General features: G+C 46.2%; 1 protein-coding gene and 1 long non-coding RNA gene across 3 annotated transcripts; one reads left to right on the top strand and one right to left on the bottom strand.

Moving 5' to 3' along the window:
- Positions 1 to 23,383: 23,383 nt before the first annotated feature.
- On the bottom strand, positions 23,384 to 57,459 carry LOC123447196 (inositol hexakisphosphate and diphosphoinositol-pentakisphosphate kinase VIP2-like). Of its 2 annotated transcripts, XM_045123777.1 has the most exons (30): positions 57,195 to 57,459; positions 56,921 to 56,980; positions 55,631 to 55,677; positions 55,380 to 55,463; positions 54,632 to 54,695; positions 53,897 to 54,050; positions 53,358 to 53,428; positions 52,398 to 52,502; positions 52,061 to 52,153; positions 51,089 to 51,163; positions 46,829 to 46,914; positions 46,531 to 46,737; positions 46,346 to 46,445; positions 46,181 to 46,251; positions 45,948 to 46,029; positions 38,116 to 38,274; positions 33,365 to 33,407; positions 32,571 to 32,653; positions 30,961 to 31,023; positions 30,805 to 30,879; positions 30,085 to 30,210; positions 27,559 to 27,791; positions 27,399 to 27,443; positions 26,997 to 27,063; positions 26,239 to 26,310; positions 25,877 to 26,121; positions 25,731 to 25,788; positions 25,483 to 25,650; positions 23,941 to 24,015; positions 23,384 to 23,843 (listed from the first exon to the last, which is right to left on the bottom strand). In XM_045123777.1, exons 1-30 carry the CDS (start codon positions 57,276 to 57,278, stop codon positions 23,556 to 23,558), a joined length of 3,183 nt encoding a protein of 1,060 aa, XP_044979712.1. In that variant the 5' UTR covers positions 57,279 to 57,459; the 3' UTR covers positions 23,384 to 23,555. The 2 variants fall into 2 exon arrangements, with proteins under 2 accessions (XP_044979712.1, XP_044979713.1); XM_045123778.1 differs by lacking the exons at positions 53,897 to 54,050; positions 54,632 to 54,695; positions 55,380 to 55,463; ... (1 more) ...; positions 56,921 to 56,980; positions 57,195 to 57,459 and having other exon boundaries at positions 52,398 to 52,464; positions 53,358 to 53,400.
- LOC123447197 lies at positions 36,809 to 37,685 on the top strand. The gene is made up of 2 exons (XR_006631479.1): positions 36,809 to 36,998; positions 37,106 to 37,685. It is a non-coding gene; the product is annotated as an uncharacterized LOC123447197 (long non-coding RNA).
- Positions 57,460 to 72,089: the final 14,630 nt, after the last annotated feature.

Genomic DNA, 72,089 nt, shown 5'->3' with positions numbered 1-72,089 from the left:
AGGTTTTGCGATGAACTTTCTCAAACTACATCATCACTTTCTGCTCAGACCACATCTCCACTGTTTTGCTGTTATCTGAAAACAGAACCAGTGCCTCGGACATCCGGCTTTCTCCGGGCGTCCGAGGACCGGACGACCGACTAGTTCGGAAATCCGGAATCCTATACCAAAGAAATCAGAGCCATATAACTCGGACTTCCGGCTCCCTCCGGACGTCCGAGGCCCGGATGTCCGGCCAATTCCCGGAAATCCGGAAGCCTGCACCAGTAGAAGTTGAGTTCTATATCTCGGAAATCCGGCTCCCTCCGGACGCCCGAGCGCCGGATGTCCGAAACCCATCGGAAATCTGGAAGCCACCACCAGTAGAAATTGTGTTGTATATCACGGACTTCGGGGCCACTCCGGACGTCCGTATGCTGATGAATTCAAATATGTTCAGGCACATCTACAGGCCTCGGACGACCGACCCCTGTCGGACGTCCGGCCGCTGATGAATTCAAAAGAGTTCCAGTCATGCCTACAGGTCTCGGACGTCCGACCCCTGTCGGACGTCCGGCCCCTCGCGGACGCCCGGACTTCCGACAACTGTCGGACGTCCGAACCCTGTGTGACTTAAAGTGTCCCCAACGGCTCTTTTTCTCTCTACACTATAAATACCCCCTCCCACTTCGTGAGAGTGCTGCCCAACACAGCCTTATCCTCATAAGAACACATTTCCACCTCACACACATTTGCTCACTCCAAATCTTAGATCCCAAGAGCATTTGTGAGCCCCTTTGAGAGTTGTTCCAATCAAAAGATAGATCTTCTCCCTCTCCTTCTCTCAACCCAAGCTATTTGTGATTTGAGCAAGTTTTGAGCATTCCCCGTGATCTTGTTACTCTTGGAGGTTGGAGACTCCTAGGCGGTAGGAGTTCTTCGGAGAGGAATCAATCCGTGTGATTTCCCCCGGAAAAGTTTGTGAGGGTTTGGAAGCCACCTCAAAGGCTTACCACTAGTGGTTGAGAAACGCCTTCGTGGTGTTATCTCAAAGGGAGAATAGGGTGAGCCTTCGTGGCGTTGGTGTGCCTTCGTTGTAACATCCACCTCTCTAAAGGTGACTAGCTTCCCTCCAAGGAAGTGAACATCGGGATACATCTTCGTCTCAGTGACCTTGGTTATCCTTAACCCTAACTCCTTACTTGTGGTTTACTTGTGTTATTTGAGCATACATACATTGCATATTGTTTGTGCTCATTATATTGTGTTGGCTATTTCTTGTACAAGATTAATCATTCAAGCATACCCTCTATATCCACACGTTCATACTTACAGCCCTTGATATATCGTGTTGATATAGTGTGATCTAGTATCTTGTGTTGTTCACCTACTTGTCGTGTGATATGCTCAAGTAAGTTTGTGTAACTTACTTGTGCTTGTTAGTAACTGTATTGTGTCCATCTTGGTAGATCGTGTTGTTGATACACGTTGCAGTGCCTAGTGCATTTAGGATTTGTGCTTGACAAGTACCCTATTAGTTTATTTCCGCATTAGGTTCAAGCCAAATCCGAAGAAGTTTTTAAATAGCCTATTCACCCCCCCCCCTCTAGGCGTCATCGAGGTCTTTTCAATTGGTATCAGAGCTAGGTCTCTCTTTAATTAGGTTTCACGGCCTGGAGAGTATCGATGTCGACTATTGGATTAGTGAAAAATGGCATCTTTGACTTTGATGGCACAAATTATACCCTATGGAGAATTCCTATGCTTCATCACTTTCGGGCCATGGGCCCAAATACTTTACGAATTGTTCTTGTAGGGATTGCTGACAAAAAGGATGATGCATCTTCATCTACTAATGAAATGTATCTTGATTGTGAGGCTTTTCTTGCCATTCATCAAACCATAAGTCCTGAAGTGTTTAAGTCTATCTCGACTTGCAAGTCAGCTCATGAAGTTTGGACTAAAGTTGAAGATATATATGGTGGGTCCAATCTTGATGAAGACGGTATTATGATGAAGGAGTTGGTGCATGAGCTCTTCACTCTTTTCGATCTTAAAGAGTCCACCACTACTTCCATATCCGATTGCTTGCACACCTCACCATCTTCAATCTCACAAGGTAATGACATGGTGAGTGAAGAAATATATGTTGATGAAAATGTCATAGCCTCTATGGACACGAGCATATCTAGCACCACATATAGTGTAAATTATTGTGCTGATAGGTCACGCATTTCACCTAAAGATTCCTCGACAAATGTCGGTGGTGATATGCCTGCTTCCTCGTGTCCTCTTGCTCAAAATATCTTGTTTCTCCCTAGTTTCTCTATGACTAACCATTTAGGGGAAATCAAGAAATATGAAGTACTTTTGACTAATGAAGAATCTGATTCACCAAAAGAATCATCATCAACTCCTCCAGTTCACATGTGCCTCGTGGCAAGACGTAATAATGAGGTATCATCTTCCCTGTGCAATAACGATGATATTTGCGATGAAGATGATGATGATGACTTGACTGAAAATATCTGTGTGATCAGTAAAATTCTTCATAAAGCTAAAAAAACGCTCTTCAAAGATTCCAAGATGTTCTTGCTTACTTTGAAAATTGTAATGATTCACTTAATCATGAACAAGCTAAAAGTGAACAACTTGAACATGAACTTGAGAAGAGTCATCAAGCATGTAGAGACTTAAGATCTTCAAAAGGAGAGATTGAAGTTGCTCATGATAAACTTAAAAGGGATTTTGAGGTCCTTCTCCTTGAATGCAATAATGTCAAGGGAGAGCTCATCAAAACCTCTAAGCTCTATGAGGAGCTTCAATCTACTCATGAGAAGTCTCTATTTGCTACTTACTCCTCTCATATTGTTGATGATACTTGTACATCTAACTCTACCTCATTTGAAGTATCAACATTGAAGGAGAATGTTGAGCTACGTGCTCAACTTGATTTACTAACTAGCAATTATGGGAAGTTGGAAGAAAACCATGTAATGCTCACAAGCTCTCATGCCGATCTTCTAACATCCCATAATGTGCAAGAGTTAGCTCATGAGGCTATCATCGCCAAGGTAACATCAAGCGAGCCTCATGTGGACAATGGCACTACTTCTAGTCAAACTACTATATTTCCATGTGCTAGTCTTCGTAATTCGTCTACTCATAATGTTGCTACCTCGTGTGATGAATTACTTTCCTTGCCTTGTTGCTCTAACATTGAAGCTTACACTTCCTCTAGTACTTGCATTGATACTAACCGTGCAGAGGAAATCAAAGAGCTCAAGGCCCAAGTCACTTCTTTGAAGAAAGACTTGGAACAGTGTCATGAAGGGATGCCCACACTCAACAACGTCATGTGTCAAGGGAGAACACATTTCCACCTCACACACATTTTCTCACTCCAAATCTTAGATCCCAAGAGCATTTGTGAGCCCCTTTGAGAGTTGTTCCAATCAAAAGATAGATCTTCTCCCTCTCCTTCTCTCAACCCAAGCTATTTGTGATTTGAGCAAGTTTTGAGCATTCCCCGTGATCTTGTTACTCTTGGAGGTTGGAGACTCCTAGGCGGTAGGAGTTCTTCGGAGAGGAATCAATCCGTGTGATTTCCCCCGGAAAAGTTTGTGAGGGTTTGGAAGCCACCTCAAAGGCTTACCACTAGTGGTTGAGAAACGCCTTCGTGGTGTTATCTCAAAGGGAGAATAGGGTGAGCCTTCGTGGCGTTGGTGTGCCTTCGTGGTAACATCCACCTCTCTAACGGTGACTAGCTTCCCTCCAAGGAAGTGAACATCGGGATACATCTTCGTCTCAGTGACCTTGGTTATCCTTAACCCTAACTCCTTACTTGTGGTTTACTTGTGTTATTTGAGCATACATACATTGCATATTGTTTGTGCTCATTATATTGTGTTGGCTATTTCTTGTACAAGATTAATCATTCAAGCATACCCTCTATATCCACACGTTCATACTTACAGCCCTTGATATGTCGTGTTGATATAGTGTGATCTAGTATCTTGTGTTGTTCACCTACTTGTCGTGTGATATAGCTCAAGTAAGTTTGTGTAACTTACTTGTGCTTGTTAGTAACTGTATTGTGTCCATCTTGGTAGATCGTGTTGTTGATACACGTTGCAATGCCTAGTGCATTTAGGATTTGTGCTTGACAAGTACCCTATTAGTTTATTTCCGCATTAGGTTCAAGCCAAATCCGAAGAAGTTTTTAAATAGCCTATTCACCCCCCCCCCTCTAGGCGTCATCGAGGTCTTTTCAAACACGCATAGCTTTCAAAGTTTCATCCATATTAATCTTGGGAGGAGCACATCTCAATTTCAAAGCATCAATATCAAGAGACATTCTATCAACGGTCCTAGCCAAGTCATCAATTTTGAGCAGTTTTTCTTCTATGGACGCATTGAAAATCTTTTGCGAGTTGATAAAATGTTTAATATTACTCTCAAGATCAGAGGGTAATTTATTGTAATTTCCATGAGCATTGTTGTAGGAATTGCCAAAGTTATTAGAGGGATTACTAGGAAAAGGCCTAGGATTGAAGTTACCTCTATAAGCATTGTTGTTGCCAAAATTATTCCTACCAACAAAATTAACATCCAAGCTCTCATTGCTATTCTCAATCAAGGAAGACAAAGGCATATCATTTGGATCTAAAGGAGCACTTTTACTAGCAAACAGTTTCATTAACTCATCCATCTTAGCATCAAAGAGTTAATTTCTGGTATAGCATGCACTTTTTTACTAGTAGGTAAACTTTCAGTGTGCCATTTTGAATAGTTTGTCATGATATTATCTAGGAGTTTCGTGGCTTCTCCTAGTTTGATTTCCATGGAAGTTCCACCAGAGGCGGAATCCAATATATTTCTAGAAGCAAAATTCAAACCAGCATAGAAGATTTGTATAATCATCCAAAGACTCAGGCCATGAGCGGGACAATTTCTAATCATCAATTTCATTCTCTCCTAAGATTGTGCAACATGTTCATGATCTAGTTGCTTGAAATTCATGATATCATTACGGAGAGAGATAATCTTAGCCGGCGGAAAATATTTGGAAATATAAGCATCTTTACACTTGTTCCAAGAATCAATACTATTTTTGGGTAAATATGAAAACCAAGTTTTTGCTCGATCTCGTAATGAGAATGGAAATAACTTCAATTTAATCATATCATTATCCACATCTTTCTTCTTTTGCATATCGCATAACTCAAAGAAGGTATTAAGATGGGATGCGGCATCTTCACTAGGAAGGCCGGAAAATTGCTCTTTCATAACAAGATTTAGCAAGGCAGCATTGATTTCGTCTGATTCCGCACTAGTGGCGGGAGCAATCGGAGTACTAATAAAATCATTATTATTAGTATTCGAGAAGTCACACAATTTGGTGTTTTCAGTGATGGTGACTTAGCAAGAAGACAAGCAAACATAAAACAAGCGAAAGAAAAGGGTGAACGAAAAAGGCAAATAATGTAAATGCAAGAGATGAGTTTGCGATAGTTACTTGGATAAGCTTCACTTTGAATACTCCCCGGCAACGGTGTGAGAAATTCTTCTTGCTACCTCTTGAGCTTGCGTTGGTTTTTCCCTTGAAGAGGAAAGGGTGATGCAGCACAGCAACAGTAAGTATTTCCCTCAGTTTGAGAACCAAGGTATCAATCCAGTAGGAGTATCAAGATGATGCATCAATGTACCTGCGCAAAAACAAACAAACTTGCACCCAACGCTATAAAGGGGTTGTCAATCCCTTCACGATTACTTGCAAGGTGAGATCTGAAGGTGAAAAGTGCAACAAAGTAATTTTGTGGAACTGTAAATAGGATATGAAGTAGACCCGGGGGCCATAGTGTTCACTAGAGGCTTCTCTCATGATACCAAGTATTACGGTGGGTGAACGAATTACTGTCGAGCAATTGATAGAATCGCGCAAAGTCATGATGATATCTAAGGCGATGATCATACATATAGGCATCACGTCCAAGACAAGTAGACCGATACTTTCTGCATCTACTACTATTACTCCACACATCGACCGCTATCCAGCATGCATCTAGTGTATTGAGTTCATAACAAACAGAGTAACGCCTTAAGCAAGATGACATGATGTCGAGGGATAAATTCGTGCAATAGATATAAACCCCATCTTTTTACCCTTGATGGAAACAACACGATGTGTGCCTCGCTACCCCTTTTGTCACTGCGTGAGGACACCGCACGGTATGAACCCAAAACCAAGCACTTCTCCCATTGCAAGAATTATAGATCAAGTTGGCCAAACGAAACCCACAACTCGAAGAGAATTACAAGGATACGAAATCATGCATATAAGAGATCAGAGGAGACTCAAATAATATTCATAGATAATCTGATCATAAATCCACAGTTCATCGGATCTCGACAAACAGACAGCAAAAGAAGGTTACATCGGATAGACCTCCATGAAGATCATGGAGAACTTCGTATTGAAGATCCAAGAGAGAGAAGAAGCCATCTAGCTACTAGCTATGGACCCGAAGGTCTGTGGTGAACTACTCACGCATCATCGGAGAGGCAATGGTGTTCATGGCGAAGCCCTCCGTGTCACAATCCCCCTCGGGCAGGGCACCAGAACGGTCCCCAGATGGGATCTTGCGGAGACAGAAGCTTGCGGCAGCGGAAAAGTATTTTCGTGGCTCTCTCTGGTGATTATGGATTTTTAGGGAATTTATAGGCGGAAGAAGTAGGGCAAAGGAGCCACGTGGGCCCACAAGCCTGGTAGTTGCCCCCCCCCCAGGCCGAGGCTAGGGGGCTTGTGACCTCCCCCGGAGTCCTTTTCCTTGGTTCTCAAGTTCCGTGCGTATCTTCTCTTATGGAAAAAATCATTCCGAAGGTTTTATTCCGTTTGGACTCCGTTTAATATTCTCCTCTCAAAAGGGTCAAAAACACGGAAAAAACAGGAACTGGCACTTGGCACTGAGTTAATAGGTTAGTCCCAACAAAGATATAAAATAGCATATTCATGCATACAACACATCCAAAGTTGTCAAGATAATAGGATGGAACCATCAAAAATTAAAGATACGTTGGAGACGTATCATTATACCCCACGAAACTGGCCCGAAATGACAAAATACCAAATTTTTGTGACATCTCTATAGGTATGCACATGGTTCATGCAGCATAAAAATCGTCCCGGGGCCCAAAAGAGTGCGCTACAACCCACGAAACTGGCCCGAACGACAAAAACAACATGTTTTTGCAACGTCTCTATAGCCGTGCAGAAGGTTCATGGAGCATCAAAAATCGACTCGGAACCGCAAAACAATGCGCTATAGCCCATCAAACAGGCCCGAAACGACAAAAACACTGAGTTTTCGTGAAGTCACGATAGCGGTGCACACGGTTCACGGAGCATCAAAAATCGGCCCGGGACCCCAAAACAGTGCGCTATAACCCAAGAAACTTCCCCGAAACGACAAAAACAACGTGTTTTTGGGACGTCCCAATATCCATGCACAAGGTTCATGGAGCATCAAAAATCGACCCGGGACCCCAAAATAGTACGCTTATAACCACGAAACAGGCCCGAAAGGACAAAACAACGAGTTTTTGTGATGTCTCTATTGTCATGCACAGGCTTCATGGAGCATCAAAAATGACCCGGGACCCCAAAACAGTGCGCTATAGCCCACGAAACTAGCCCGAAATGACAAAAACAACGATTTTTTCCGACATTTCGATAGCCGTGCACTGGGTTCATGAAACATCAAAAATCGACCCGGGACACTAAAACGGTGTGTTATAGCCCACGAAACTGGCCGAGATGACAATAACCACGAGTTTTTGCGACGTCTCGATAGCCGTGCACAAGGTTCTTGGAGCATAAAAATTGACCCGGGACCCCAAAACAATGCGTTACAGCCCACGAAACTGGCTCGAAATGACAAAAACAACGAGTTTTTGTGACGTGTCGATAGCCGTGCAAAGGGTTCATGAAGCATAAAAAATTGACCCGGAACCCCAAAACAGTGCGCCCAAGAAACTCGCGAGAAATGACAAAATCACTGTGTTTTTAGGACGTCTCTATAGCCGTGCACAGGGTTCATGGAGCATAAAAAATGAACCGGGACCCCAAAACAATGCGCTATAGCCAACGAAACTGGCTCGAAACCACACAAACAACGAGTTTTCGCGACATCTCGATAGCCACGCACAAGGTTCATGGAGCATCAAAAATCGACCCGGGACCCCAAAACAGTGCACTATAGCCCACGAAACTGGCCTCAAACGACAAAAACAACAAGTCTTTGCGACATCTCGATAGCCATGCACAGGGTTCATGGAGCATAAAAATCAACCCGGGACCCCAAAACACTGCGTTATAGCCCACGAAACTGGCGTGAAACCACTAAACAATGAGTTTTTACAACGTCTCGATAACCATAAACATGGTTCATGGATCATCAAAAATTGACCCAGGACCGTAAAACAGTGCGCTATTGCCCACCTAACTGGCTCGAAACAATAAAAACAACATGCTTTTGGGACGTCCCGATAGCCATGCGCACAGTTCGTTGAGCATCAAGAATCGACCCGGGACCCCAAAATAGTGCGCTATTGCACACCAAACTGGCACGAAATGACAAACAACGAGTTTTTGCTACGTCTCGATAGTTGTGCACATGGTTCATGGTGCATCAAAAACTGACCCGGGAACACAAAAGACCCCACGAATCTCGCCCGAATCCACAAAAACAACGAGTTTATGCGACGTCTCGGTAGATGTGCATAAGGTTCATGGGGCATCAAAAATCGACCCACGTCTGAATACAGTGTGCTATAGCCTAGGAAACTGGCCCGGAATGACAAAAACATCGAGTTTTTGTGACATCTCGATAACCGTGGACAGGGTTCATGGAGCACCAAAAATTGACCCAGGACCCTAATACAGTGTGTTATACTCCACGAAACTGGTCCGAAACGATAAAACACCGAGTTTTTGCGACGTCTCTATAGTCGTGCACAGGATTCATGGAGAATAAAAAATCAACCCAGAACCCCAAAACAGTGCGCTATAGCCCATGAAACTGTCCCGAAACGATAAAACAACGAGTTTTGTGATGTCTCGATAATCGTGCACATGATTCATGGAGCAACAAAAATCGACCCGGGACCCCAAAACAGTGCGCCACGAAACTAGCCCAAAACCACAAAAACAACGAGTTTTTGCTATGTCTCGATAATCGTGCACACGGTTCATGGAGCATAAAAAATCGACCCGGGACCCCAAAACAGTGCGCTATAGCCCACGAAACTGGCCCGAAACCACAAAAACAACGAGTTTATGCGACGTCTTGATAGCCGTACACAGGGTTCATGGAGCATCAAAAATCGACCCGGGACCCAATGTTGGAAATATGCCCTAGAGGCAATAATAATTAGTTATTATTATATTTCTTTGTTCATGATAATCGTTTATTATCCATGCTATAATTGTATTGATTGGAAACACAATACTTGTGTGGATACATAGACAAAACATTGTCCCTAGTAAGCCTCTAGTTGACTAGCTCGTTGATCAAAGATGGTCAAGCTTTCGTGACCATAGGCAAGTGTTGTCACTTGATAACGGGATCACATCATTAGGAGAATCATGTGATGGACTAGACCCAAACTAATAGACGTAGCATGTTGATCGTGTCATTTTGATGCTACTGTTTTCTGCGTGTCAAGTATTTGTTCCTATGACCATGAGATCATATAACTCACTAACACCGGAGGAATGCTTTGTGTGTATCATACGTCGCAACATAACTGTGTGACTATAAAGATGCTCTACAGGTATATCTGAAGGTGTTCGTTGAGTTAGTATGGATCGAGACTGGGATTTGTCACTCCGTGTGACGGAGAGGTATCTCGGGGCCCACTCGGTAATACAACATCACACACAAGCCTTGCAAGCAAAGTGACTTAGTGTAAGTTGCGGGATCTTGTATTATGGAACGAGTAAAGAGACTTGTCGGTAAACGAGATTGAAATAGGTATGCGGACACTGACGATCGAATCTCGGGCAAGTAACATACCGAAGGACAAAGGGAATGACATACGGGATTATATGAATCCTTGGCACTGAGGTTCAAACGATAAGATCTTTGTAGAATATGTAGGATCCAATATGGGCATCCAGGTCCCGCTATTGGATATTGATCGAGGAGTCACTCGGGTCATGTCTACATAGTTCTCGAGCCCGCAGGGTGTGCACACTTAAGGTTCAACGTTGTTTTATGCGTATTTGAGTTATATGGTTGGTTACCGAATGTTGTTCAGAGTCCCGGATGAGATCACGGACGTCACGAGGGTTTCCAGAATGGTCCGGAAACAAAGATTGATATATAGGATGACCTCATTTGATTACCGGAAGGTTTTCGGAGTTACCGGGAATGTACACGGAATGATGAATGGGTTCCGGGTGTTCACTTGGGGGGGCAACCCACCCCGGGGAAGCCCATAGGCCTTGGGGTGGCGCACCAGCCCTTGGTGGGCTGGTGGGACAGCCCAATAAGGCCCTATGCGCCAAAGGATAAGAAATCAAAGAGAAAGGAAAAAAAAGAGGAGGTGGGAAAGGAGAGAAGGACTCCACCTTCCAAACCTAGTTGGATTCGGTTTGGAAGGGGAGGACTTCCCCCCCTTGGCCCGGCCGACCCCCTTGGGGCTCCTTGAGCCTCAAGGCAAGGCCCCCCCTCTCCCACCTATATATACAGAGGTTTTAGGGCTGATTTGAAAAAACTTTGCCACGGCAGCCCGACCACATACCTCCACGGTTTTTCCTCTAGATCGCGTTTCTGCGGAGCTCGGGCGGAGCCCTGCCGAGATCAGATCACCACCAACCTCCGGAGCGCCGTCACGCTGCCGGAGAACTCATCTACCTCTCCGTCTCTCTTGCTGGATCAAGAAGGCCAAGATCATCGTCGAGTTGTACGTGTGCTGAACGCGGAGGTGCCGTCCGTTCGGCACTAGATTGTGGGACGGATCGCGGGACGGTTCGCGGGGCGGATCGAGGGACGTGAGGACGTTCCACTACATCAACCGCGTTCACTAACGCTTCTGTTGCGTGATCTACAAGGGTACGTAGATCAGAAATCCCCTCTCGTAGATGGACATCACCATGATAGGTCTTCGTGCGCGTAGGAAATTTTTTGTTTGCCATGCGATGTTCCCCATCAGTGGCATCATGAGCTAGGTTCATGCGTAGATGTAATCTCGAGTAGAACACAAAAGTTTTTGTGGGCGGTGATGTGCGTTTTGCTGCCCTCCTTAGTCTTTTCTTGATTCCACGGTATTGTTGGATCGAAGCGGCTTGGATCGACATTACTCGTACGCTTACGAGAGACTGGTTTCATCGCTACGAGTAACTCCGTTGCTCAAAGATGACCGGCGAGTGTCGGTTTCTCCAACTTTAGTGGAATCGGATTTGACCGAGGAGGTCCTTGGATGAGGTTAAATAGCAATTCATATATCTCCGTTGTGGTGTTTGCGTAAGTAAGATGCGATCCTACTAGATACCCATGGTCACCACGTAAAACATGCAACAACAATTAGAGGACGTCTAACTTGTTTTTGCAGGGTATGCTTGTGATGTGATATGGCCAACGATGTGATGTGATATATTGGATGTATGATATGATCATGTTGTAATAGTTAATATCGACTTGCACGTCGATTGTACGGCAACCGGCAGGAGCCATAGGGTTGTCTTTAAACTAACGTTTGTGCTTGCAGATGTGTTTACTATATTGCTAGGACGTAGCTTTAGTAGTAATAGCATGAGTAGCACGACAACCCCGATGGCGACACATTGATGGAGATCATGATGATGGAGATCATGGTGTGACGTCGGTGACAAGAAGATCGTGTCGGTGCTTTGGTGATGGAGATCAAGAAGCACATGATGATGGCCATATCATGTCACTTATGAATTGCATGTGGTGTTAATCCTTTATGCACCTTATCTTGCTTAGAACGACGGTAGCATTATGAGGTGATCTCTCACTAAAATTTCAAGATGAAATTCTGTTCTCCCCGACTGTGCACCGTTGCGACAGTTCTTCGTTTCGAGACACCACGTGATGATCGGGTGTGATAGACTCAACGTTCACATACAACGGGTGCAAAACAGTTGCACACGCGGAACACTCGGGTTAAGCTTGACGAGCCTAGCATGTGCATACATGGCCTCGGAACACATGAGACCGAAAGGTCGAGCATGAATCGTATAGTTGATATGATTAGCATAGAGATGCTTACCACTGAAACTATTCTCGACTCACATGATGATCGGACTTGAGATAGTGGATTTGGATCATGTACCACTCAAATGACTAGAGAGATGTACTTTTTGAGTGGGAGTTCTTAAGTAATATGATTAATTGAACTAATTGTCATGAATATAGTCTAATGGTCTTTGCGAATTACGATGTAGCTTGCGCTATAGCTCTACTGTTTTTATATGTTCCTAGAGAAAATTTAGTTGAAAGTTGATAGTAGCAAACTTTGCAGACTGAGTCTGTAAAGCCGAGGATTGTCCTCGTTGCTGCGCAGAAGGCTTATGTCCTTAATGCACCACTCGGTGTGCTGCACCTCGAGCGTCGTCTGTAGATGTTGTGAACATCCGACATACACGTTTCTGATGACTACACGATAGTTCAGTACAAAATACTTAATGGCTTAGAAGCAAGGCGCCGAAGACGTTTTGAAACGTCACGGAACATAAGAGATGTTCTAAAGAGATGAAATTGTGATTTCATGCTTGTGCCCTTGTTAAGAGGTATGAGACCTTCGACAAGATTCTTTGTCCACGAAGTAGAGGAGAAAATCTCAATCATTGAGCGTGTGCTCAGATTATCTGAGTACGACAATCGCTTGAATCAAGTGGGAGTTGATCTTCCAGATAAGATAGTGATGATTCTCCAAAGTCACTGCCACCAAGCTGTGAGAGCTTCGTGATGAACTATAACATATCAAGGATAGATACAATGATCCTTGAGCGATTTGTGATGTTTGACACTGTGAAAGTAGAAATCAAGAAGGAGCATCAATAGTTGATGGTTAGTAAAACCACTAAGTTTTGATAAAGGCAAGGGCTAGAAGGGATACTTCGTGAAACGGCAAAGCAGTTGTTGCACTAATGAAGAGACCCCAGATTAAACCCAAGCCCGGGACTAAGTGCTTCTGTTGTGAGGGGAACGGTCACTGAGGCGGAGCAACTCTAGATACTTGGTAGATAAGAAGGCTGGCAAAAGTCGAAAGAAGTATATTTGATATACATGATGTTGATGTGTACTTTACTAGTACTCCTAGTAGCACGAGGGTATTGGATACCGGTTCGGTTGCTAAGTGATTAGTAACACGAAATGAAAGCTACGACATAAATGGAGACTAGCTAAAGGTGAGGTGACGATACGTGTTGGAAGTGTTTCCAAGGTTGATATGATCAAACGTCGCACACTCCCTCTACCATCGGGATTGGTGTTAAACCTAAATAATTGTTATTTGGTGCTTGCGTTAAGCATGAACATGATTGGATCGTGTTTATTGCAATACGATTATTCATTTAAAGAGAATAATGGTTACTCTATTTGCTTGAATAATCACCTTCAATGGTTTATTGAATCTCGATCGTAGTGTTACACATGTTCATGATATTGGTGCCAAAAGATACGAGGTAATGATGATAGTACCACTCACTTGTGGCACTGCCGCTTGAGTCATGTTGGTATAAATTGCATGAAGAGGCTCCATGCTGATGAATCTTTATACTCACTTGATTTTGAATCACTAGTGACATGCAAATCATACCACATGAGCAAGGCCTTGTTTTCATTGAGATGAAACAAGATAGTAACTTGTTGAAAGTGATACATTTTGATGTATGCAGTCCAATGGGTGTTGAGGCACGCAGTGGATATCATTATGTTCTTACTTCAATGATGATTTGAGCAGATACAAGAGTATTTACTTAATGAATCACAAGTCTGAAATATTGAAAAGTTCAATTCTGTTTCGGAGTGAAGTTCGTCGTAACAAGAGGATAAACTGTCTATGATATGATCATAGAAATGAATATCTGAGTTACGAGTTTTGGTACGCAGTTAAGACAATGTGGAAATTGTTTCGCAGTTCATGCCACCTGGAACATCATAGTGTGATGATGTGTCTGAACATCATAGCCACGCACTATTTGGTATGGTGCATGCTATGATGTCTCTTATCGAATTACCACTATCGTTTATGGGTTATGCATTAGAGACAACCGCATTCACTTTAAATAGGGCACCGTGTATTTCCGTTGAGATGACACAGTATAGACTGAGGTTTAGAGAAATCTAAACTGTCGTTTCTTGAAAGTTTGGGGCTTCGACACTTATGTGAAAAAGTTTCAATCTGATAAGCTCGAACACAAAGCGGATAAATGCATATTCATAGGATATCCAAAACAGTTGGGTACATCTCCTATCTCAGATCCGAAAGAAAGTGTTTGTTTCTAGAAACGGATCCTTTCTCGAGGAAAGGTTTCTCTCGAAAGAATTGAGTGGGAGGGTGGTAGAACTTGATAAGGTTACTGAACCATCACTTCGACCAGTGTGTAGAAGGGGGCAGGAAGTTGTTCCTGTGGCGCCTACACCAATTGAAGTGAAAGCTGATGATGGTGATCATCGAGCATCGGATCAAGTTACTACAAGCCTCGTAGGTTGACAAGGTCGCGTACTACTGCAGAGTGGTACGATAACCCTGTCTTGGAGGTCATGTTGTTGAGCAACAGTGAACCTACGAGTTATGGAGAAAGCAATGGTGGGCCCGGATTCCGACAAATGGCTGGAAGCCATGAAATCCAAGAGAGGATCCATGTATGAAAACAAAGTGTAGACTTTGGAAGAACTACTTGATGGTCATAGGACTGTTGAGTAAAGATGGATCTTTAAAAGGAAGACAGACGACGATGGTGATAAGTCACTATTAAGAAAAGCTCGACTTGTCGCAAAGATGTTTCCAACATGATCAAACAGTTGACTATGGTGAGACTTTCTCACTCGTAGCGATGCTAAAAGTCTGTTGGAATTATGTTAGTAGTTGTTGCATTATTTTTGAAATATTGCATATAGGATGTCAAAACATTGTTTCCTCGACGGTTTCCTTGAGCAAACATTGTATGTGATACAACCAGAAGGTTTTGTCGATCCTAAAGATACTAACAAGTATGCAAGATCCAACGATCCTTCAATGGACTGGTGCAAGCATGTCGGAGTTGGAATATACACTTTGATGAGATGATCAAAGATTTTGGGTTTGTACAAGGTTTATGAGAAACTTGTATTTCCAAAGAAGTGAGTGGGAGCACTATAGAATTTCTGATAAGTATATGTGGTTGACATATTGTTGATCAGAAATAATGTAGAATTTCTCTGAAGCATAAAAGGTTGTTTGAAAGGAGTTTTTCAAAGGAATACCTGGATTGAGCTACTTGAACGTTGAGCATCAAGATCTATGGAGATAGATCAAAACGCTTAATACAAGTTTCAACAAGATGCATGCCTTGACAAGTTTTTGAAGGAATTCGAAATAGATCAGCAAAGAAGGAGTTCTTGACTGTGTTGTAAGGTGTGAATTTGAGTAAGACTCAAAACCCGACCACGGCAGAATAAAGAGAATAGACGAAGGTCGTCTTCTATGCCTTAGCCGTAGACTCTAAAGTATGCCATGCTGGGTACCGCACCTGATGTGTGCCTTGACTCAAAGTCTGTTGAGAGGTACAGAGAGTGATCCATGATTGAATCACTAGCAGTGGTCAAAATTTATCCTTAGTAACTGATGGACTAAGGAATTTTTCTCGATTATGGAGGTGGTTAAAGAGTTCGTCGTAAAGGGTTACGTCGATGCAAGCTTTGACACTAATCCGAATAACTATGAGTAGTGAAACGGATTCGTATAGTAGAGTAGATGTTTGGAGTATTTCTGAATAGCACATAGTAGCAGCATCTATAAGATGACATAAAGATTTGTAAAGAACACACGGATCTGAAAGTTTCAGAACCGTTGACTAAAACCTCTCTCACGAGCAAGACGTGATCAGACCCCATAACTATATGGGTGTTGGATTCGTTGGAATCACATGGTGATGTGAACTAGATTATTGACTCTAGTGCAAGTGGGAGACTGTTGGAAATATGCCCTAGAGGCAATAATAATTAGTTATTATTATATTTCTTTGTTCATGATAATCGTTTATTATCCATGCTATAATTGTATTGATTGGAAACACAATACTTGTGTGGATACATAGACAAAACATTGTCCCTAGTAAGCCTCTAGTTGACTAGCTCGTTGATCAAAGATGGTCAAGGTTTCCTGACCATAGGCAAGTGTTGTCACTTGATAATGGGATCACATCACTAGGAGAATCATGTGATGGACTAGACCCAAACTAATAGACGTAGCATGTTGATCGTGTCATTTTGTTGCTACTGTTTTCTGCGTATCAAGTATTTGTTCCTATGACCATGAGATCATATAACTCACTGACACCGGAGGAATGCTTTGTGTGTATCAAACGTCGCAACGTAACTGGGTGACTATAAATATGCTCTACAGGTATCTCCGAAGGTGTTCGTTTAGTTAGTATGGATCGAGACTGGGATTTGTCACTCCGTGTGACGGAGAGGTATCTCGGGGCCCACTCGGTAATACAACATCACACACAAGCCTTGCAAGCAATGTGACTTAGTGTAAGTTGCGGGATCTTGTATTACGGAACGAGTAAAGAGACTTGCCGGTAAACGAGATTGAAATAGGTATGTGGATACTGACGATCGAATCTCGGGCAAGTAACATACCGAAGGACAAAGGGAATGACATACGGGATTATATGAATCCTTGGCACTGAGGTTCAAACGATAAGATCTTCGTAGAATATGTAGGATCCAATATGGGCATCCAGGTCCCGCTATTGGATATTGACCGAGGAGTCACTCGGGTCATGTCTACATAGTTCTCGAGCCCGCAGGGTCTGCACACTTAAGGTTCGACGTTGTTTTATGCGTATTTGAGTTATATGGTTGGTTACCGAATGTTGTTCGGAGTCCCGGATGAGATCACGGACGTCACGAGGGTTTCCGGAATGGTCCGGAAACGAAGATTGATATATAGGATGACCTCATTTGATTACCGGAAGGTTTTCGGAGTTACCGGGAATGTACCGGGAATGACGAATGGGTTCCGGGTGTTCACCGGGGGGGGGGGGGCAACCCACCCCGGGGAAGCCCATAGGCCTTGGGGGTGGCGCACCAGCCCTTGGTGGGCTGGTGGGACAGCCTAAGAAGGCCCTATGCGCCAAAGGATAAGAAATCAAAGAGAAAGGAAAAAAAAAGAGGAGGTGGGAAAGGAGAGAAGGACTCCACCTTCCAAACCTAGTTGGATTCGGTTTGGAAGGGGAGGACTTCCCCCCTTGGCTCGGCCGACCCCCTTGGGGCTCCTTGAGCCTCAAGGCAAGCCCCCCCCCCTCTCCCACCTATATATACAGAGGTTTTAGGGCTGATTTGAAAAAACTTTGCCACGGCAGCCCGACCACATACCTCCACGGTTTTTCCTCTAGATCGCGTTTCTGCGGAGCTCGGGCGGAGCCATGCCGAGATCAGATCACCACCAACCTCCGAAGCGCCGTCACGCTGCCGGAGAACTCATCTACCTCTCTGTATCTATTGCTGGATCAACAAGGCCGAGATCATCGTCGAGATGTACGTGTGCTGAACGCGGAGGTGCCGTCCGTTCGGCACTAGATCGTGGGACGGATCGCGGGACGTTCGCGGGGCGGATCGAGGGACGTGAGGACGTTCCACTACATCAACCGCGTTCATTAACGCTTCTGCTGTGCAATCTACAAGGGTACGTAGATCGGAAATCCCCTCTCGTAGATGGACATCACCATGATAGGTCTTCGTGCGCGTAGGAAAATTTTTGTTTCCCATGCGACGTTCCCCATCACCCAAAACAGTGTGCTATGGCCGAGGAAGCTCGCCCAAAATGACAAAAACAACGAGTTTTTGTCACGTCTCGATAGCCGTGCGCACGGTTCATGGTGCATCAAAAATCGACCCGGGATCCTCAAACATTGTGTTATACCCCACGAAACTGGCCCGAAATGACAAAATACCGAATTTTTGTGACATCTCTATAGCCGTGCACACGGTTCATGGAGCATAAAAATCATCCTGTGGCCCCAAAAGAGTGCGCTACAACCCACGAAACTGGCCCGAACGACAAAAACAACATGTTTTTGCAAACGTCTCAATAGCCGTGAAGAGGGTTCATGGAGCATCAAAAATTGACTCTGGATCGCAAAACAATGCGCTATAGCCCATGAAACAGGCCCAAAACGAAAAAACACCGAGTTTTCGCGAAGTCCCGATAGCCATGCACACGGTTCATGGAGCATTAAAAATCGATCCGGTACCCCAAAACAGTGCGTTGTAACCAAAGAAACTTCCCCGAAACGACAAAAACAACGTGTTTTTGGGACGTCCCAATATCCATGCACAAGGTTCATGGAGCATCAAAAATCGACCCGGTACCCCAAAATAGTGCGCTTATAACCACGAAACAGGCCCGAAAGGACAAACCAATGAGTTTTTGAGACGTCTCTATTGTCGTGCATAGGGTTCATGGAGCATCAAAAATGACCCGGGACCCCAAAACAGTGCGCTATAACCCACGAAACTAGCCCGAAATGACAAAAACAACGAGTTTCTGCGACATTTCGATAGCCATGCACAGGGTTCATCAAGCATCAAAAATCGACCCGGGACCCTAAAACAGTGTGTTATAGCCCACGAAACTGGCCGAGATGACAAAAACCACGAGTTTTTGCGACGTCTCGATAACAGTGCACAAGGTTCTTGGAGCATAAAAAATTGACCCGGGACCCCAAAACAGTGTGTTACAGCCCACGAAACTCGCTCGAAATGATAAAAACAACGAGTTTTTGTGACGTCTCGATAGCCGTGCAGAGGGTTCATGAAGCATAAAAAATTGACCCGGAACCCCAAAACAGTGCGCACAAGAAACTCACGAGAAACGTCAAAAACACCGTGTTTTTGGGACGTCTCTATAGCCGTGCACAGGGTTCATGGAGCATAAAAAAACAACTCGGGACCCCGAAATAGTGCGCTTATAACCACGAAACAGGCCCGAAAGGACAAAACAACGAGTTTTTGCGACGTCTTTATAGTCATGCACAGGGTTCATGGAGCATCAACAATGACCCGGGATCCCAAAACAGTGCGCTATAGCCCACGAAACTAGCCCGAAATGACAAAAACAACGAGTTTCTCCGACATTTCGATAGCCATGCACAGGGTTCATAGAGCATCAAAAATCGACCTGGGACCCTAAAACAGTGTGTTATAGCCCACGAAACTGGCCCGAGATGATAAAAACAACGAATTTTTGCCACGTCTCGATAGCTATGCACAAGGTTCTTGGAGCATAAAAAATCGACCCGGGACCCGAAAACAATGCCCACGAAACTGTCCCGAAACCACACAAACAACGAGTTTTCGCAACGTCTCGATAGCCGCGCACAGGGTTCATGGAGCATCAAAAATCGATCCGAGATCCCAAAACAGTGTGTTATAGCCTAGGAAACTAGCCCCAAATGACAAAAACAACGATTTTTTGCGACATCTCGATAGACGTGCATAGGGTTCATGGAGCATCAAAATTCGACCCGGGACCCTAAAACAGTGTGTTATAGCCCACCAAACTGACCCGAAATGACAAAAACAATGAGTTTTTGTGATGTCTCAATAACCGTGCACGGGGTTTATGGAGCATCAAAAATTGATCCAGGACCCTAAAACAGTGCGAGCCCACGAAACTGGTACGAAACGACAAAAACACCGGGTTTTTCGAACGTCTCGATAGCCGCGCACATGGTTCATAGAGCAAAAAAATTGACCTGGGACCCCAAAAAAGTGCCCTATAGCCCATGAAACTGGCTCAAAACGACAAAAACAACGAGTCTTTGAGACGTCTCCATAGTCGTGCACACGGTTCATAAAGCATAAAAAATCAACCCAGGACCCCAAAACAGCGTGAAACCACTAAACAACGAGTTTTTACAACGTCACAATAGCCATGCACATGGTTCATGGAACATTAAAAATTGACCCGGGACCCTAAAACAATGTGTTATAGCCCACGAAACTAGCCCGAAACTATAAAAAACATGCTTTTGGGACGTCCTGATAGCTATGCACACGATTCGTTGAGCATCAAGAATCGACCCGGGACCCCAAAATAGTGCGCTTATAACCATGAAACAGGCTCGAAAGGACAAAACAACGAGTTTTTGCAACGTCTCTATAGTCGTGCACAGGGTTCATGGAGCATCAAAAATCGACCTGGGACCCCAAAAGAGTGCGCTATAGCCCACGAAACTGGCGTGAAAAAAACAAAAAAAATGCGACGTTTTGATAGCCGTGTACAGGGTTCATGGCGCATCAAAAAATCGACCCGGGGCCCACGAAACTGGTCTGAAACGACAAAACACCGTGTTTTTTGGATGCCTCTATAGCCATGCGCACGGTTCATGGAGCATAAAAAAATCAACTCGGGACCCCAAAATAGTGCGCTATAGCTCACGAAACTGGCACGAAATGACAAACAACGAGTTTTGGTAACTCTCGATAGTCGTGCGCATGATTCATCGAGCATCAACAATCGACCCTGGACCCTAAAAGAGTGTGTTATAGCACATGAAACTGGCCCGAAACGACAAAAACAATGAGTTTTTGCGACGTCTCGATAGTCGTGCACACGGTTCATGGAGGATAAAAAATTGACCCGGGACCCCAAAACAGTGTGTTACAGCCCACGAAACTCGCCCGGAATGGCAAAAACGACGATTTTTTGCTACGTCTCGATAGTCGTGCACAAGGTTCAGGTGGAGCATAAAAAATTGACACACGACCCCAAAACAATGCGCCATAGGGACATTTCGATAGTCGTGCACAGGGTTCATGAAGCATCACAAATTGACTCTGGACCCTAAAACAGTGTGTTATAACCCATGAAACTGGCGCAAAACGATAAAAACAATGTGCTTTTGTGATGTCTCGATAACCGTGCGAAGGGTTCATGGAGGATAAAAAATCGACCCGGAATCACAAAACAGTGCGTTAAACCAAGTGAAAGCAGAAGGGGGCGATGAAAGACATATTTTCTTTTTTTTTGAACAGGGTACAATCAAAGTCGTTCACATACGCGAGCATACACTCATTCATGAACACCTTCAAGAGACTAAGCCGGCACATCATCTTGAGATTGACGAAGTTGCCACAAACGCCTTTGTAGTCAATGGAAACATTTCCTTCCACCAAACGCACGTCGGTGAAAGACCTGAAATAAATTTAAAAAATGCAAGCATCAATGTCAAATCTAGGATTTAAATTCTGATGGATGAAGGATACCACAGTCCTTCTAACCATCCAACCACAGGTTGGTTTGCAGAAAGACAGAATTTGTTCCATCCAAAAAAAGTTGCAATTTGTTACGTATTCAGTAGCTAGAACTCATGGTGCTCAAGATACACGTAAGCTTATCACAACGAAAAGGCAGGAAAGAGAGCCGTTGCGTCGTGCATCATACTCCCTCCATCTTAAAATGAATGTTTCAACTCTAATACAACTTTATATTAAAATCAATACAAATTTAAGACATTTATTTTGGGTATATCTGGCTGGCCAAAAATACTTGGCATGAAGCACCAGATGCTTCCAGGCCAAAATACAAACAAGCAACTCTTACTCAGCAACTTGACATCTCTCACATATCCACCTTTTATACACAAAGATGGGGCACGTCAGCAATCAGGGGCCAAATACTGTCCAAACTAATTTGCCATGACAGCCAGAAAAAGACTTGGGCAGGTTTCACACGCCACTATACCCTTTGGCCCTCTTTTAACACTTGGAAAGTTGGAATCATGCTCTTACCAAGAGATCATGTGGGCATTAAGCCCCCAACTCAATGTGGAAATCTGGTTTTTCCATCTCTCGGAAATTTTTCCTTCAATCTTTTTGGCTCTAGTGTATCATACTTCCTCTAATCCTAAATATAAGTCTTTTAAAAAAAATTACTAGGGAGCTACTCCCTCCGTCTCAAAATAACTGTCTCAACTTTGTACTAGCTCTAGTACAAAGTTGTACTAAGTTGAAGACACTTATTTTGAGACGGAGGGAGTACATAATATCTATATACATCCGTATGTAGTCTTGTAATGAAATCTTTAAAAAAACTTATATTTAAGAAGGGAGGGAGTAATTGTTCTTGTATCAACAGTATACTACCAGCCAATTCTGCTATTAGTATTTGGTTCCTTCAACGAGTATTATCTCAAGATTACATTAGGAATGGTACTTTGGGATGCGGCCATGCACAAAGTCTTTTGGACATTCCGCAAAAGAAAAAGAAAAAAGACCAGAAGCTTGATTCATGATCCTAAAAAAGATGAAGACTGCTAGGCATTCATCGGTGGATTTGTAGTAACCATCCACCATCGTTTTAGCCGTCCAATGCATACGCGTGCACCGTCCGATCACCAGCTCGATCGCCTCCCGTTCACCACATAAAATTCTGAAACAACGCTCCAGTTGCGAAAACAAGCACGCTGCTACGCATAATTCCTGAAACGATGGTTGAGTTGCAGAAACTTTCGCTTTGTTGCAAGAAATAAACTTTAGACCCGTTAATTTCTGAAACAACGGTCGAGTTTCAGAAACAATTTGCTTGTTGCAGAATTATTATTTTCTTCGTCTTTCTACAACATAGGTACTTTTGCGGAATAATTTTTTGCAACGAAGGTCATGTTTCAGAAATTTTTGCAACAAAGGTCAAGTTGCGAAAAAATTTTGTCTCTCCCTTCTCCAATCTGACGGCGCTGCCCCACCAGCCGACCACAGCACGCGCCCCGGCCCCGGCCCGCCACACTCGCGGCAGGGCAGCGCGGCCGCAGCCATGCCCAGCTCACCCTGCAGCCTCCCGACGCTCCGCCCCTACAGGAAATCCATGGCCTCCCCTTCCTCACGGGCCAGCAGCGGAGGCCCAGCCTGTGGCGAGCACGGGAGCGCATGGGCATATGACGACGACCTGCTGACTTGTATGAGCAGTGGCGTTGCAGGAGCTTGAGGTGGTGGTGGCCATGGCATGCTGCAGGAGCTGGGAAAAGGAGCTGATTGAAAAGGAGATAAGAAGGATGTAGCGGTGCGAGGGACACGCGTCGCGTGATGAAGGCGACGGACGCCCTTTCGATCAGACAGTTGAAAGGAATACTTTAACAAAAAAGATGGCAGAAAACAAGATGCAAGTTCCGTAACATATCTTTGAAAATTTGCCTACAATCATGCTCAAGATCAAGATGCCGGGCAAAAGTACACGTGAGATTCAGTTTCTGAAAGATGAACCCATGTTACCAAAATTGCGCAAATGGTGTCGCCACCAGATGTTAACAAAGAGGAATGAATATTCACATGAACTCATTTCTGGCAATTCACAGCTTTTTCAGCCATTTTGCTGTTAATTCCGCTCTTGTGGAAAGGCCAGAAACTAGCCAGCCGTTCAAGCACCCCAGCGCCCTTGGAGAAGTATCCCAAGACTTGTGGAGGTGCAGCCGGAGGAAAGTCCTCAGGAGGCATGGCAAACGGCCGCACCATCTTCTCAAACTTGTCCAGTGTCAGGCAAGAGCCAACTTCCTGCAGTCTCTCGGGGCCCATTATCGGCAGGGTGTGCTCCTGGAGCAACGGAGAAGTTTCACTGGTTTTGTCCTGGACCAACCATACGTTCTGTTAGTAACATCGAATGCGTGGAGTACGAAGCAAGCAGAGACTTCTGGATTGTGAATAGAGAGACATGGGTGAGTACCTCGAGAGGGCTGAGATCAGCACCACGACTGAATGTCATTTCGATCCGGAACCTTTCCTCATCTTCTAAAGGAACCTGTAAATAGTAAATTTGGTAAGCATCAGAAGTTTCCAACTATATGGATAATACCAATATTAGGAGGGCATGGATTATGGAGTACGCAGTCACAAAAGGATCAAACATAACTTTGGCAAAGAGCACCTATATGGTTATTCTGTGGAAATTATGACATAAAGTATGATGCACATATGTAGAGTACATGATACAAAATCAGATGAAAGTTTCAGCCAACTTTCCATGTATAGTAACATTTTGATAGGCATGTTATATGTACATGATACAACTAGGGGGAAAACACTCATAAATAGTGTGCACTTTTACTGCTTATCGCTCTGTGAAGAATATAGTGAAGTACTTGACTTAAAGAGAGAACCGACACCAATACCATTTCAACTATTTGGATGGAAGTAGGTTTGCCATCAATGCAAGATCAGATAGACAGAATTTTCAGCTACCAGCAATCCTACTCCCAACTTCGTCACTTGAGCAATGGAATGGTTATAGAGCATGCATGCATAGCCCATAAATAGGCTAAGGCTTTTCTCGGCAAAAAGGGTCAGACTACAAGGGGAGGCCACTACTTAGTCACATAACACATTATTGATCGGAAATGGCCCTACAATAAAGTAGCTAGCGAAGAGTATTATCAAATAACCATTTTTCATGACATTTTAAAAATAACCCAAATCCTAACTCATTTTCGAAAAAATGACTTGCCTACTACGCCATCCCTGGTAAGTGGTACTCAGGCACTCAGCATTACAGAAATACCAACGAAAACTAATACACTTAGATACATACCCTGTAGAGAAGACAAACAAATTTGAAGTACAAGATTCAGGACACACCATTTCAGTGTGAGAAATAACAAATACTGAAGAGACTATGTCACTTTGGCATAATCAATAGATGATTTTATGCCCAATTTCAGATACTGATGAAATACAGTGATCCCAGTGTAGCAAATGGAGATGGTATATTAGGTTGTAGTTTTTCCCATGACTGACGAATGAAGAAATATCTAATTGCATTGGATGCTATATAAAAGCATCCCTCGGTCTATCAGTGAAATGACGCTGCACCAGAGAATTGGCACGTAACACTTCATACTGCATACTTTTTATTTTATTTTATTTTCTGAGCATCACGCTTCATACTGCATACATAGCTTTGGTGCTCAATTGTAGTTAATACAGGTTTACATGAGTATTGCAAGTAAGGCATTTGAGCACTGAAAAGCTTTCTCAAGAAAAGGGATCAACAATACTTCATTGATCATTCCCACGAGAGTATTTGAGTACGTAAGATAGCTTTTTCAAGAAAAGGATCAACAGTACTTGATATACTAGTATAAGGTTAGGAAACTTTCTGCTCAAAATCTTTTGGAAATGCTAACTCATGAAAATAGTAGAAATATGCAGGATTATTTGTACCATAATAAAGGCAAAGTCTGTTGACAGACATATTGAGAAATATCATTACCTCTGTATTTTCGAACATTCTAAGCACGATATTGCTCATATAATCAAGCTCCCTGGTTCTATGTAGTCGGTCCAGAGTACTTTGGCAGACAAGGCTATCCTCTCCATGTAGAGACTCATCCAAGTTGCAATACCGAAGGACATTCATCAATGAGTGTATATGGGATTCCTGGTGGAGAAAATGCACATGTCAACACTTGGATTTCCAGAATGATTATAAGAACAAAGTACAGAAGTGCTCTGGTGTACCGATGTGAAATAAAGCCTTGTGCGGACATGTCGGTCCGGTGTCTTCACATTTGCATACCTGAAAGGAAGAATATTAGACCAATATAATTCACATGCAAATCAGTACAAACCTAATATCGCAATTAACTGAAAAAACATGCACACACTTAGGATCTAAGCGGTATTTAGTTTCTCTATCGTCTTCGTCTTCTTGGTCCATTGACTTTTCACTCGTGGTGCTAGATCTTCTTCCATCCTCATTTCTTACTTGAACCTTTTGCTGGTGCTCTAGTTCTTTTGTTGGTAGGAATAAAGCTTCATCTTCAGTAAAACTCGGGTCAGCAACACAAATAGCTTCTTCACGAGTGTTCCGTAAATCAATTAGAACTTTTCCCATCAACCGGCGCGCTATCTAGGAAAGCCAATAAAAGTGAAGAACACATAAACAATTCATCAGTTGGAGATGCCGTATACATACGATGTTCTACAACAATGAAAAAGACAGTGCACGTCTAGCTTGACAACAAACCTTTGATCCAATTTTTAGTTTTTGCTTTGGGTTGATCCCGTACTCATTTGGAATAACACCATCAGCAAGAAGCTACAAGAATAAGTGTTAGATAAGGTTTTAAGAACATGTAAACACTCTAGAGAACTTATCGACGTCAATGAACTATCAGCATGTTTGAAAGTACAATGGATTGTAGAGCCTGGGCAAATAATTAAGGCACTGAGTTGGCATTTGTCCATTAAACTACCAACAAAATTTGCATGATTGGCTCAAATTCATATGGAGCTAAGCCCGGGTAGCTGCCCAGGATCGCCGGGAGCTAGCTCCGTCACTGAAACTGGATATCCTACAATAGATCTAAGGAAGAGAAGGAATGTTAAAACACAAGTTACATAGCCCCCCCCCCCCCCCCCCCTCCCAGGTCACTTCAAGTTAAGAATTGTATGATCCGTTAAACTGAAACGGTAATAATAGTCCTATGATCATGGTTACTTTAAAGATTCAATGTATGTGCCTCCAGTAAGCATTCAAGGTTCTATCCAGCACAATGATACAATAGGGTGCCTTTCAAAACTTGTGGTTAAAAATCAATGAATTCACATCTTTCGTGAAACGATATCCCCAAACCTTTGCTTGTCATACGTGCTCAGTTGCTTCTACCTAAATAATGTGGCTATATGATGTAAATACAAGATATATGCTTAATCAATATAACTTTCATATATAGAATCAAAAGAAATATCAAAAACAGGAGTACGAAATGTAAACTTGCTTACTTGAGCAACTTTGTAAAGCTCCTCCAAACCCTTAAGATTGAGATGAGCATTATGCACGAGGTCATATCTGCCATGGCATTCAGTAGTTCAGTCGTAAAGCTTACGTGCCATGCCAATTACAGATTGTTGTATTAGGATGATGATGTAATTATTCTCAAGGTAAAAACGAGCATATTATGAATAAGGTGAACAAAGGCAAATGCATCAATTTCTAACTTCTTGAAGTTTGTTGAGCTAGTTTTGTTCTATGTTTTGGAACTTTAAACCATGGATATCTTCATATCATATTAAGCATTTATACACTGAAGGGGCATTGATTGTTTCAAATGGATGACAAGAATTAGGATGCAAGCTATATGGGAAAAAGTTAATTTGCCCTCCTTAAACACGGAGATCACTTACTTGCATGAGTCATAGACATCTGGAATCTGTGTAATGTCAAATCGGCTGCACAGTGATTTACAAAGCACCATGAGTGAAATAAGCTCAAAAGAAAAGTCACTATAAATAAAATTGATTTACAGCATCAAGAAAAATTCTGAAGGTGAAACATTTTACTCACTCCTTTCTTTCATTATATAAATCTCTCTCAAGTTTTTTCCATCGAGCAAACATCAAGAGGAAGCTTTCACTACCACAAGGTAACCCAGCAGCAATACGAGCAACATCAATTGTTGTTTTCCCAAGAGCCTTTGCTTGGTCATATCTAGAAAATGAGCTTGTCAGAGCAAGCTTCTCATCTTCGTCTTCGGCAAGCAGCTTGACTTGTGCAGTAACTTGTTTCGTCAACTTGGCCTACCCAATGTACAATAAGGAGACAAGGTAGGTATGCAGCTTAGAAATTTTATCCAGGAACGACACCTGACAATCTTTGTACTGAAACCTACAGGAATCGACTATAACACACACAAAGACAGGAGCAAACAAATTTAATTATGTGCAAGAATCTTTGAAATGATTGTGTGATGTTGATGCAGTTAAGGCAGAAGTTGTGTGTGCATCCCTAACTCCATATGATAGCACACCCTGCGCTTAGGCAACAGACCCTGACAGTAGACCTACACGCCCCGAGGCTCGACCGAAAAGCTCCAGGATCGCCTTGATCGCGGCGAGGTCGCTCGGGGAGGGGTGGCAAAACAGTACCACGTCGTCAGTCCGCCACCATGCTCAACTGCGCACCGGGAGACACGGTACTGATCACGGAGCTCCTTGGGTGCAAGATCGTGGACCTACCGGACCTGCCGCTCACGTACCTCGGGATCCCTCTCACCATCCGGTGGCCCACTAGCGCCCAGCTGCAGCCCCTGGTCGACACGGTTGGCGGCATGCTCCCTAACTGGAAGTCCAGGCTCATGAACAAGGCGGGCCACCTAGCACTTGTCAAGTCCGTGCTCTGCGCCATCCCTATCCACCAAATCCTCGTCTTCGCCCCACCGAAGAAAACGATCAAGCTCATTGAGAAGATTGAGAGAGGATTCCTGTGGGAGGGTCGCGTCGCCGCAAACGGCGGCAGCTGCCACGTCAACTGCTGTCGCATCCGCCAGCCTCTCCCCCTCGGCGGCCAGGACATGGAGCGCGTTGGGCTCGCCCTACGGCTGCGGTGGCTCTGGTTCAGCCGTACTGACGAGGGCCGAGCTTGGCATGGCCTCGATCTCCAGTTCTCCAAGGAGGAGCATGCCCTGTTCTTCGCCTCCACCTCACTCGCCGTGGGAGATGGCAGAACGGGCAAATTTTGGGAGGACCGCTGGATCAATGGCCGCTCCATCGACGAGATCGCGCCACAGCTCTATGCTTGCATCCCCAAGCACCGGCGCAAGCAGCGCACCATCGCGGAGGGCCTCCTGAACTATGCTTGGAGGCGAGATATACACGGCGATCTGGGCATCCACGAAATAGGTCAATACCTGATGTTGTGGCGTGAAACCGAAGGCATTGCCCTCACCGACCAGCCAGACCAGCTAATCTGGAGGTGGACCTCGAGCCTCGAGCGGCTCCTACTCTGCGTGCAGCGCCTACCTGGCCGCCTTCCATGGTTCCGCTAGCTCCGATGCATGGAAGCTGACCTGGAAGAGGTGGGCCCCACCACGCGTCAAATTCTTCCTGTGGCTCGTCAGTCTGGACAGGTGCTGGACCGCGGACCGATCGCGCCGCCGCGGCCTTCAGCACCACCATCCGCGTTGTGTCATGTGTGACCAAGAGCCTGAAACGATGCGCCACCTGCTAGTCACCTGCCCCTTCTCGCGACGGGTATGGCATGAGACGCTCTCCTGGCTTCGGCTAACCTGCCGACCGCCAGACCAAGAGGTCACCTTGAACGATTGGTGGATGCATGCCAAGCTGGAGACGCCAAAACCCATGCGCAAGGGCCTCGCCACGACAACTCACCTGACGGCATGGATGCTCTGGAAGCACCGCAACTCCTGTGTGTTCGACGGCGAGCAGCCATCCACCACCCTACTCGCGACAAGAATCAGAGAGGAGGCGTCCCTTTGGGTTCGGGCTGGGGCTACTGGCCTTGGGGTGATCATGCCGCTGACCTAGGACGTTCACTAGTTTTTTGTGTTTTATTTTTGCAACCCTGTGAGCCTCCTCCTCGGAGGCGTGTACTGTTAAACTATCCCCCTGTTCAATAAAAAGAAACGCAGAGTCTTCGCATTTTCCCGAAAAAAGTAGACCTACACGCTAACTCACCGGCAGACAGCGGTTACATAGTGCACCGCCACAAATTCTCAACTTTCATTCGCTTAGCTTAGACTGGTTGTCTTTATGATCCCACCAAAGAGTTGGCGCATTGGGTGTGATGAATCTATAGTAGTGACCTTTGGGTGTCACCAAATAAATTTTCTTAAAACTATTTGAATGGCAATGACCTACGTTGACTTTTGATATCATACTGAGGCAACTCATTAAATATTGTTTGCATCATCATGACTTGAAGTATATTGGAAAAGGTGACAAAAGATATTTTTCATCATTAGTTATTCAAAACAGTAACTGCAAGTAGTATATCATTGACATGAATATTGTGAATAATGCTATATATGTATAAAACAAAAGATTTATCTTAGATCCATTCAATATACTTTACCATCTTAGGAAGAAGTTCAGAAGCATTTGGAGGCAATCCTGCACCATCAACCATCCACGGAAACTCCACCGATCCATTGGTATTGTTTGCTTTAGTATTTGAAATGATGATTTCATGCAATCTTGCCTAAAAAGCAAATCAGTTTACTGGACATTAGCTAACAATAAACAGTGAACTAAACTCATGATATTTGAGACAATTAAGAGGCAGCGGGAACTGGGAAGATGCTAGCTCTTCAAAGATATACAAGTTTAATATAGCGGAATTTAGGATTTTCCTATAACTACTGACAATATCACATCACAAAGCTTCTGAAGATTGCCAAAAACACACAATAGGAATTATGGAGGTAGCAGTTAGATTCAACGTCCATGGGTGTGAAAATTTAACAGAACTGCTTGCCTTATGGTCACAGCAGTTCACAGAAGCTACATAGATTCAACGATCATGGGTGTGAAAATTGAACAGAACTGCTGGCTTGTGGTCACAGCACAGCAGTTCATAGAAGCTACGTATACTTAAGAGGCAACATTATCATCTCCTATATTTTCCAAGGCAAGACCTAAACAATGTGGAAACTTCGGCATGGTGGGATCTGCCTCGAGCTAAAAACAAATAATGACATAACTGTGCATGTGCCGCCTTTTCCCCTGGAACTTTAGATACCCGCTTGAACCCAAGTGAAAAATACAGAGTGTGTATCAAATTTTGAAAGCAAACCTTAGCTTCATCCATCTCAATGCTAGCATCTTCCAATCCATCTAGCATAGAAGAGTCTTTACTTACTAGAGAGACCTGAAAAGTTGATATAAAAGATAAAACTGAGAGAGGTGAAAGTAAGAAACAAATGAATCTGCTTGAAAACAAGCACCAGACCAGTATGGGAGTTAGTTGTCCTTCCAAATCAAGAAGACCTTTCGCAAATGCTGCAGCAGACATCTGACATGTACACCATCAGAAACAAATGAATCACGATTGACTATTAGCATATGAGAAAAAATTACGGGCAAGATCGAAAGATAAAAAGGAGCTGCTCGTCAGAAGGATCAATTAGGGATCCGCTCAGTCTACCTCCTACCCTGACGCCCTAGTCTTCTCCACCAACGCCGGCACCGCCCATAGCTTAACATGCCTACTATTATCAGGGTATCTCATGCTGCCAAGAATGTTACTAAAAATACCAGGAATAAGAAATGAAAAATCAAGGTTTTTTTCCATGCTCTCTTCCCTATTGTCACTAGTGACAACATCAGCTTTGGCACACTCAACATTTTGCAGCCCCCAGGAATCTTCACTATTGTCACCATGCTCTGTTCACTATTGTACCGAAGAAGGGTTTCCCCCGCTTTGTATACAAAGCCATCAACACCGTACAAAGATCATTGTTGGGGCGAACAGCACATCAAACCCAAAAAAAACGAAAAAGAAACAAATGCCAACAGCGTTAGCTCGACAAAGAGCGGCACGTGGAAGGAGGTAGGGGATAGCTACCACTGACACCCTCCCGGAAGGAATGGTGGCACCCTCCGGTGTCACCGCATCGGAGCCGGACGAACCGGCAAGGATTTCTCCCGCACTCCACACCCCACCGGAGCCGACCAGCCAAACCACCGCCTAACCCCATGCGCCAGCACGGTTGCGCCACCATCCACGCAGTCTCACTGCGAAGACCAACACGAGGCCAAGGAAACCGGAGAGCTGCGCCAAACGATGGAGCAGCAGCACCGAAACCGGGCGGGAGGAGATCCACCTCGACCGCAGCCGTGCGGGAGGCCCGCGCCTCCGGCACCGCCGCGGCCACAGACTGGACACAGCAGCAGGGCATACCAGGCCACCCTTGGCCCAGCCTGGCCCGAAATGGCCCCGCTAAGCCCTACCGGCCATGCTGCAGCAGGCTGGCAACGGCGCCGCCAGCACCTAGCCGCTCGTCGCCGCTCCCCCCGACTCCCGGAAGTTCCGCTGCAGACCCACTCCACCGTTGACCCGCCTAGGCCCAGATGGGCCCCGCAGGGCCCAGATCTGGGCCAGGAGACCGCCTCCAGATCGCGCCGCAGCGTCACCCCGCCGCCAACGACGAAGACGCCACCCAGCCGTCCGCCCACACCACGCCGGGAGCCCCACCGCCACCTGGAATGCCGCCGCCTAGGAGCACCCCTGGTGCAGCTCCGCCCCGCGTCGGAGAGCCACCAGGAAGGGAAGGGCAGGGGGCCGCCGCCACCAGCAAACCCGGGGCCAGGCTGGTCACGGGTGCTAGCGACGGCGGCGGATATTGTCACCAGTGACAACATCGGATCTCCATATTGTCCTACGCTTTTCGTACTTTAAACATGCGCAGATATTGAGCTAGTTACCACAACACAAAGTATTTGATTTATAAGTAATCACCATTACATAGCAAGAAGTATGAACTTTTGCAACCTAAGTTGAAAATACCTAAAAGGATTTCAAAGGTGTTATGGATTGAAAAGGACAGCTAAAAGAATTACCTGAACACGTCCTTCATCTGAACTGTATATTTTCAAATCGTGTCTGTACGTGCTATGAAGGCGAAGCAAACCTGTTCCTTCCCCTGATTCAGGATTCCATGCTAGTCAGAATAACATTTTCGAGTGCTAGTCAAATAACATTTTGAAGTGCTACAAAAGAAGTTTCATAAGTACTAAAACAAGTGGAAAATATAATAAGCCGAATGGAGTTTTAGGATCATTTATCTGTTTTACGATCATCATAAGCTGCAGCACATCTAATGACCCAAAAGGCACCAACCACTCTTAATTCCAAGTTCCCACCTTTGTGACCTATATCTAAACTTGCTTGTCATATTGTAATATTTTATAACTAAAACTGTTGGAAGTATGAAGGGGAGCCTTGGCGCAGCGGTAAAGTTGTTGCCTTCGGTTCGAATCCTGGAAACAGGCTGCGTACAAAAGATCCAAAGTGATCGGACCCTTCCCCGGATCATGCGCAAGCGGGAGCTACGTGCACCGTGCTGCCCTTTAAAAAAAATGTTGGCGCTATCTAAGTGGCATGAAGTTAAAGGTTAGGAACACATTATCGTGAATTGGTGATTTTTAAGTTTAGGGTGTAGACAGGAACACATTATTAGGAACACTCATCTATCACCATCACTTCTCAAATTCCAGATATTCAACGCAATTTTCACTTGAGAACATTGTTAGAGATCACACAAAGTTGTACCAAAATAAATATTCTCTCTCAAGAAATCCAATATTTTACTTTTTCACGAGATAATAGAAACAACAAGAATGTGAACAATAACCTGGATAAATGTTGTTTCTGAAAAATCTTCCCAGTTCTTCTGCCTGAATGAAAATCATAAAAAGAAAGCCATTATAATAGATGTATGTTGATTACTAAATACTAATATAGATGCATGAAATTTGTTCTTCCATCATATCCAAATTTAACAAGTAGTTTGCCTCACTTAACATAAGAATATTTGAAAATTGAAATGACAGAAATGGTGGTTGATAAGAGTAATATTCCCTCCGTCCCATAACATAAGAGCGTTTTTGACACTACACCAGTGTCAAAAACGTTCTTATTTTATGGGACGGAGGGAGTATTATTTATAAAATCCTGGTCACATACACTATTGACTACTATAGTGATTGCAGAAGACAAAAAATAGTCTTTGTGCTAGACTGGCAACAGTTTTTGCTGCCCTATCTACCAAACAGGAAGCTATGGACCAAAAGGTACTACTACTTCAAGTAACAATGGAAAAGAACTTCTCTAACTCATAGATTACGTCAATCTACAAAAAGATGATGACTATGCTTGCATATGCTAACATGTGGCAGGTATTGAGAGTGCTTTGAAGTTATTTCCAAGGCCCAGCATGCAGGAGGGCGTGGAACCATTACAATAGTTGCTCCTTTACTTTAAAGCAAACCTGCATTTGCAGTTCTCAACACTAGAGCTTGTATTTACATAATGTGTATCCAAATATCATTGACTGTGGTTCTCTGCACTTTGCAGAGAACAGACCCTGTGGTCAGTCACTTGGCTTGCATTGTGCCCAAAGTTTTGAATAGCGGGCTATAGCGGCGCTATAGCGCAGCTATAGCGTTTTTTGCCCTTCCAGCTACAGCTAGGTGATTTTAAGCCTCGATGGGAAAAGCCGCTAATAGCGCCGCTAATTGTCGTTAGCGCTGTAAATATTTAGCGTTAGCGCTTTTTTTTCCCGCTGGGCCGGTCCAAAGCTTCAGCCCAAATCCAATTCACGGCACCCCCACACGTTTTTACCCTAAACCTATCCCACACCACCACACTCCCACCCCATATTCCTTTCCTCCCCCCAAAAAAGTGCTATGGAGGCTGGCGGCGGCGACGGCGACAACTACGCAGCGATGGCGACGTCTCGTTGACTCCCCCTCCACCGGCCACACTCCCTGTGCTGGTGACATCCCCTGTGCTGGCGAAGCCCTCCTTGCAGGGACGCCTGCTTCTCCTAGCGGCCGCCCTCGACGCCTCCTTCTCCGACGGCCCTTTCCCAGTGACGCCCCCTCTCCAGCCATCTTCTCCTAGCCTACAATGAGTCAGCAGACCCCATCGACAGGCAAGTTTTGTCCTCAGATTTGTAAGTTTTGCAGCATGATAGGGATGTATGATTTGATCCAGCCTGCTTCATTGTAATGGGATCTCTGTTATATGCAAAGTATTTGTTATATGTGTGTGCTTGCTTGCTGTAACTGAAATTTCTGAATATCTGAACTTGGAATAACAGGTATGTGCATGCTTATTTGCTTGCTGTAACTGAAATTTCTGAATATCATGAAGACTAAGATATGTGCATGCTTATTTGCTTGCTGTCACTAAAATGAGTAAAACAAACAGCAGCAACTCATGTTGTTTTGTTTCATAGGTGCAGGTATCTCAAGCGCTGCCTCTGTACCACAAACAGCAGCAACTCATGTTGTTGCATCAAATGATGCGGCACGGAAGTACTGTACTATGCCAGATCCTAATAGAACATACGCTCTGCAATGCAATTTCTGTAACAAGATATTAACTAGCGGCGTAACAAGGATGAAGTTCCACCTTGCTGGAATTAAGAAGTGCAATGCTGCACCATGCCAGAAGGTTCCGCAGGATGTCAAGGAGGAGATGAAGGTTTTGCTCCTAAAGAGTAATGATGCGAAGGATAAGAAAATCACAGAAGTGGAGAAGTTAAGAAGTTCAGTTAACATAGATCACTCGGAGGGAGAACAGGAGAGTGATGAAGATAGTGACAATGATGTTATGATTTTATCAACATCAGGCACAAGCAGATCCCAAGGTGGCCCTATGGACAAGTTCTGCAAGTTAAGTGTAGAAGAAAGTGTCAAGAGGAATCAAGGGACAACTCTCAGCTAAAAGGTTCAATCAAAATTGTCATCTCAACAGTTAGAAGAGAAGAGGAATAGAGCTTGTGGGTACATCTGCCAGTTTTTCTATGAAGCTGGCATTCCACACAACACTGTGACACTTCCTAGCTTCGCATGTATGCTAGTTGCCATTGGAGATTATGGCAAAACCCTTCAAGGACCTAGTGCCTATGAGATGAGTGGGCCATTCCTGCAGAAAAGAAAGAAGAAGATGCTTGACTCATTCAAGAACCATAAGAAAGCATGGGAGCACACAGGTTGTACGGTAATGACCGATGCATGGACAGATAGGAAAGGCAGAGGAGTAATGAACCTAGTTGTTCACAGCGGACATGGGGTCTTATTCTTGGATTCGGTTGATTGCTCGGATGTAAAAAAAATGGGAAATACATCTATGAACTTGTAGACAGGTGTATTGAAGATATTGGGCCAGAAAAGGTTGTTCAAGTGGTGACTGACAATGCTAGTGTTAATACAGCAGCTGCAAGTCTGATGAAAGCAAAGAGACCATCCATTTTTTGGACTGGATGTGCAGCCCATTGTATTGATCTAATGTTGGAAGATATTGGGAAGCTGCCTGTAGTTGAGAAAACAATTGTCCTAGCAAGGCAAGTGACCGTGTTCTTGTATGCTCATACGAGGGTTTTGGCTTTGATGAGGAAAACTCTTGGAAGAGACTTGGTCCGTGCTGGTGTTACTAGATTTGCCACGGCTTATCTCAATCTAAAAAGTTTGCAAGACAACAAGAAGGATGTGCTTAAACTATTCAGATCAGAGGAGCTAAATGACATGGGGTACTTAAAGAAGGACAAGGGTAAGAAAGCTCAAAAGGTTGTGCAAACTGATTTCTTTTGGAAAGGTGTTGACATTGCTGTGAATTTCTTTGAGCCAATGGCTAATGTGCTAAGAAGGGTGGATAGTGATGTGCCGGCGATGGGAGTCTTCCATGGTTGTATGCTAGATGCGAGAAAGGAAATTTGTTTGAGGTTTGACAATGATGAGAGTCGCTTCAAAGCTGTTATGGATATCATTGACAAGAGGTGGGACAACAAACTGAAGACGCCACTACATTTGGCTGGGTACTTTCTCAATCCCTACTACTACTATCCAAACAAGAATGCGATCGAGAATGATGGATCATTCAGAGCAGCGGTCATCCATTGCATTACAAGGATGATTCAAGATGAAATGTTGCAAGAAGAGATTATTGATGAACTCAACATATATGAAGAAGAGGCCAACTCTTTTGGAACGGACATTGCCACGCGGCAGAGAAGAAACACAAAATTTGATCCAGGTTAGTACAATTTGTTTTAAACAAGTTTCAAACTTTCCCTATTTCCCATTTTGTATATGCGTAAGTATATAACTATATATCTAATAATCTGTGAATGACTTGATGCAGCAAAATGGTGGTTGAATCATGGCACAAGCGCACCCAAGCTGAAGAATTTGGTAAGAAAGATCCTCACATTGACATGCACCTCCTCAGCTTGTGAGAGAAACTGGTCATCATTCGAACAAGTAAGAAAGGAAACTATAACTCTAAATGCCTACAAAATAGTTTATTTTTGTACTCATGTGTTCCTTGATGTGTTTTCATCTACACTCAATTTTTCTTCACTATGTAGGTTCATGCAAAAAAACGTAATAGAGTACTCAGTGATAGGTTGAGGGATCTTGTCTTCGTCAAATTCAACGCGAGGCTGCAGCATAAGAGAGCAAATAAGAACAGGGATCCTATAGAGAAGGTTATCAATGATGTTCTGGAGGATGAAGCCAATGAGTTCATTACTGGGATCGTTCCTAATGACAATGCCAGTGAACATTTAGGTAATGAAGCTCAAGCTCAACAAGAGACTTCAACATCACAAGCACAAGGAAGAAAAAGAAAGAGGTCTGCAGTAGCCAAGAAGAAGAGGAAGAAGAGCATCCACTCTCTTCTTAACAGCATTGAAGAAGATCCCATGCTATGTTCTTCATCTTCGGAATCAGATGATCAAGCTCAAGATGAGTCTAACTATGCCTCTGGTGATTCAGATTGATGCACTGCAATTGTATGGCTGTTCGTATGTAGTTTGCCATCTTACTTTTGTTATGTGCAAGTGTGACTCTAGTCCTGCTGGTTGTTAGATTGTGCAAGTGTGCAAGTTACCTACTGTGCAAGTGTGCCTTTTGTTGTTATGCGCTGAACTGAACCATCTCCTCTGATTTGCAAGTTTCTATGACTAGCTGGGTAGTATATGTATAATGTATATATATTTGATACCTGATTTTATTATTATATTTTGTTTTTCTCATTATTTTGTAAAACCGCTAAATGATGGCATAGCCCGCTATAGCTTTGCTATAGCCTCTTTTAGCTGTTGGCAGAGCCGCCGCTAAATGGCGTAGCCCGCTATTTAAAACTTTGATTGTGCCCAGGCTTTACAAAACCTTTAGCTCTGTCACTGGTAACAGAGCATAGGAAAAGGCAAAATAGTTGCCAATGTAGTATTCCTCTAAACATCTGTACTGAAAGACTGTGTTACTGGTTATTATAAATTACATTTGGAAATGAATAGCTCGAATGAATTATCAGAAGAAGTTGACATGAGCAGATATAATAAACAAGTAGGAGTAAAAAATTAGAAGTACAAACCTGCTTTCTGCCAGCATGAGTGAGTACACCACCATATTTCAGAATCATCAGGGCTTCTATTGGCCGATCCTCTTCACCGTCACCATTGTGCTTTGGAACTTTAATCCATTTAAGTGGCTTTAGCTGAACTTTCCGATAAATACCCGAGAAATGCCCACCCTAGAATTGCAAAAAAATAGTACAAGTAACTAGTTGTCAGCGTTCATTAAAAGATTAGTGCAACATCTCAATGGCATATGTCAGCATCCATTAGAAGACTGAGTGGATACATATATATTCCCTCCGTTTTTAAATATAAGTCTTTTTAGAGATTTCACTAATGGACTACATACGAAGCAAAATGAATGAATCTACATTCTAAAGTGTGTCTATATACATCCGTATGTAGTTCCGTAATGAAACCTCTAAAAGAACTTATATTTAGGAACGGAGGGAGTATATATATAGTACAAGGGGTTGTATTCTTTTTCCAGTAAGCTTGTTCTGGTACTAGATAAAGACATGCAAGACAATTTAAAAGTTTGTTTTCATTCATTTACAACAGGGAAATAATAGGTGAACAAATTGGCATGTATAGTTCTTGCAACAGCGTGCAAGTCATACGGAGAGACAGAAAGGAAGAAATGATCAAAACATTCGACAACTTTGTTGATTAAACTTTTTAAAGTAGCAGCAGAAATAGCATTCATGCCTGCCAGTGCGAGTGAATATCCTGAATCGGCAGCAAAGAATACTAGTGCACTCCTGCAGTTAGCTAACAGGAAGCACACTGGACATATCCTGATATCAATTTGCTGATATCATAATAATGAAAACCGTCTAAAGGGGCATACCTAGTATGCCCTCCGTCCCAAAATTCTTGTCTTAAAATTATCTATATATAAATGTATCTAGTCACATCTTAGTATTTAGATACATCCATTTCTATATAAACCTAAGACAATAATTTTGGGACGGAGGGAGTACAAAGCAACAGCTATGAACAAATTGAACTTGAAACAGAAGTTTGTCCTAGCACATAAGGAATTTGAACTTGAAACATTTTACTGATGTATATGAAATAAAGGGAATATTTTTTTGAGAAAACGCAAAAGACTTTGCATTTCATTGTATTGAAAAGAGGGGAAGACAACCTCCTAGGAGGCTAGTACAAAGGTGTTACAACCAGATCAGTGCACGTCCCAGGTGGGTGGCAGGGTGACCCTAAGCCCCTTGGCCCCTGCCTGCGCCCAATTCCTGGACTCGTCCTTGATCGCATCGGCGAGCTCTACTAGCGATGGGGTTACATGGTCGAATACACACGCGTTCCTATGCTTCCAGATCATCCACGGCACGAGAAGCGCAATCGAGGCCAGCGCTTTGCGGAGCGGGTGAGGCGTGGCATCGCGAGCGCGTAGCCACCAGTCCTGCAGCGAGGCGTCCTGGTCGGGCACAGGTGCCGGTAGTCGCAGCCAGGACATGATCCCGTGCCAGGTCTGCTTCGCGAATGGGCAAGAGAGCAGCAGTTGCTGTATCGTCTCCGGTTCTTGGTCGCAAAGAAGGCACCGAGGGTGATGCGTTAGGCCATGCCGAGCAAGGCGCTCCGTAGTCCAACAGCAGTCCTGATTGGCGAGCCAGTGGAAGAATTTGACCTTTGGAGGGGCCCAACCCTTCCAGATCAACTTCCAGGACCGGCAAGTGATCGAACCGTGGAAGGTGGCTAGATAGCCGGACCTGGCTGAGTAGCTGCCGCTGGCTGTCCACTTCCAGGAGAGCGTGTCCGGCTCTGCGGAGAGGGTGATGCGGGACACCAACAGCCAGATCTGGAGATACTGCCCAATCTCCTGGAGGCCAATGGTGCCGTGAATGTCCCTCGCCCAGGCATTGCCGGCTATGCCTGCTGCCACCGTCCTGGACTTTCTACGATGCTTGGGGATGCACATGTATAGCAAGGGCGCGTGCTCACGGATGGAGAGGCCGAGGAGCCATCGGTCCTCCCAGAAGATCGCAGTCGATCCGTCTCCAATCTGCATGGTGGTGGAGGCATAGAAGAGGCCATACTCCTCGGGGGTGAACTGCAGGTCCAGGCCGTGCCATGATCGGCTAGTGTCCGTCCGTGAGAGCCATAGCCATCGGAGCCGAAGGGCAAGCCCCGTGCGCTCTAGGTCTCGGACACCCAGGCCGTCGTACTCCAGCGGCCGACATACCCGTCGCCAGTTCACGTGGCAGTGGCCACCGTGGGCCGCCTCGCGCCCGGCCCAGAGAAACCCACGCTGAATTTTCTCAAGTTGCTTCAAAGTTTTCTTCGGGGGCGCTAGGGCGAGCATCTGGTGGACGGGGATGGCGCTGAGCACAGACTTGACGAGCGCCAGCCGCCCGGCCTTGTTCATGAGCCATGCCTTCCATGATGGGAGGCGGCCGGCCACCTTGTGGACTAGGGGCTGCATCTAAGCCGCGGTGGGGCGGCGCGTGGAGAGGGGGATACCCAGATACGTGATGGGCAGAGCCGCTGTCTGGCAGCCCAGAATCGCCAGTGATTCGGCGGTCGACTCATCTCCATGGAGTGCGGTGGCGGAGCTCTTGCCGTAGTTCACGTGCAGGCCGGAGGCGGAGCCGAAGATCCCTAAGATGCCCTTCACAGCGAGGACCTCGTCGGTCGAGGCGTGGCAGAACAGCATCACATCATCGGCGTAAAGCGAGATAGACAGGATGTTGCGTCGAGGGTGGAGTCTCCAGAGGATGCCGGCCTGGAGCGCCCGTTGCATGAGGCGGCTGAGCGTGTCGACGGCCAGCACGAAGAGCTGCGGGGATGTCGAGTCACCCTGTCTCAACCCGCGGCGATGCCAGATCGGGGGTCCCGGCACGCCATTGAGCAAGACGCGGGTGCTAGCCGAGGAGAGGAGGATGGCCAGCCACTCCCGGAACCTCACTCCGAAGCCATATTGGTGCAGGGCCTCGAAGAGGAAGGGCCAAGATATGGAGTCGAAGGCCCGGGTGAGGTCGAGCTTGAGCATGATCCTCGGCGCGCCCAGTTGGTGCAGTAGCTTGAGGGATTGCCGGACTAGGACGAAATTGTCGTGGAGTGTACGTCCGGCGATGAAGGCATTCTGATAGCGGCTCACTAGGCTGTCGAGCATCGGTGCCAAGCGCAGGGAAAGGACCTTCGCGAAGAGCTTAGCCACAATATGTATCAGGCAGATCGGGCGGTAGTCGCCGAGCTTGTGAGCATCGGAGCGCTTTGGCAGCAAGGTGAACAGTGCTTGGTTGAGCCTGTGGAATCCACGCCCTCTCAGCGCATAGAGCTGCTCAAAGACCTCAAGCACGTCCTGCTTAATGGTGCTCCAGCACGCTCGCAGGAACTCCGCGGTGAAGCCGTCCGGCCCCGGTGCCTTATGCGCCGCACAGCCTCCCATATCTCGTCGGGGCTGAACGGCGCCTCTAGGCCTGACAGATCAGCTGGCTGGATGAGGTGCTCAAAGTCCAGCGTGTGGGCACGGTCGGCCGTTGTGCCCAGCAGCCCGTCGAAGTGGGCAAAGGCCGCCTGGGCCATCTCGTCGTGGTCGCTGATCGTCTGCCCATCAACAAGCAAGCCGTACACTCTGTTTTTCTGCCGCCGATAAGTGCATTGCCTGTGGAAGAAGCTCGTGTTCGCGTCGCCGTCCGAGAGGGAGGAAATGCGAGCACGCTGTCGGGCAATAGTGCGCTCAAGCGAAGCCAAGCTCAGGTAGGAGAGCTTGGTCTGCTTGCGCAGCCAATCCTCCAGTGGGGAGAGCGTGCGGGTCTCCATGGCTTGGTCGAAGCGCAGGATAAGCTCGCGGGAGATGGCAAGCTTGTCCCTTATGTTGCCCGTGGACTTGGCGCTCCAGCTCGTGAGGGCACGGCCCGTAGCCTGCAGGCGCCGAACCAGCCGCCTGAAGGGGTTTGGGTCGAACACCGAGCCCCAGGCCGCGGCAACCGTGTCGTGGAAGCCGTCGAGGTGCATCCAGAACTCCTCGAAGTGGAAGCGCTCGTGAGCTGATGGCATGGGCGAGCAGTCCAGGAGCAGAGGGCAGTGATCGGAGACAACGGATGCCAGGCAGCGGAGGTGGCACTCGCCATGATTGTCCTCCCAATCAGTGGTGCAGAGCACCCGGTCGAGGCGCACGAGCGTAGGAGGGGATTGCTCGTTGGACCACGTGAAACGACGCCCATTGAGGTAAACCTCCTTGAGGGCAAGGTCGTTGATGACGCGGCGGAATCTACCCATCATGCGGTGGTTCACGTTGCCCGAGCTTTTGTCCGAGGCACGACATATCAAGTTGAAGTCCCCACACAACATCCATGGGCCTGGGCTAGTATCGCGAATGTCGCACAGCTCTTGCAGGAACAGCAATTTGTCCTGGTCGCTTTGGGGCCCGTAGACCGTGGTGAGCCACCAGGGGTTGCCATTGGGCGCACGCACCTTCGCAGTCACCGCGTGCTGCGTGAACTGAAGGTCAGAGAGCGTGGCAGCCCTAGTTTTCCAAGCCAGGAGAATGCCGCCGCGCATGCCATCGGCCGGGAGGTAAGTGGACCCATCAAATTCAGACCCAAGCGTTTCCAGCACAACAGACGACGAGATCAAAGCCATCTTAGTTTCTTGCAGGCATACAATGGATGCGCGGGTGGTACAGAGTAACGATCGAATCGCGCAGCGCCTAGCGCGTGAGTTAAGGCCTCTAACATTCCATACAACAATCTGCAAGCCGTGATCCATGAACAAGGAGTTGAGGCGTGGCGAGCGGCGCTGCTAACTCGCACAGGCGGCAGCGGTGCTGGGCACGGCCGTCAGACAGGCCGGGAGCTCCCTGTCGACGAGGGCCGCGATAGCCTGCAAGACCGACATCTGCAGTGGCGTGGCGAATAGGTCGTCGTAGGCCTTCATCGCAGCAGCGGAGATGGGCTGATTGATGCCAACTATGCCAAGGGTGCGGAGGATCTGCACTTGGGCGCGCCTCTTGGCCTTTGGCGGCGTAGCCACTGCTGTATGAGCCGAAGCCGACCGTCCCCGCCGTGGGCTGAAGTTCAGTGGTGGTCGCTGGCGTTTCCCAGGGGACGGTAGGGTAGCGTTGAGCTGCTTCGTGGCTGCAGACAAGAATTGCCCCAGCGTCCAGGAGGAAGTAGCTGGGACTGGCTGGCTGCGCGATCGACGCAGGGTGATCGGGGGCGAGGCAAACCGACTCGGCGCAGTCACGCGCGGCGCTACATCAGTGTCCTCCCGATCAGGGCGAGTGGGCCGCTTCAGGATGGTGATCGGGGCTGGGCCGGGTCGGCCTGGGGCTTCGCCAGCCGCTGCAGGAGTGGGCTGGGGGGAGGGCGGCCCAGGCGGAGCTGGCTCGGGCGTGGCCTGCTCGGCGGTGGGCGTCCTGCTGTGGGCCCAGGAGCCAGGACCGGGGGGATGGCGACAAGCGACAAGGCGCATCCCGCGCTGGCGTGCGGCATCGGCTCCGAAGGGTTTCCCGCGCGTGGTAAAGCGCTGCCCGCGCTGGCCCGCGGCGTCTGATCCGAGGCGTCAGGCGGGGCCCGCGCCGCGGTGGGGTTTGCGCAGCTTTGGCCCGACCGGGCGGCAGGCGAGACTGGCGCGGTCTGGGCTTCTGGCTGGGAATCCGTCGCATGGCTGGCGAGCGTGATCTCAGCCAAAGCAGGTGTGGCCCCGATGGGATCTTCCAGTACGAGAGGGCGTGCTGTCTCGTGCGCGGCTGCGTTGGTCGTGGTGGGGGCGCGAGGATTTGAAACGGCAAGAGGAATTGGGTCATCTCCAGCCAATGGCTGGGCGCCAGCTGGCGCCGAAGGTGGGGCCGTTCTGCCGCGGATCAGGGGCAGCGCAGGTAGGTGCGCGCGGGTCCCGGCCAAACCTCCCTTTTGCAGGCTGATGACGCGGTCACCCTCTCCTTTGTTGACGCGATGACGGCGGTGCGCGGGTCCCAGCGGCCTGGGCCAGGCTTGCATGCCCAGTCTGGCAGGACGGGGGGCCCTCGACGGCGCCGCCACGTCGGGCCAGGAGGCCGCCATGGCCGTACCATCAGCGCGGCCAGGGCACCGCACTCGCCATGCCGGCGCGTCGATGGCCATGCCATCCGCGCGGCCGGCCGGGACCTCGTCGGCACGCCTGGGCTTGCGGCCACGACGGCGCGCGCGTCCTGGGGCTGGGCCTTGGCCATTGCCCTGGCCGCGCCTGCTGCCCTCGCCTGCGTCGTCGCCGGCATGCCCGCCGGCCGCCTGAGGAACGTCCGACGTGCCCCTGATGCGCTCCGCCACGGTGAGCTCGATGGATATGGGGTAGGACAGGGTTCGGACGACCGGGGCTTCGGATGGCACGCGGGCCGGGAACTGCTCGACGATAGCCAGAACCGACGCGCGCCGGATGCCGGCGGGGTCGTGAGTGCGGCCGGAGAGACGGAAGACGTCGAGGTCATGTCGCGACTGCGTGCGGGGGTGCATCCGCTCGATCCAGCAGCTCGATCCGAGAACGTGCTCAGCCACGGAGAGGTGCCACGCATGCGCAGGAATGCCGCGGAGCTCCAGCACGACACGATATCCGAGGTCATCGGCGGTGGCGTGCGCCAGCTTGCACCATGGCCGCAGCGAGAGAGTAAAACGCGGCGAACAGAGGATGTGCTCGCCATTGAGCCGGCGCTTGGTGGCCAAGGAGGAGAAGATGATGAGAAAGTCTTCTGGGTGGTGCGCGTGCACGGTGAAGTCGCCCTCGGCGAGGTCCAGCGAGGTCAGGAGCAGCTCGACCACCTCGGGCGAAGAGACTCGCGGCCGGTTGCCAGTGATGGTGGCCACCATGGCACGGGCAAGGACGAGCTCCGCGTCGTCCATCTCCGTCGTCTGCGCCATGATGACCCGCGCGGGGCGATCTGCGGGCGACGGGGCGGGAGGAGCCGGGAGGAGAGCAGGCGCCGGGGGGGCGGCGCGTGGCTGCGCGGCGGCAGGGATCCTGGCGACCACGCCGCGAGGAGGGGGTGGCGCGGCCGCTGACGCGCGTGGTGGCAGCCTGGGGGCGTCCTTCGCGCGGGGTTGCGCGGCGTCCGTGCGAGATGGCTGCCGGGCCACGTCGGCCGTGCGACGGCCGCCACAGGCGCGCGAGGCATGGCCAAAGATGAGACAGCAGCGGCATCGGACGTCGTTGGGGCAGTCGCGCACGTGATGCCTGGGGTCGAGGCAGCGGAAGCAGAGGCCGGCGGCCTCCTCCGGGGACGGGCTGCGGCGCTGGGCAGGGCCGGGCGTCGCGGCGCGGACGGCGGTGGGGGTGCCTGCGGCGGGGCTGCTGGAACCCGTCCGCGTCAAGCACTGGCCCACCCGTCGCACGGCGTACCTCCGAGCGGGGCCCGAGGCGGTCCTGCACCGCGGGACGGGGAGCGGGCGCGGTGCGTCCGGAGGCGGCGGCAGCGCGCCTGGGAGCGGCGGCGGCCGGCGGGCCTGTGGGGAGCGAGCGCGCGACGTCGCTGTACGACCTCGACGAGGTCTCTCCCTCCGAGCTGCTCCAATGCTCCCCGTAGGAGACGCGCTCGCCGGAGGGGGTCTCTCGGGAGCCAGCAGGGTCGGCGGCGGCGAAGGAGGCCATCACGCGGGCCCTGAGAGGGGACGGAGGCGGGGCGGAGCGCTGGCGCGAGCGGCGGCGGCGGGTGGCGGCGAGGCTAGACTAGGCGCGAGGGCAGGAGCTCCCCGATGCCTATCCTTCTGTCAAATTTCCGGTCTTCTTTTTTTCTTATCTCATACCAAACTGAAGTGGTTTGTATTGTTGCACTAGCACAGATATCCAACATTTAACATGTCACATGGCCATAGTAAATGTGATGGACAAGCAGATTTGAATAAACAGACATCACCTCCTCCAGTACTGCTTTGACTTGCCGAAGCTTTTCAATATGCTCCAAATCTTCAGCATCACTATCACTCTCCTGACCTGACCTAAAGATACACAAAACAATTGCAGATTTTGTCATGAAAATCCAGTTGAACAAACAAAAAAGATTGAACTTACGTAGGGAGAATGTTAGATTTAAGTAATTTAGCCATTTAGTAAATACACAAATTATTTACTTGTTCCAGCACATGATACCTAGTTGGTGGCACAAGTTGTCTTGTTGCATCTAGCAAGTCTTGTAATTGTACTGCACTTTTCAGTTTTGTCTGCCAGGAAAGCACAATCAACAAGTTAAGTTTTTTTTCGTTCTAAAATCACCAACAGGTTAAATTAAAACTTGAGATTAAACAAAGAGGATACCTCAGCTCTTGGCTTTCCACCATTGTACTTCAACATCAAATTTAGAAGTTTTTCCTCTGTAACTTTCAGTTTCACCTTCTGCTTTGGTGTCCGATCACCACTAAACAGATATGTCATGTAAGGATATAGCACTAACTCGCTAACAGCAACCATCTGTAACAGTAAAACAGTGGTAAAAGGCTTACTGGCGTATCACAACAATGACGCAGCGTAGTTCTTCTGACTGACCGAATGTACCAATAATCCCACTTCCTTGTCGTGTAAGGCCTTCAGTAGACTGATCTGGTGCTTTAGATTTCCAAGGAAGGGTTGGAGGAATGGTTGATGAAAGATGAGGAGCTTTTGCATCAAGAAATATTTTTCGCATGATGCATGCAGCATCGTCATAATACCTGAATCATAGAAAAGTTTGTCCAAACGTTTCAGCGCACATTATCATAAACATTCTTCAGAAGTTAAGAAAATGAGAATCAAGGAAATCACTTGTAAGAGTTTTTTACGAAGCTCCATCCATTAACATCACAAACATATGATCTTCCGTCACACCTTAAGAGATCAAAACCACAAACCTGTAGAAAACAACACAATAACTGAGGACAAATAATTAAGAAATAATATGACAATGAGAAACGGTTATCAGAAGAAGAAAACAGCATGCATAGTACTTAGAAAACATCCAATCATATACTATATGAACATAATCTAATACTCTGTATTGACTGATGGCATGTAAGGTTTGTATATGAGACTCAACCAACTTGCATCGCTATCTCAAAGTGTCACATTTGGTTTGTTGTTTTTTGTTTAAAGGTCCAAACATGAAACTGATTATTTAGTTTAACCATGATTGCCTATTGAACTCTAGCAGAAGTTCATGTTTGAACCCTAAATCCTAAAACTCTGTGATGAACTATAACTATTGGAAGAGTCTATTTTCAACCTCAAGTGGTTCCACAGGTGGTTTTGGCTGAGGTGGATGCCATGAATCTACAAACTCATTGTCACAACAGTGAAATGACATGTCTTTCTTAGTTTCCCTTTTTCTTCTATCCCTGGTATTTTTTGTGGAAGACTTTTCCTAATGCTATAATTTTTTAGACTGCTTGTTTCATAGTGTTTGTTTTCATAACAACCGAGAAACCAATATCCCATGTTTCCAAGCATTCTCTCGGTCTCTGCCCATCAATGGCATTGACATGGAGGACATGTCGCATCCACGTCACCAAAACTAGAACCACTTGAGGGTGAAAAGTGGACTATTTCAATAGTTCAAGGTTACAGTTCAAACAGTTTTAGAGTTTAGGACTGAAAAGTGAACTTGTGCTAGAGTTTAGTGGGAAGTGGACCTTTTCCTTTCCTAAATGGCCTACAGTTGACAAGATCAGTTGATTAGAAAAAAATCTAGCCATTTTTTAAATAAGAGATAAGAGACGCCTACTTAAGTAGGAAATGTATAGAATGATATGAACAGGCATTAAAACTCTGAAAATAACGTATGCTATACACACATTTAAAAAACAGTTTGTATTAGATTAAGAGGACAATATTTGGCACCACTACTTTTTTTGAAACAGAGGCAAAAGACTTGCCTCATTCATTAATTAGGAAGGGGTTTAAAGTTGTTGAATCGGGAGAGTGGGGTACCTCCAGACCGTGGCCTGCCCATCTTGCTTCGTGCATGAGTGGTTTGTGTGTGTGGCGGCTCAGCTGGGAACGGGATGGCTGGGTGCCTCCTTTCTAGGTCAGTCCCTCTACATGGGATTGGGCCCTAAGTGACAAGAGGATGGGCTGGGCCCATACCATTTCAACACTCCCCCTCAAGATGGGTGGTAGATATCTATTATTCCCATCTTGTCACATGCCAAGTTACAGTCCTTTGTCAAACAATCTGCAAACTGCTGCACAGAGCTGACATGAGCAAGGCTGATGATCCCGGCATCAAGTTTCTCCTTAATGAAGAAGCGATCAATTTTCACAAGCTTTGTCCTATCATGTTAAACTCGGTTATTAGCGATAGCTATAGCTGACTGATTGTCACACCACACCTTCAAGGGTCCCTTCTTCAGAAGTTTCAACTCGCTCAGCAGGTACTTCACCCAGAACGTCTCACACAACCCTTGAGATAATGCTCTATACTCAGTTTCTGTTGTTGATCTAGACACAACCGGCTGTTTCTTGCTTCTCCATGACACTAAATTTCGTCCCACAAACACGCAGTAGCTAGAAGTTGATCTTCTATCATCTTGACAACTGGCCCAGTCAGAGTCACTATAGCCATCCACCTCAAGATGTTCACTCTTCCCAAACCACAACCCTTTACCCGGGGCCCCTTCAAGTAACTCAAGATGCCCACTCCTTGGTTCATGCATGTATCTGCTCACCACACCCATATCATACATAATGTCAGGCCTCGTATGACACAAGTACAACAATCTCCCAACCAATTTCTGATAATCTTCCTTATTCACTGGCACTCCTGATTGTGTTGTCACTAGGTGATTTTGTTCAATCGGAGTAGGGGCAGTACGACATCCCACCACTGCTGCTGTTGTTGTTGGGTGCTGCTGCTAGCCAGGGGGAGAAAAGGGAGGACCGTGCAGTTGTAGGGTTGTGTTGCTGATTACCAGATCGGAGATGAGTGAACCAAATGCTCTCACTCAGGCTTTCGAGAAGCTTGCTAAGATCCTCGCGGTGTCCAATTCTGGGGCCATCGTTCCTCGACAGGAAGTGGATCAAAAGCTCAAAATGTCACCCCCTGGATATGAAGCTGGAGGGGGCCACAAATTATTTGAGTTGGTCCATGAGGGCATTGCTTGCTATGGAACAGAAGGAACTTGATGGGCATTTATTGGGTGCAGTTGATGAACCAGGAGATAAGACTACCGTGAAAGGAAAGAGGTGGAAGGTTATAAACTCTGTGCTTGTTGGCTGGTTGTTGAGCTCGATGGTGCCCTCCATTGTACGCTCTGTGGGGGCCCGCCGAGATATGGAAGACTCTATCCACCCAATATTCAGGCAAGGGTAATTTCACGCTAATTGCTCAGATTGTGGGGAAGATCAGCCGGCTGCGCCAAGGTGACGACATGTCAGTGATGGCCTATGTGGTAGAGCTGTAGGCTCTATGGGTGGAGCAGGATAACTGTGATCCTCTGAAACTTTATGATGCGGCTTGCATCGAGTCAGGGCACAACTGGATTGCACACAGGCGTGTGCTGAAACTGTTGGGAGGGCTCAGATGTTGCTTTCGTGGCAGGGGGCATTCCTGTTGCACCAACCTCTCCTACCAACTATTGAGGAGACTATTGCAACAATGTCTCAAGAGGAGGTGAGTGCAAACGTTAAGGTTGTGTCGGCTTCGACAATTGCAGTCACTGAGTGCATGGAGTGGGGAGATCCCAACAAATGTCATATCTGTGGGGAGGTAGGTCATTGGAAGAGGGAATGTCCAACTCGTGGTAGAGGCGGGGGATACAACAAAGGGGAAACTGGCAAAGTCAGGTATGCTAGAGGCAGGTGGATACCCGAGGAACTCAGGGGGTTAGAGTGCTCATATGGTAGTTGAAAGGGATACTGGGACGTCACAGGGCAAGGGAATTGATGAAGCTGCCTATGGAGACTTTGTTCGCTGGGCCTCCACTGATGAAGGTAATCCGACAAAGGCATCTCTTACTCCTAATGAGTGCTTCAGAGTGGGTTCTAGACTCTGGAGCATCTAAGCATATTGCGGTTCCTGTGTGTTTGAGTCTTACCATAAGCATGCTCCTACTCACAAGGGCACCATACAAACCGTCGATGGTACAAATCAGCCTGTTGTAGGGGTTGGCACGGTCAAATGCACTTCAACCATCTCCTTATCGTCGCCAGTTTTACATGTGTCAGCTTTTCTTGTCAATTTGGTCTCTTTTAGTGCTCTCATTGACCAAATAGACTGTCGTATGATTCTTGACAAGTTCAGTTGCTTGATTCAGAAGCGACAGACGAGCCAGACGGTTGGGACTGGCATCCATTGGGCGTAGGGGGCTCTGATACCATGTTGAATCGGGAGAGGGGGGCTCCAGACCGTGGCCTACCTGTCTTAATTCGTGCGTAAGTGGTTTGTGTGTGTGGCGGCTCAGCTAGGAACGGGATGGCTGGGTGCCTCCTTTCTAGGTCAGTCCCTCTACATGGGTTTGGGCCCTAAGTGAGAAGAGGATGGGTTGGGCCCATACCGGTTCAACAAAAGTAAATAGAAACAGCCCAACTAGCCCATCAACAAAATTACATCAACCGATTACTCTTGCGACATGATAGCGCCCAAGTGCCTAGCTCCCGCGGTGACCCAAAGTTTGGCCTCATCTTTAATAAGATTTAGAATGTAGAATGGCGGCGGCCATTTTTTTACCGAAACACTCTGGCGTTCCTCTCGTTTCAAATGACCCAAGTGACAAGCATGGTGAGGGTATACAGTTTAGGTTGAATTATTATAAAATTAAAGTATTATGAAGCTGAAATCAAGTATAAGGCTTTAGGTGGAGTATATAGTTTTTATTTTCTGTAGAAAATGAAAAGTACAAGTCGAGTTATATGTCATGTATTTTTATTGTCGAGTTATACAACGACTAGAAAAATACTATACAAAAAATATTAGGAAACTAATAAGATTTTAAGCCCACTACAGCATGATTTCAATAATTCTGGGTAGCTATTCATTTCCAAGGACAACTATAAATAATAAATAAAGAGAAACAAAGTAAGCAGTGTTACCATCTGCCTAAAAGCATTGCAGACATCTCTTGCCATTTGTTTCTCCGTAGGGGTCAAAAGAACAGGATAACGTACCTTCAAGTAATAACATATGAAAATAAAAACAAAAGAAGATCAGTTGGAAAGTGAAAATCGGATCATTTAAGAAGATGAACGGAATGGGACCAGGGTCCATGGGATGGAAGTAGATTATGTCAAAAAGGTCAACCTAATGGTTAAGAAATACTCCCTCCGTTCCTAAATATAAGTCTTTCTAGAGATTCAACTAATGGACTACATATGGATGTACATAGACATACTTTAGAGTATAAATTCATTCATTTTGCTTTGTATGTAGACATCTAATGAAATATCTTAAAAGACTTATATTTAGGTACGGAGGGAGTAGTATCCAATAAACAGACACAAAAATACAACAACCATGTGTCACAAAACACAGGCCAGGCTGGAGAATAGTACCACCATGTTGACCTGGCAGATGTAATATTTTTTTGGAAGATAACTCTAAGGGAAACCCCAACAGTGTAAATAGGAACCTAAGTTCGCATCCATGAGGACTTGAACCTGAGTTGTGGGGTTGTACATCCACTCTCCCAACGCAGTGAGCTAGGCTTGCTTCCTGACATATGTACATCTCAGCAGAGACCTTTTAGTTTGAACTTTACATGTGTTACATTATCATTCACTAGGCTAAGCGGCAAACACAGCAGAGACCTTTTAGTTTGAACTTTACATGTGCTACAAAAATGTACATTAAATTGGAGGTTTACATCGGTATTCAAACAATCATACATAAGAAACATTCCATGGAATAGTCAAAAGACAAACTAAGGAGTATTTGAATTGTTGTTTAAGAAAAGGAGTATCTGAATCATTGTACAAAAAGGGAGTATCTGAATCTGAACTAAACAAAGAATATGGAAGAGTGTAATATCCAGACTATACAAAGGATATTGAAGTGTAGTATCTTACTTCTTTCCCGTCAGGATTCCTCATAACAACACCATCAACAACTGGTGATTTGCGTGCCTCAGCATGCGCATATCCTGGGCCAACTGTGTAAACCTGAAAAGGCGTGTTTTAATACTTCTCGCTAGATAAAAAACAATTTGTAGAGTAGATATTGCATGACAAGATTTATGTCATGGAATACTGTCTTGCAACTAGACAAAGCATGCCAGGCAAGGACTAAGCAGTGACAGCGTGCATGTTGATAAAGTATAAATAAACACAAGAACTAAGCAGTGACAGCGAGCATGCCTTTAAAATATACATAAATAAACACAAGAACTTCATAAAGGCATCTTACTTTCACATCTGTCCCACCGGTAGGCATGAATTCCTCATAAATGTAAGATCCCTCACGCCTAACTCTCCTGACATCAGGATGAAATTCACTAGATCGGTTACCAACCTACATTTATTCAGCAATATAAAGAAGTTTAAATTTGCATCCCAATAAAAGAAATGTTTATAAAATTAATACATAAGGCATAAGGTTTATCAGTTCCCTGTTCTGCTTTGTTAAGTACTTAAAATGACAAAAGACGGGCTCACACTTCAGTTCTACACAGGGAAATTGCTTATCTACATAGAAATATATTCGTCAAGGAGAGAGTGTCAAGAGGGTTGTATTTGAGTCCTTTACTGACCAAACACTTCAAGTTTCTACATATTTCGCATAAATTTAAATTGCAGTACTTATGAATGGTAACCGGACAGATAATGGCTCTGATACCCAAATAGATAATTTTTAAAACCAGTAGCCTCGCTCACTCATTCACTCAAATCCTCCAAAATTCATGTGTTTATTTGCTGTGCACCATCCAAAGGCATCACCTGCAAAGCCCCTATGTTTCAAAATCATGTAGGGACCAACTGTGACATCTCAACCCCTGAATTTTTCCTATTCCAAAGGACCCAAATTTTGATATGCTCCCAACTCCCATCAAAGAGATAAATTGGGTAAATCAAGGTCCCAAGTGTCCCAAATTATACAGAAAACCAAAGCGCAAACCAACAACTTCAAAATTGAAGTCCGAAGTATTACTGTCTTACTATGTTATTTTTATTTCCATAGTTCAAAGCATCTAAAACATGGATAGACAGCCCTGGGAAATATGAACTCCAGAGGGTAATCTTATTACATTATTATTTCATCTTTTTTCATAGGCCAAAGCATTTGAAAATGATAGGCTTTAAACTCTGGGAAACAGATTATCGTAATAAGCAACCTACATTCAAATGACATGCTAATTTAAAAGTTTACCTTCCGGAATAGTTCTTTCATTCCACCACCAGCAGAATTAGGATAATAAATCATTATTCTATGGTCATCGCCTGAATTAAAAACACAAACAAACGAAATCAGTGGCATATGAGTATATAACTAGTCATTTCTTCTTTTTTTGTGCAATATAACTAGTCATTTCAAGTGAATAGAACCTCATAATATCTTCCATGGTTTTGAACTAAAACCACGACACTTATTTTGGATCGGAGGGAGTATAATCAAAAGGCTAATAAATTGTAGTCCTACAGGCAGCCCCTGAATAAAAACGCAAAAATAAAGGAATCACATGGCATATAACTCTATAACTGAATTAGTTCTTATAAGCAACTAATATAATAATGTGTATTATAATAAAGAGACTGAATATATAGTTCTTTGTTCACTCTCAAACTTCTTCTGGCATGCAGCAAAATCAGCACACTACGACACCAGTACCATTAAGAAGTAATTCAGGCACAAAGAGGAAAATATCAGTGTAGAGAATGAAATTGATTTGATAAATATTGAAAAATTACCATTAGCAGGTTTCTCCACAAAGGGCTTGAGAAATCGCTTGCCATGGATCTCCACAAAATCTTCTTGCTCAATGAAGTGGTCTAGCTCTTGGTATGGATACTCTCTATTGACAAGAGCATAATTCGGTACAGGAATTCCATACTTCTCAAGATGCTTCATAAAAGTGATGGCAGTTAGGTCAGTTTTTCCACAGAAAAAAACACAAGAGTAAATAAGAAAACATGAATGATATTCGGCAAACTGTTAAAAAATTGTTACTGAATGGAAGGGCGTAACATGGTATCTGATAAACAATATGTGATAGCCATATAACATACAGTATTTAGGTGTTAAAAAAAGCATACAATATTTACAATGCTATGGTATGGTCAGTGGCTATCAAAATTAAACAGCTGTGACATAGCCAAGTTGAAACTGGTTTAGGTCAAAACTCAACAAAAACAAGCACAGAAACGAACGACAAGGCTTTGTTGTTGTTGTGTGTGGGGGCCGGGGGGGGCCGGGGGTTGCTTCGCAACTAAAACAGAAATTTGATTCCAAGAATGCAGTTATTTCTCAAACTACAGTAAATAGCTGATTTGATAACATGCAGAAAAATATCTCCACTGAACACGAGGACGATGTGCAGAAAAAATACATAAGTTGCCCTGGAGTGTGTTTGATCACAGAATGAAGACTGTGATCTACTGTGTGCCAAAGAAGATATTGAATGAATCCTCCAGTGAGAATAGTACCTCGTATACTTTTCTACGGTCATGAAGGAGGTATTGCGGCTCGAGTTCATTCACTACAAATGGTCTGGCAATATAACAAAACAAAATTGGTGTTAGAGAATACAAGTTAACTGAAGATATGAAGAAACTAACCTCAAGAATATTAAACAGAGAAGGTAACCTCTGTCCACTTCAGAGACGAGGTTTTGCCATTTAAAACGTGAGGTGGTACTTATTCAAGTTCTGTTTTCGTAACTTAGTAACAAAAATATTGCAGTAATTGCACGAATAAGTGAAAGTCCCACTTTCTCGTTGCTTTCTTTTGATCAACTCACAGTCACTGATCTGCTCTCCTACAGGATCAATGATGTAATTGTTTGTTGTGTGTTTTGACTGACAGTGTCAAGATATATACAGAAATTTTGAAATGACTTTAGAAGCCATAGCATTATTGAAGATCGATTAGCAAAACTTTGAACATAAGCCCTTCATCTAAGCATGTATGCGCGAATAAACATTAATCAGAACATAAGTTTAAGAACGGAGCAAAATACCAAATAGTTTGAATATCCTCTACCCTTATGTTCCCAGTGCTAGATGTTCAAACCAGCATTAATGTTTGTGAGAACAACATTAAGACAGGATACATTAAAATTACCATGAGACAGTAGCCTCCAGACACATTATCCCTTGAAACAAAGGTGTTTGATAAAGCATGAAGATATCCGTGAACCTACAGAACAAGCGTAGAGAGAAAATCCAACCATACCTTCGTAAAGCAGCATAAGCCTGAGCTTTCTGAAGAGGAAACCCAGACGAACAGAAGGCAATCAAGCAGTCACATTTTGGCCAACTGAAAATCAAATTGTAGCTACGTGAAATGTTATTCGTAAACATGCAGGCCCACACACATTATGTTCTATGGCCTTCAGTCAAAAGGTGCACTGAAGGAATATGGATAGACTCTACTAAAAATGGACAATGATTAAGCTATCAATAACCTGAGTTCTCATTACATACATCTCAATAGGATCCTCGAGAATAACCTTATCTCCAAATATTATGATCTGCAAAATAGTTAAATGAAATGCAGAGTGATAACAGGTCTGAACTCTGAAAGGCTCCAGCAACAAGCAAGGTTACCCTTACACCTGAAGTAGAACCAGAACTTCAAATATGGCAAAAAAGATAAACTAATAAAGTGAAGTTCATTAAAGTTAATTACGTTAGACAGTACACTGATACTGAGATAGCACTAGATGAAATTAATTACAAGACCAAAATAATACATTGTGGGCGTGTCAGCAAGTTTCATAAAATCATTTAAGAACAAAATTTTCACAATAAAACAGGAGAAGCATCAAAGAGGAATAGTCCGACATTTCCATCAAAAAAAAGAGCTGGACAGCACTGTCACGGAACTAAGTATGCAGCTTTCATAGACGGACATGAGAATATCAAGATGGACGAATCAAAAGCAAGAAAGAATGAGTGAATCATGTGCTGCTGCTTGAATTATACTAGTAGTATAAAGGAAGCATAAAATCTGAGGTACAATTATTCCTACTAGGGCAGGGCCAGCCTTGGAATGAATAAACTAGGTGGTCAATGACGTGGTCCCCTCCTAGAAAGTTAGGAGATACCAATGCATCAAATCAAACGAACCAATATAAACATCCATATAACATGGCCGTAGACCAGATCTGACCAAAAGTTGGAATTCCCATTGCGTTCTAGGCATTATTTATTTGGCAAGGAATCCTGAGGAACCATATCCAGCCATCACTCCGTAGCTTACAGTACGCCCGTACCATGAGTCAACATTTGGCGTACAAAACCCATAGGGATGTCGATCACTCAAGCACCGAATATTCAATTTTGTGGACGGCAATGCTTAAAGTAATTTCGTCAAGAAATTAGTCCACCACACAAGAATTTATTATTTTTTGTTAAGAATCTGTAGCGTTGGGGGGGCTGTTTGCCATAATCCGGAAAGTCGGGGACAGGCCGCGAAAGCAGCCACCACATGGCATGACGGAGACCGCACGTATATTATTCAAACAAAAAGATGCAGAATAAATTGGTATCCACAAAGATTCACGGATGTCTCGCAATAAGATATTTCGAAAATCTGAAGAAGAGAAATCACATCACATGCGATTCTCCGCCGTCCACTCATCTCCGTGGCTGGCTAGCTCGCTTCAATCGCGGTACACCCGTTTCCGCTTTTGCAAATTGATGATAGTGCGGAGAGAGAGAGAGAGAGAGGCGACGGGAATGCGGGCGTGGGAAAAGGGGAATCGCGCGTACCTCGAATTCTCCAAACGCGCGGAGCCGCTCGAGAATCTGCTCCATCGGCGAGCAGAACACCTGCGAGGGTAGGCGAATCGAAAAAGGCGATCAGAACAAACAACAACAAAAATACTATGGAGCTTCGCGGGAGATCACCGAGAACACGGAGCGATTTTACAGCGGATCGGAGGGTGGCGCCACGGTTTTGCGGCAATTTTACGGGCCGCGGAGGAGAGGGACGGTGGAAGAGAGGGTGAAACACAGGAAGGGAACGGGGAGGAGAGATCCAGACCTTCTTCTCCATGACGCAGACGCCAATGGCGACCCTGTCGGCGGCCCCATTACCGCCCTCCGCCGCCATTGCCGCCGCCTCCATCCCGATCTGCCCGCGGGGCGCGCGCGCGCGAATCCGGCGGGGATTCGAGGTGGGGGTGTGGGGTTGGGATGCGTGTCCCGGCGAGATTTGAATTTGCGTCTCTGGGCCGGCCTGTGGTGGCGGCGGCGGCCGCGGGGCTCGTCGGAGGCGGTGGTGGCGGCTTCGAGACAGAGGAGGGACGGTCGGGCAAGGCAGGCGGGCGGGGGCGGCTCTTATCTATCGGTTGCGCAGTGGGGTTGGGGGTGGTGGTACCCAGCCCAACTGGGGGTGTTGCTGGTGTTACGGTCACCCGTTATGTCCACACAAGAGCCCTTCTTCGCTTTCGGCTTTTATTTTTACAAAGGAATTTTTTGTGTTTCCTTTCTTTTTTACCCATGTGGAAATAACGTACTCGCTTCGTTTCTACTCCTTCCGTTCCATAATATAAGTCTTTTTACAGATTTCACTAGAGGACTACATACGAATGTATATAGACATACTTTAAAGTGTAGGTTCACTCATTTTGCTCCGTATGTAGTCTCTTAGTGAAATCGCTTAAAAGACTTATATTTAGGAACGGAGGAAGTAAATACAAGGAATGTTATAGATTCAACACGAACTACATACCAACATATATAGACATGATTTTGAATGCAGTTTACTTATTTTATTTCGTATGTAGTCTTTTTATATATCTCATTTTACTAGGGTTGCTGGTGCTATGGGCACCCCGTTATGTCCACACAAAAGCCTTTTTACGTTTTGGGGTTTATTTTAAAGGCAGGTGGAAAATAAGGTAACTATGAAAGAAACGGTGAGGTAAGAAAAAGAGTACTCTAATCACACGTTTTGATTGACGAGGAGTGACGACGATACTCTAATTATGAAAGCCGCAATCGACGGCATCGTTACCGGCCGTCTTAGGCTGGTTGTAGTGGGTAGTATCATAAATTAGTATCATGTCTATGATACTAGTGTATGACTATGATACAGTATCGCACGTAAGTAGTATAACATTGATTATGATACAGTATCATGATATGATGCTTAACCATCTTTTTCTTCCTTTAGTTCAATGTCATCTCATCAAATTTACCTAGTTGGCGTGCATGATACTAATTGTGATACTTCCATTACGACCAGCCTTATTGTCATGTCAGAGGAAGGGGGCACCGACGTTAAGATCGTTGATTGATGGATTTGGAAACAACACAATGCACATGATTTCGCGCGTGCGGGTGGGGGGATCCTAAGACGTCACTTTCAACTGATCGAAGGCATGTTTTTAGATCTATGTTGAACATATTGTGCTTCGTATGGTGACGCCACAAGCCTGGTTTTCTATTTCGCGTGTTGCAGATGTTGTTGTAGCCTTCTTTAAGTCATGTGTGTGTATTCTAAAAAAAATGAATATCATTGAATTAATTATTTTTCAAAGAGATGTTTAATACATTTTGGTGATAAGGAGCATCATTTGTTCGAGAAAATGTTAATATGAATTTTACTATGTTAGCATAAATAATACTATGCATACACGAACACTTGCCGATACGTACATATGTAGCAAACTTTTGATAAGTTTAAACATTTTCTAGTTATCATGGAAACAACATCAACAATAAATATATAATTTTGCCAGGTGTTAACAATAAATGTTGAAGTAGTACCTATTTAAGGTCCTGCATTTGGCAAGACTTATCTATAATGTAATGTGAAGTCATTGTGTCGATGCAAAGCAGGTACACATGCCACGCATGACCCGAGTCAAAGATAATGTGATGATGCCAAGTGTGCGACAACTAGGATGTCATCTAAGAAAACTTGATATCAACTTGCTAATTAAAGCTGCCCCGCAAAACTTGCTAAAGCTAACGAAGCTTTACACGTTTAGGCCATCCAAATTGAAGTAACCCTGTTTTTTCTTTTTCTTTTTTTTTTTGCGGACCGGGGTGAGATAACCCTGATCCACAGTCTATACTATCATAAGAAGATACCACTAGTATTACAATAAGGCAACCACAATATTCCTAACTAAGCATGTTTGTTCGGACACGGCATACGACTAATCACAATCCAGTCAATTTGACTGCGTCCTTAGCCAACCAGTCTATGGCATGTTTTAATTGACTAGAATAGTTTAACTAGTCTTATTCACAACTCATCATCCTCAGCCGACGAAACCCTAACCTATCAAAGCAACAATGCTTCTGAACCACTAGGAGAAGAAGAAATTGAACATGGCCATAAAAGGGGGATTTTTGTAAACTTGGTTTAGGAAGACAGTAAAAGAAAAAAATTTAGCTAATCTACCTAATGTGTACAGTCAATGTTAGTGAAAACCGTTAACATGTGAAGATTTTATCTTTTCTTTTGGAAGCATGTATTGTATGGATTAAATGAATTCTCTGTGTCCATTCATGGACAAAGGAAAAAGACGAAGCGGAAACCTTAAGTTCTATTCAAGTACTCGTAGAGAAAAGAGATTAAAAAGTCTTGGAATTTTCTAGTCATATTTAAAGATAATACTATGATATATAATATTATCTTTGTTTTTATTTACTCTGCACATTAGGTCTGTCTAAAATCAAACTTTATATACTTTCAACAAGTGTGTAAAAAAAAATATTAACATCTACTCCACCAATCAATACCATTAGAATCATCCTTGCATATATTTTCACATCATACAATTTTATTACTATAAATATGTATATTGTTTTTTATAAATTTTCTCAAACTGTTTTATGAAGTTTGACTTCAGCCAAAGACTAAGAGCAACTTCAACGGGGCGATCCATTTCGTCTGCTCGCGTCCGTTGGATCGGCGCGACCCAAACGAACCCGCGTCCGTTTGGCGTCCACCTGCCGACTCATTCCCGGTCCATTTTTGAGCCGGATTTGCGTCGGCCCGAACATGAGACGGACGCGCGCGCTCGCCTTCTCCTCACCCCGGGCCCGCTGGTCGGTGGCAGCCTCCACCATTTCCCTCCATTTCCCCCAAAATCCCTCCCACCCGCGCGTGCTTCCGCCCCACCCCCACCATGGACGACGACCTCGATGTCGCCGCCGACCTCGCCTCCCTCGCCTCGTGCGGCATGACAACCGCCCCCTCCGACAAAGGCAAGCGCAAGACTGTCGTTGCGCCCAAGCCGAAGAAGACGCTGGCGCCCGAAGAGCGTGCAAGGGAATCGGCCAAGAGGAAGGGCCACAAGCACGCGGCGGGTGCGAGGGATGAAGCCATCGCGGCGGTCGCCGTCGCCGCCGCCGCACAACAGGAGGTCATGCAACGAGGGAGGCGCTCTATATGCTACGGTTAAACCCTAACCAGCACGGCCTCGTCAACGCCGTCGTGGCCACGGCCAGCACCGGCACATTTGTGTTCCCTCGGATGGCGCTGCTCGACTCGCCCCGCGCCTCGGCTTGCAACCCGATGTTCGGTTTCTACGTCTACCCGCTGGCCTCCCGCCTCTCCAGGGAGTGCCCGCGGGAGGTGAACGTGGTGGCGCCTTCCACGCCCGCGCCCATCGACCTCAACGCCACATCGATGGCCGGTGGCTCGTCATCCTTAGGTGCGAGGAAACGCGCGCTGCAGATGCCAGCCAACGTGATGTTGGGCGCACGCAACCTGTTCGACGAAATGCCGTCTGTCGGCGATGAGGACTACATGAAGAACTTGATCTTCGAGGGTGGTGCGCCGGCCGCTGGCTACGATCCCAACGAGACACAAAGTCGGGACGATCGAGGGGCGTTCACGCCGTCCACCTTTGATCAAGATCAGGCGGCCTTCATGCGTGATCAGGTCGGCATGGACCTGGACGGCTTCCCACTCGACCACGAGTTTCCGGAGGACTACGGGCAAGAGTAAGAGGACGAGTGCGACATTGAAGGGGAGCCTTTGTTCGAGGACGAGCTCACCAACCAAGCCGCCTGGGCGAAGCAACCGAAGCGCAAGAGCAAGCAGAAGGTAATCCAACAAGAGTGCAACAAGTTTTGTGCCACTCTTGAGAGCGTCAAGGCCCGCCCCGTGAGCGGCATCGGCATGCGAGACATGGTATGCTAGCAAGTCGCCCTCTTTTGTGTCATCAAGTTTATGCTTGCGTGTTCATTTGCATGCCAATATGCTTGCATGAAATACATTTGTAGGCATTTCAAGCTTTGGAGGCATTCAAGGTCCAACACAATGGCAAGTGCTTCAACCTCTCCCATTGCTTTAGGGTCATCAAAGACGAGGAGAAGTTCAAGGCGCAATATGCCGCCCTCAAGTCGCGTGGGGAAGCAAGCCGTGGAGGAGGTTGGGGACGATGAGAACGCACGTCCGCAGGGGAAGACCAGCTCCAAGAAGGAGGACAAGCGGGATGCGGCACTTGATCGCAAGCGTGGAGGGCATGATGAGCAAGAAGGGTTCAAGGGAGGAGGAGCGTTGACGTTACAAACAGGAGCAAATGAACGCCTTCATGGAGATCCAAGGGAGGAGGCTTGAGATGGAGGCGGAGAAGCAAGCCAAGATGCTTGAGATGGAGGCGAAGAAACAAGTCAAGATGCTTGAGATTGAGGCCGCCAACGCCAAGACCAAGGCGAAAGAAGTGGCCTTCGCGAGCATGATGACCGGGCTGAAGATCATGATGGTGGATCTCAACACCGTGTTGTCAAGGAAGAGGTCGTGGTTCGAGAAGATGCAGGCCAACATGCTCAAGTTCGACGAGGAGTGGTCTATGAACGTGGGCCTTTTTTTTATGCCGGCAGGTCTGCTGGCATGACCACGGGGTCACGATGGCGTGGTCAAACTCAAACCCCACCCCCTTTTTGTGTGCTGGCATGCGTGTCGGCTGCTGGCGAGTGCGTCAACATGAACCGTATGGTGATTGTATGCCGGTGTTGGCATGATGTCGGCATGAGACATGGCCGCGGGACTTTTTAAAAAATTATGTGCAGAGATGAAATGGGTCGTCGCGTTGGACACACTGCCGACCTGAACCTAAAACAGAACGGACGCTTGGCGGACGGCCGACCCAAATAAACAAAAAAGACAAAAAGGTCGTGATTGCACACCGTTAAAAACATATGTTAAATATATAGAGACATACAATGGCTATAGCGATCTTTGGGGTCCGCTGGCAATTCAACCCAGACCAACGAAGATTGTATGAGCACTATATTAGTACTGGACGGCAAGGATGGGGGCCACGTGAAGGCGAGATTCAGGAATCCGACCCTAGTCTATGGCCATGTGGACCCTGGGATCCTGTCACACAGGCGGGCCCACCACCCAGAAGCATATAAGCGGCACCGTCGTCTCCGACGACGTTTGGCATCGCACGAGCTCGTCCGTCCCTGTAAACCGTTAGCCACCGTAGCAACCCACTATGTTCAGTCGTGATTAAAGAAAGCTGGGAGAACACCATCGTGTATGTACTACGTACAAGAGAACTTGTCCATTCACCCGACAGGATAGCGTGCGCACCTCCGTGCGGTGCACATTGATGTGATGCTGGCAGCGTGCAGCGGGGTGGACTCCTCCGGCGTGTCTCCGTCCGCGTGCGGGCAGGCGCAGCTCGGGTCGGCAGAAAAGAACATGAGACGCACTAAAGAAATTGGCAACGAGGAATGCATTGCTAAAGAAGCCGCTGAAAAAAACACCATAGCTGAAAGCATATGGTTGTTGAGAATTAGCACTCGCTTAGAGCAACTCCGACCCGCCCATCCGAACGAACGGTCGTTTCGTCCGCTTTTCGTCCGTTTGAATCGGTTCAACGGACATCAATACTGATCCGACCCGCCCAATACTAAAACTACGAGGCAGCCCTAGGCGTCGTTGTCGTCGTCGTCGGGGCCGGTGAGGTCGAGCAGCGTGGGCGCAGGCCGGCCGAGGGGAACGCCTGTTTCATAGCGCAACTGTCTGCCCCTCCGTCGTCTGCCCCGTCGACACGAGCTATGCTGGTGGCGGTCGCAACGCAACAGCACAGGCGCGCTCATCCTCCTCCATCTCCCGTCCTTCCTCCTCCGCCTCCTTCTCAAGCTCCATCAGTCGAAGGCCTTCGACGCGCTCCGCCCACAGGTGCTTCGTCCTGCAGTGCTTGAGGTAGGCTTGCTCCTGATGTGGTGTCGCGCACAGCCAGATGGGCGGCGCACTGACAAACTCGCGGACGCAAGCGGTCCACTGGTAGACCTCCGACGGCTCCGTGGGCTCGGGCTTCATGGAGGTGGCAGGACGGAGTCGCCGGCGATCGACAGCGCGATGGCCTCCGCGAGTTGCTGGTGGTACGCCGCCTCCTCATCGGCCTTGAGCCGCTCTTCCTCCCCGCTCTCGCGGAGCACAGCTGCCAGCGCCATCTGGTAGGTGGCCTCAGCCTCATGGTCCTCATCACTGACGACAGGGCGGGGGCGACGACGGGCATCCTGGCTGCACGTCGTGCACGCCACAACAGCGTTGCTCCTCGTGCTCTACCGCGAACCAAACCTTTCAGTTGGGAGAATCGACCGCGTATGTAGGGTTTTGCCGCTGCTCCGGCGTCAGCAGATGCCGACGGTGGCTCATCTCCTTCGCGTGCATCCCCGCCGACCGCGACACGGCCGACATCTACCAGTGGTGCGGGAGGGTGACGTCGGGGTAAGGCAGCGACACCCGGTGCTCCCAGTGCCACCACGCTTGGTGCACCGAGACGTTCACACGCTGGTGAGGCCGGCGGAAAGACACGCGGCGAGGAGATGGTGCGGGGGTAGAGCGGGGCCTTGCCTTGTTTGGTAAGGAGCCGGCCATGGTGCTAGGGTTTGGTCGCCTACGAGGTGGCGAGATGAAGACGAGTGGGTTCTGGAAGCAGATGAGACGGAACCCACTGCACGGACTGATTAAAAAAGACCGACCGCGATCGCTGACATGTGGGTCCGAGAAAGGCGACCGTCATAAATTATGTTGACCGTGGTGGTTGGGACGGACAACGAGAGGGCGCGCGCGGACGCGCCGACGCATTTCAGTCCCAAATTTAGGTCTGAAATGGATCAACGCGGACACGTTTTAAAAATGAATCGGCACGTTCAGCCATCCATTTTGTCCGCACGTCTCCAAGCGGACGACGCTGGATGAAATAGATCGTGCCATTAGAGTTGCTCTTATGTATAATGAAATGTGATACATCCGCCACGTCTGACCTGAGTCAAAGATAATGCGATGATGCAAGTGTGCAGCAACTAGATGTCATCTAAGAGAACTTGACAATGACTTGCTAAAGCGAATTCTAGCTTGTAGCTTCACACGGTTTTATTTGACTATTTCTAGCATGCTGCTTCAAATGGTCATAAGTTGTAAAGCATCACTACACCAGTCTATCATAAGAGACTACTATTACTATTATAGTATGTTTACAACTAAATTCTCTACTAAACTTGTTTGTTTGGACACGACATAGCGAAAAAGACTAATCACATTCTAGTCAATCTAGCCTATTTGTCCTTAGCCAATCATCTGCTCTTTTTTAATGCAAAGGCCAACCATCTGCTTACATTAAGCTAGGTATGTAGTGCTTTAATTGACTCGATTAGTCTTATCTAGTACTCCCTCTGTAAACTAATATAAGAGTATTTAGATAACTAAAATAATGATCTAAACACTTTTATATTAATTTACAGAGGAAGTACTATCTTACCAACAAACACATGATTTAAATTTGTTTATATATGAATATATGTAGTCAAATTTTAGTATTTAGATACATTCATTTCTAAACAAATTTAAGACAAGAATTTTGGGACGGAGATGGGACGGAGGAAGTACTCTCTCCGTTCCAAAATTCTTGTCTTACATTTGTCTAGAAATAAATGTATCAAAATACTAAAACGTGACTACATACATTCATATCTGACAAATCTAAAACAAGAATTTTAAGAGGAAGGGAGTATTGTTTAGCAAAAAGCAACGATTAACAAAAAGAACAAGAACAGAATAAAATAAATCGACGGACTGATCCTGAAGGGCCAGTAAACATCACAGTGACCGGCGTTGGGCGCGCAAAAAGGAAGATGTGGAGCCGGCCGTCGTCACTTGTCACCTCCGGGGTCCCGTAGCATGCAGTTGGTAGAGGCTGAGGGAAACGAGATGTGATTGGACGGCAAGGAAGGGGGCCACGTGGAGGCGAGATTCAGGAATCCGACCCCCCAGATTCCGTCCCCACCACCACACGGAGAAACTGCGGCACCGTTCGCTCCTCCATCCGACTTTTGCACTTTGCACTCTCTCGTCTCTCGCCCCTGTATGATAAACTGATGAGCCACTAATCACCATGGTTCACCCCCTCGAGAAGAACATGCATGATTAAAGCCGAGCCGAGCCGAGCCGAGCCGAGACAACATCATCAGTCATCATGATTAAATAAAAGTTGCCATCGATATCTGTCCGCTAACACCCGGAACCTACTAGTTGTAGATGTCAAAAGAAAAAAACAGAACCTGATTTAACAAATAAATAAATAAATAAATAAACTACTTCCTCCGTTTCTAAATATAAGTCTTTTAAAATATTTCACTAGGAGTCTACATACGAAGCAAAATGAATGAATCTACACTCTAAAGTATGTCTATATACATTCATATGTAGTCCACGAATAAAACCTCTTTAAAAATTTATACTGTATTTAGGAACGGAGGGAGTAGTAGTTAAGAAAAGATGGGTTGTTTTGCTTGCGCTGCCGCACGAGACAAAGCCGGAGTCGCGCTCCAGTTTTCTTTTCGTAGGAGAAGCCCCGACGCCTGACTTATCCATCTATCCCTATCCGAGAGTGTGTCGTACATGCGTCTCTGCGTGGTGACGCTGATGATGTGGCGCTGGCAGCGTGCGGCGAGGTGGGCTCCTGCGTTTGGCTGCTCCGGCGGGTCTCCGTCTGCTTGTCACAGCTGGGTCGGCAGGAAAGAAGATGGTCGGAGTTCATCCATCTTTTCTGGCAACATGCAAACCACGAGGAAAGGCCGGAGCTACGAGGACACGGCCACGCGCGGCACGCATGGGCGCTGCCGAAATAATCTATTCTGGCCAAGCGCCGACTGCAGGTTTTTCACCTCTAGTCTGTGGCCCTTTTTGATACTCTAACTTAGCTACTGGTTAGAGTTAGTTTCTAGCTCATGACTAACCCTAAACTAACTCTAGCCAAATAGATGTTTGGATGAAAGGGTTAGATTGACAATAGATGCACTTTATGAAAAGAGAAAAATGTTTTTTTAATGGCCTTCATGAGAACCAGCTTCAATTAACATCTCTTGGTTGGTGGAAGAGAGAAAGAAAAATATTTTTTAATGAACCTATGAGAACTAGCCCCAATTAGCACCTCTTGGATGGGATAGTTTTTTTTTGGTGGGTTAGATGCAACTAGCTCCAATCTAATCCTTATGTTTGGATACTTTAGAGCTAGTTGAACCCAAACTAGTTCAAACTAACTCTAACCTATGAAACCAAACAGGGCATGTATCCAAACAGGGGGATTCATATGTGGCTCGGGCAGGACTAGGATCAGGGTGAGTCAATTATCTACAGGTGGGTCCGAGGCTCTTGCAACCCGGAATCATATCAATCAATCAAATCATCTAGCGTAGGGAGGAACCTACGTACGTAAGAGGGCGGTAGCGTTGTTGAAATTATATGTCCTGCAGCTATATTCAAATAATAGGAATTGCTAATATTTGAAATACCTCATTATGGAATCATACATGTATTTATACACGGAATTACTTTACATGATTATCATGAAATTATTACTTGTTGGAATACTTAAGTTATATACTTAAGGAAGCTGGTCAATTATCGGTGGAATACAATATATTTTATATATTGAAAAGACTACCCGGGTACGCTGATAATTGGAAGGAGCTAGATCGTATAGTTAGATTACAACCCTACTGTTGATCTATATAATTAGAGGAATTTACACTTTATTATGGCGCGTTGCTCACAAGCGTGTGCTCCAGGAACATAAACGGATAGAATCCGTTAACAGACAAGTATGATCGTGGTTGATAATTTGATCTGGACTCTATCCCGAAAAACTAGTTAAAAAGGACTAAAAATCTTATCTGTATAAGAGGTGGACTCTTTGAAAAGACAGTATAAGAAGATCCCTACCCCCTAGGCTAAGATATGCGATTGTGAGCGACACCACGAATAAGCACAGAGAAATAGGGGGTAGACCACAAAACCTAAATTAGTAACATGAATGTTGGTCGATCGTGCTAATGAAGCTGTATTTCTCCAATGGGCCATGCACATGGCTAGCTTTTCAAACCGGGGTCCTCCTCTTTTCATTACATTCGTAAGAGCATCTCTAGTAGAACCCTCAAACCCCCAAATCCTTAAAAATAACCGCTTTTTTACAGTTTTCGTCCGAAAAACGGCGTAGACTAGAACCCTTAAACCCTTAAACCCGTAAATATTTTTAGAGGTCCGACCCTCAAACGCCATCGCAGCCTGTAGAAGTGAGGGTTGGGGGGAGTTTCTCCCCCCCAACCTGCAATCCATTTCCTCGCGAGCGCGGGAGGAAGTTTCAGCTTCCTTCCCTCCCTCCGCAGCGCCGCCGCCGCTCCGCTCCGCCGCCCCGCCCTCGATCCGCCGCCGCCGCCCCGCCCTTCGCCGCCTGCGCCCCGCCCCGGCCGCCCTCCGCCGCCTGCGCCCCGCCCCGGCCGCCCTCTGCCGCCGCCGGCCCGCCCTCCTCCGCCTGCGCCCCCCGCATCGCGCGGCCGTCCCTCCGCCACGCCCCGCCCCGGCCGCCCTCTGCCGCCGCCGCCCCGCCCCGCCCTCCGCCACGCCCCGCCCCGCCCCGCCCTCCGCCACGCCCCGCCCCGGCCGGCCCTCCACCCCGGCCGGCCCTCTGCTCCGCCTCCGCCTCCACGCCGGCCCTCCGCCCCGGCCGGCCCTCCGCCCCGGCCGACGCTCCGCCTCCGCCTCCACGCCGTCCGCCCCTCCCAGCGCCGCCGCCCCGTCCCGGCCGGCCCTGCCCTCTGCAGGTTCGAATTTTTGCTTTTTTCTTCATTTTTACATTTTTGCTTTTTTCTTCATTTTTACATTTTGGCACTCATATTGTAGATGGAGTTGAACAACGCCGACATGGATTCGTTGTCGAATTCGTCGGATTGGTCGTCATCCGACGATTCCGACATTGACGAGTTGTTGCAAGACGACAACGTCGAGATGATGAGCCTCCTCGTCGACGTGCAAGTGTTTGAAGACCGCGTGAAGCTTTTGGATCAGAGGAGAGGGTCGAAGATGGGGCGACTCACCATCTACCGGAACCGCGCTCTCGGACACGAGCATTGTTGCGAGACTACTTCGCGGAGGTACCTACATACCCTCCTCGTCTCTTTCGCAGAAGGTACCGGATGAGACGTAGTTTGTTTGTGAAGATTGCCACCGATTGTGAGGTCGCCTCGTATTACTTTAAACGTCGTAGATCCGCCGCCGGTATCATGGGGTTTAGTGCATATCAAAAGATATCAACGGCAATGCGGGTACTCACTTATGGCATACCCGCGGATTATACCGACGAGTATCTTCGGATTGGGGAAGATACAACCACGGAGTCCGTCCGTAGGTTTGCCAAGTTGGTCATCCGGTTGTATGGTGAGAAGTATCTTCGGGCACCAAACGAGGAAGATACAAAGAGATTAATGGAAATGAATGAAAAAAGGGGATGGCCGGGGATGCTTGGTAGTCTTGATTGCATGCATTGGAGGTGGAAAAATTGCCCAAAGGCATGGCATGGAATGTATTGCGGTAAAAGCCGTGATGCTACCATTGTGCTTGAGGCCGTAGCATCGGAGGACACATGGATTTGGCATGCATTCTTTGGGTTGCCGGGAACACTCAATGATATCAATGTCCTCAATAGATCTCCATTGTTCAAAAGTTTAATTTCTGGGGATGCTCCAGCTTGCAACTACAAAATCATGAACAATGAGTATTCAATGGGATACTATCTCACCGATGGCATCTATCCCTCATGGGCAACTCTTGTGAAGTCCATCAAGAAGAAAAATGGGGTGCCCTTAACAAGAAAAGAGGCTCATTTCACCAAGGCACAAGAGGCAGCCCGCAAAGATATTGAGAGAGCTTTTGGTGTTTTACAAGCAAGGTTTGCCATAGTTCGGGGTCCAGCTCGGTTTTGGGATAAGAAAACCTTGGTGAACATCATGAAATGTTGTGTGATTCTACTTTTCTATGTCCATGATGTATCTTTGTTTTACTTTTCTATGTCCTATTTGATTCGAACAATTGTTGTTATTTGCTCAAACATTGTTGTAATGATTTGAATGATTATTGTTTTATTCGGTGTTGTAATAATAACTAGAATGATTATTGTTTTATGTCAAATGTGATTGAATTTGTGATATGTCATATGATGAAATGGGGTGAAATGTGTGATATATGAAATGACAGTTTTAAGGTTTAGGGTTGGGGCAAAGAGTAGAACCCTCAAACCCAACCCTTATAACGGACCGTTATAAGGGTTGGGTTTGAGGGTTCTACTCTTTGCCCCTGTTTTTCAACCCTTAAAAGTGTCAAAAATGGGTAATTCTCAACCTCTTAAAACTGATTTTACATTTAAGGGTTTGAGGGTTCTACTAGAGATGCTCTAACAGAAATACAATGTCTTTGGGACCGCACATGGCTAGCTGATGGCTTTCCTTCTCGTTCAGCAATGCAACAGGAGGCATTAAACTTGAACACCGGCGAAGGCATGCACGTGCCGTCAGGTGGCCTCACGTGCTTCGACCGTGACAAGCCAGCTATAGGCGCGCGCAGTACCTCGAGGACCGTCGTTACTTCGCTTGAGCATTAATTAGCGGAACCTCGAAGGCATGTGCATGCGGTCACGGCATGCAGGGCGCCTCACACGCGTCGTTGAGCGGAAGATGTGGTAGTTGTTAGGAATTAATTAATTATGTTAATTAAAGGGTTAATCCCTGCTTATGTCGGTCCCACTTTTGAGAACCGCTCCTTTGTAACCGTCTTTATACCAGGGTATATATACCGATAAATTCATTAATGAAAGCAACCGTTCCATCATTTGCTTTCTCTCTTTCCTTTTGCTTTTTACACGTTATCACCACGCTCACCACTGGGCGATTCCTTCGGGTGCACGACCCCGCCACCGCCGGGATGGTGCGTGGTCCATGGGTGGGGACCATGTCCCCGTGGTTTGCTTGCGGCCGTCGTTATCGGTCCCGTCGGCCCTGTTAAGGCGGCGCCGTCGTCTCCAGAAGACAAAATCGATGACGACAACGGCGATTTCCATCCCGGGCCACCATGCTGCCCCCGCGTAGCGGTGCGCCTCACCCTCGGCCGGGCGCCATGGCCTCGCCGCCCGCGCCCGCTCCTGGCCATGGCCGTGCCAGATCTTGGCCGCGCAGGACCGTGGTTGTCCGTGCCAGGATGGGCCCACGCCCGCAAGCGCCTGGCCGTGGCCGCGCTCCGCCCGGCCCCGCATGCAGTTGTCGATGTCGTTGCGCCGCCGCGCCTGTGTCCTCGACGCCCGACACTCAGCCCCTTCACCGCAGTAGGCGGCACCTCATGGCCTCCGCCTTCGCAGCGTTGAGCAGCCGCTCTTCCCGCAAGAGAACTTGGAACCGACCGCGCTCGGGCTCGCAGCCTCTCCAAGGACGCCGCACCTGGCATCCGCTTCCCCGACAGGGAAGAGCGCGGTGGGAGCTCCTCTCGTCACTAGTATTGCGGGTGGACGGCCATGGGGGGCTCCGCCTGTGTTGGTCTCAGGCATGTGGATTGGGGATCGAAGGTACGGTGGTGTGTGGTCAATTCTATCCCTGGATTGCTCTCGGCCTCTCCCTTATCCGATTGCTTGATGCCGCTGGTTGGCTGCCTAATTTGTCCCATCTGCATACGTATTGGGCTATCAGCAGCCCTTTGCTGATTTGCGCCATAACTACTTCTATATTTCAGCATTTTCAACACATAAGTCATCTAGCAATAGTTCTAGCAATGATTTTATTCGTGTGTTAGACCTGTTAAATTCAGTACATATATTTCAGTATTGTTTTCTGTTGAGTACCGATGTATTCTAGATCCTAAGGTGATGTAATATATTTTCACGTTTTTCACGTGTTAAGATTAATTATGTCTATTTGCAAGAGTACTGGTTTGCGATTGAGAATTTTTTCTCTCACAGAACAATCTCATTGCGATTGAGATTAATTTTCTCTCGCAAAATATTAATTCACTTTGCTGAATTATCTTGCAACTTGATACAATACCATCTCATTTAATTTGAGGTCCTTACAATTCAAGTTTTCACTTAAACATCAAGTTTGCAACATCATTACTATTCATTACAATAGTAGTGTATTTCTCTTGAGTACGATGTATTCCGAAGTATATGTATCTCCATGTTCGCTACATGTCGAGATTAATGCGTTTATTTGCAATTGGGATTTTTGTTTTCTTGCAAATGAAAATCAATTCATTTTATTTAAGCATTTGGCTTGATACAAGCAAGAATTGATATGCAAAATTCTAAGTGTTGTTTTTCAAATTGATGTTTTGGGATCACAAGGTAGTGTGTAGATCTACTGCACCATTTGCAGATTATTCACCATTATTGTGAGGTCTACATCTTGTCAATTTTACAAGATGATTACCTTCAAAGTGCTCTTCCAAATATTAATATGTGACTACCTCTAGATATCATAGGGTAATATTGGCATCGATTGTAAAAATTTACAAACTATCCACTATTACTGCAAGGTCTACATCATGTCACTTTGACAAATGATTACCTTCAAAGTGATTTCATACATTTAGCATAACATAAGGTAATAGAATTATAAACATCTAATGACAATAGTC

The sequence above is a fragment of the Hordeum vulgare genome, chromosome 4H (assembly GCF_904849725.1).
Source record: "Hordeum vulgare subsp. vulgare chromosome 4H, MorexV3_pseudomolecules_assembly, whole genome shotgun sequence".
Classification (NCBI taxonomy): Eukaryota; Viridiplantae; Streptophyta; class Magnoliopsida; order Poales; family Poaceae; genus Hordeum; species Hordeum vulgare.
This window is presented reverse-complemented; position numbering and strand designations above follow the sequence as displayed.

Excerpts from the sequence above, each read along its gene's own strand:
- LOC123447196 (XM_045123777.1), bottom strand. The coding sequence starts at position 57,278 with ATGGAGGCGGCGGCAATGGCGGCGGAGGGCGGTAATGGGGCCGCCGAC. Across the intron at positions 55,464-55,630 it reads CTCGAGGATCCTATTGAGAT|TTGGCCAAAATGTGACTGCT; the intron begins GTATGTAATGAG and ends TTTGATTTTCAG. Across the intron at positions 38,275-45,947 it reads TCAAAGCAGTACTGGAGGAG|GGTGGGCATTTCTCGGGTAT; the intron begins GTGATGTCTGTT and ends TTGCAATTCTAG.